Source organism: Molossus molossus, unplaced genomic scaffold, assembly GCF_014108415.1.
Source record: "Molossus molossus isolate mMolMol1 unplaced genomic scaffold, mMolMol1.p scaffold_m16_p_10, whole genome shotgun sequence".
In the NCBI taxonomy this organism is placed as follows: Eukaryota; Metazoa; Chordata; class Mammalia; order Chiroptera; family Molossidae; genus Molossus; species Molossus molossus.
Window position 1 is genome coordinate 1,785,365 of NW_023425345.1, and position 69,690 is coordinate 1,855,054.

General features: G+C 56.9%; 1 protein-coding gene across 2 annotated transcripts; it reads left to right on the top strand.

Annotated features, from left to right (window-relative positions):
* The first annotated feature begins 5,253 nt into the window (after nt 1-5,253).
* On the top strand, nt 5,254-38,068 carry NFAM1 (NFAT activating protein with ITAM motif 1). 2 transcript variants are annotated; one of them, XM_036251801.1, is made up of 6 exons: nt 5,259-5,756; nt 19,616-19,945; nt 21,052-21,164; nt 24,392-24,487; nt 35,916-36,002; nt 37,266-38,068. In XM_036251801.1, exons 1-6 carry the CDS (start codon nt 5,657-5,659, stop codon nt 37,323-37,325), a joined length of 786 nt encoding a protein of 261 aa, XP_036107694.1. In that variant the 5' UTR covers nt 5,259-5,656; the 3' UTR covers nt 37,326-38,068. The 2 variants fall into 2 exon arrangements, with proteins under 2 accessions (XP_036107693.1, XP_036107694.1); XM_036251800.1 differs by having other exon boundaries at nt 5,254-5,756; nt 35,916-38,068.
* Nucleotides 38,069-69,690: the final 31,622 nt, after the last annotated feature.

Here is a 69,690-nt window from a genome sequence, read left to right on the forward strand (position 1 = left end):
CTCTCTCTCCTTTCCACTCTATCCGAACAAAAAATGGAAAAATGTCCTCAGGTGAGGATTTAAAAAAGAAAAGTGTTCCCAACCACAGCAGCTGTTGAGAACAGAGTGGGCATGCTCTGAAGGAGGCTCCCGAGGAGGGTTGGGGTCCTACAGCCAGCACGCCCTGCTGTCCATTCCCACAGCCCCCAGCCTCTTCCAGGTCCTGCCTTCCCCTGACCCCCTCCACTGCTCTATCATGTTGCCTCTCAAACCCTGACCTGGCCTTGCTGGGCAGCCAAGACCCCTAGAGAGTGAAGAAGTGACATGCAGAGGAAGACACTGCAGGTGAGGGTAATCCCACTGGCCACCAGGTGGCGCCATTGACACAGGACAACGAGGGGAGGGAAGGGGGTGGCACCATTAATTAGTACAGGACCTCCCAGACTCTAGCCCCTGACACCAAGGACCTCCAGTGATTGACCTCCTGGTGGGTGCTTGTCTCTTGGGACACAGTTGTACCAAGGGCCTAAACTGAACACGGGATCGATGTTGCAAAGTGACGCCACCTTTGTGTTTTCAGATCGGCAGGCTTATCTGCAGTGTGGCAAGCGCTGGGGACGAGGCACTAGGTCCCTACTGCCTCTCCCCAACCCAGTTAGCGAGGAAAGTCTTATCTAACTGTGGGGATACGGCCAACAGGAAAACCCTGAACTCTGGTCCCCACCAAGACCCCCAGCAGGCCACTTTATTTTTCTCCGTCACTAAATCTGTAGGTGAGGGTTATAATACCAGGCCTGCTGGCAGAATCAGTGAACTGTAGAACATAGTGATTCAAAGCACAGTCACGGGAGCTTGGGTCCTTGCTCCATTGCTTACTCACTGTGTGGCCTTGGGCAGGTGGCTTACGCTCTCTGAACTTCCGCTTCCTCATCTCTAAAATAGAGGCAGTAACCCCTACCCCTTGAGGTTTCTCTGAGGACTGGAGTGATCAATACATGAAAAACCTTTAGAACTGTGTCAGGCGTGAAACAAAGACTTAACAAACAGGCAGCAGCAATACAGGGCAGTTTGGCTGAGAAGGGACTTTGGAGATGGTCCAGGTCAGCCCCCCAGCTCGGGCAGGAATCTTCCAGCAGCATGCAGGGTGGATGGCCTCCACATGGGTTTACATACCTCCAGTGACAGAGAGCTCACTCCCCTGTGAGAAAGGAGGCTGGTCCACTGTGGGCCAGGCCATCTCATGATTGGATGGGTCTCTTTCAACTGAGGCACTCTGTTCTCAGGGGCTGAATCATGCCCCTGGACCTAGTGGTCAGGTCCCCTCCCCAAGTGCAGTGGGGTCAGTGCCACTCAAGTGCCCATTGCTACATGGTACAAAAAGGGGGACCCCGAAGGCCAACCTGGGTGTTACTAGGAGGGGAGGGAGACTGCCCTCCACTCTGGGACTCTCCAGTGCAGGGGGGCTGCGAGAGGATGGAGGACCAATCCACCTGGAGCCTTGGACAGTGGGGACCCAAGGACGGGGAGAGTGAGACGCTGTGGATCTCAGGCACCAGGGTCATTGTGAGGGGGCCCTCCTCCTGGTGGGCTCCTGTTGGCGCTGAAGTCTCTGAGGAGGAAGGAAGTGACTTCCCACGGCCGGAGGAAGGCGCAGAGTGGCCCCCTTCCCAGCACTTCTGCTTCCTGTGTGGCCGCTGCCCACAGAGCAGGCTGGGAGGAAACGCAGGGAAGACTGCTCCTGAGCCGGGACCAACCGCAGCCTGGGGGCCTCACGCTGGCTCACTTGCTCTCGCCCGGGCAGGTGAAAATCCTGTGGGGGCGTCTGCTTTCCTTTCTAGGCAGGGGCACCTCGAGGGCAGAACTACGGCTGTGTCTGGACTTCCACTGCCGGGCACACAGTAGCCACTTAATACGTGTATGTGGGAACTAAAGCGGAGACAGGCCGGCGATGGGTCCAGTGGGGGAAGCTCCAGTCTTCAAGTGGCCAAGGCCCCTCAGGACCACAGCGATGTCTGTGCTCCCCCGTTTCCTCCTCCTTCAGGGCTGCCACCTCCTCCATGAAGCCCTCCTCTTTGCTCTGCCTACACTTCTGCCATCGAGACGGGCTGGAGCAGTGCCTGGGAGCACAGACGTGTCCCCTGGACACATGTCTTAGCCGTGACCTTGGGCGAGTTTTACTGCAATCTCTCTGTGCCTCAGTGTCCTCATCTGTGAGATGGAAGTGATTATTGTACCCACTTCAGGGGATTGCCTGGAGGGTTGATTGATTTGTTGTTTGAAAGTATCTGGTGTGCCCTGGCTGATTTTGCAGTTAGAGCATCTGACCGAGGACCAATGAGTCATGGGTTCAATTCCAGTCAAGGGGACGTAGCTCAGTTGTGGTTGGTCCACAGCCCTGGTCCGGTCATGTGGGAGGCAACCAGTCAATGTGTCCCTCTCACGTCGATGTTTCTCTCTTCCTCTCTCTCTTTCTCTCTCTCCCCCTCCCACTCTATCTGAAGATAAATGGGAAAAATGCCTGGTGTTGGGAGCTGCTCTGAGTGTCGTTGCTCAGTTGTGCAGGGTTACTGCTCCTGCCCTGGATGCGGGCTCCTTGAAGCTGGGGTCTGTCACTCCTTCCTCCTCGGCTGAGGCCAGTGCTGGGTGCAAGTAGGTGCTCAGCAAAATGTGAAGGGACAGACGGATGGAAGGGCAGGCAGACAGATGACTGGACGAAAGCAAGTGCTGAAATGCGCTGTTCCCCAGGGACCTGTCCTGCAGACCCCACTGTGGAGGCGGGGTGGGGGCGGGGCGCCCTTCCCCTACACAGCAGCCCCTCCTTCCACCTGCTCATTTGCAGCTCCCACAGAGGAGGAGGGTGTGGGGAGGAACCGCCCATGGATCCAGGTCCCGTAAATTCACTGTTCAGCACCTGCTTGGGTGAGAGGAGATGGAAAGGGTTGATGACAACAAGGTCTCCGAATGTGTTGTGGGTCCTGTCACCCTGGTTACCGAGGCCCTGATAGCACAGCCTGGGCCCCCTGGCTCCTGCCCAGGGTCCACCCCTGCCTCTCCCAGGGAGGCTGCATGGCTCCCATTGGCTCAGAAACTCAGCGGAGACCTGAGTTCCTACCCCCTCCTCTTCGTTTCCAGCCACATCTATGCTCTACAACCCAGGGTCCTGCCCTCCCACTAAAGCCAGTTGGGAGTCTGCTCTGTGTCAGGCTTGATGTTAGGCAGCCACCTTCACAGCAAGCCTGGGAGGAAGGCACTTGATCCCCCTTAGGCCCATTCACCCATCCATTCATGCACCAGTGTTTATTGAGCAAGTGCTATTGCCAGGCGGAGGTGAAGGACACAAACAGGAGGCGTCAGGCAGGCAAGGGGCCATAGGTGGGACCCAGGCCCAGAGGCGGCAAAGCCCCGAGGATCCTGGGTTGCAGACTGGAGCATGGCTGCAGTGGAAGGGGGCTGAGGACAGTGTGTAGGGGTGAGGAGGAGCGGAGCTGGCCTCCCTGTTGGTGTTCCAAGGCAGCCTGGCACTTGGCTGCCTCCTGATGCCAAGTCATAAAGAGACTCCTAGAGGCACAGACCGATGCCTTTAAAATGCTCCCGCCATGCACAGAGGCATTAACATGACGTCTATCACCATGGCATCGAGGTGCTTAGACAACCTGCTCCCCCCAGGAGCTCAGAAACAGCGTGAAGCAGATTATCTGTGTCTCACTGTGACATGTGCGATCATGTATCATCGTGATGGATCAACAGTCAATACCACTGGGTTCCCCTCTGGCCCCCAGCCGGCAGGAGCGTTCTGGCGTTCATATGTCTTCCTCACCTGGGGGGCGGTCCCAGCTCCCGCCTGCCTTCCTCCCAGCTCCCCTTCCTCCTGGCGTTGGTGGGGAACGTCTCTGGCTTTCCTCATACGTGTGCAGAGCGGCTGGGGGAGGGGAGCAGCTTGACCAAAGGACGGAAACTGGACCCCATCCTGCCTCCACGGGGGGCTGCAGCGGGAGGCGGGGGAAGGCTCCGGCGGGGCGTGAAATGCCGGCCCCACGCACCTGCCCTGATCTTGGGCAAATGGCTTTGCCTCTTGGGGGCATAATTTCTCCTTTGTACTGTTGGGATTATAACATTTATCACAGCTGATGGAGAAAGGAGGTGGAGTGCCCAGCGTGTGCTGAAACTCCACCTCCTTGGCCCTGCTTCCTCTGAGCGCCTGTGGGCTGGGTTCCTCACCACCACCCGGCCCCTTCCCTCTGCCACTCCAGACGCCCAGGGGTAGGCAGACACCTGACCCCCCCAGTCCAGCTCCGCCTGGTGCTGGGCTCCAGAATGCCAAGGGCGAAAGGCTCCGGTCTGCAAATGATTACTGTCTCTGTCCCTGTGTCTGTGCCTGCTGGACAGAGGACAGGGCCGTCGTGTGGGGCCAGATGTGGAAGCAATTCGTGTGTCTCCTGCTGGGGGAGGGGTGTGCGCAGGGTTAGGGAAGCTGCAGGGAGGAAAGACGTTTGAGGTGGACTGAAGAGGAGGCATCGCTGGGCTTCTGTGGGGACCCAGCATGGCCCTTGCTGGGTTAGTGACCCTCCGTGGCACTGTGTGGGGCTGGGAACGTGTGGCTCCTGCCCCCCACCCCACTGCCTGCCTCTCCCCCACCTCGCACCTGCCCCTTCCTGGATCCTTCCACTCACGGGCACCCCCACATAGACCCTGCTCTTCTATGAGCATATTATGAGGGGCTCCTGGACAACCCCAGGGAAGTTTGCGTGAACACAGGCATTTTTTTTTTTTTATCCTCACCCGAGGACATTTTTTGATATTTTATTCAGATAGAGTGGGAGGGAGGGAGGGCGAGAGAGAGAGAGAGAGAGAGAGAGAAACATCCACGCCAAAGGGACACATCAAGTGGCTGCCACCCACACAACCCAACCAGGGCCGGGGACAAACTGCAACCGAGGCACGTGCCCTTAGTGGGAACCAAACCCGGGTCTCTCGGGACCGCAGGCCGACGCTCTAACCGCTGAGCCAAACCGGCCAGGGCTGGGCGTTTTTTTTTTTTATCCTCACCTGAGGACATTTCTGCATGTATCTTCAGATAGAGCAGGAGGGAGAGATGGAAGAAGAGAGAGAGAAACATCGATGTGAGAGAGACACACGGAGTGGCTGCCACCCACACAACCCCAACCAGGCCCGGGACAAACTGCCACCGAGGTACGTGCCCTTAGCAGGAACCGAAACCGGGTCTCTCCAGTTCGTGGGCCGATGCTCTAACCGCTGAGCCAAACTGGCCAGGGTGAACACGGGCATTTTTAAAGTTTCAGGAGTCAATAGCTAAGCCAAGTCCTGCAGTGACTCGTGGAAATCTGTCCCCTTAGTCTCCAGTGGCTCCTGGACCAGCCTCCAGCTGGAAAGGGTCAGGGCGGGGAGCCCACCCGCATGGTAGATGGGGAGCCCGAGCCCTGGCAGCTGTGCAGCAGGGGAGAGAGCCCCAGAGCCTCACCTGGGGCCGCGGCCCGTCACACTACGTGCGCAGGAAGTCTGGGTTCATGGAGAGGAGCAGACCCAGTGGGGCCTTGAGGAAGCAGATGGGTGGCCAGGGAGGAGCCTGGTGGAGACACGAAGGGGAACTGTAGCCACCAGCAGGCTGTCCTCTCTTGGGAACTGAAGAGGAAGGAGAGACGCTGACCAGGAGGCCCCGATGGAGAGCTGGGCTCCGCTGCGGTGGGCCCCGCCGGGCCCCGTCACAGCCTCCTGGCTCCTGGGCTTGCTCCTGTCCCCTGGGACCCTGCAGCTCACAGGTATGCTGTCTGCCTGCTCCGTGCTCGCTGGCTCTGCACATCAGAGCAGCTAATTCCCGTCTCAGGGGATTTGCTGGCTGCGTTTGAACATTGCAGACTTCACAGGGGAAGCCTTCAGGGACCAGGAGATGTTTAGCTCATGCTTCGCCAAGGTGGCTTTTGAAGGGGTGGGGGCGGTGCTCCCCCATCAATGCCGTGTTAACAGCCTGCCTCCCAGCACAGCTTGACCTCCTGGCCCTCAAACAAGGTGGGGGGGGGGCACTGCTTCGACCAGGGGGCATTGGGGTTGGGTGCAGGCGTCAGTGGGGAGGGACAGCTCACCCCCAAGGAATCTCAGGTGGAAGCAGAGCATCGAACCTGCCAAGTGGGAGAGGCACCCTCGGTACTGTTGCCCGTGTTAGCCAGGGAGCGGGGGGAGGCCAAAGCTGGTCGCCAGAGCGCTGCAACCTGGAGCACAAAACTGTCACTGTCACCCGAGAGGATGGCACGACCCCTTCCTGAAACAGAACAGAGGTCACCTCATAACTTTACAGCGGGAGCTGGGCCTCTCTGGGGGCCAGCTCTGGGCACCCTTCCTGGCCCCAGGCCCCTTGGAAGCTGGGTGGCCTGGATTCAAGCCAGGACCTGGGGTGGGTGGCCTTGGGATGAGTTCATCCAGGCCAGGGAACCCCCAGCAGGGTGCCTCGCCGGGCCGCCCACACGGGGGTCCCTCCTGCTGGGCAGCGCTGACCCAGCACCCCAGAGTAGGTGCGGATCTCCCTCTATGCTCAGACTCAACGAGGCCTCGGGGCTGCCCTCCGCTTCGTCCTCTGCCTTGTGTTGATAGCATGAACAATAATAGCAGTTACTATCATGAATCAGCCTCTTTGAGCTCCTCACACACTGACACCCAGGGCCCCTCGAGACACCCTTGGAGTGCTGTTCCTACTGGTACCATGTAGGGAAGGGAGACTCAGGGAGGCCGGGTGGCTTGCCCCAGGCTTAGCAGGTGGGTTGAGGTCAGGTTCAGACCCGGGTCAGCCTGAGCCCCGAGCTGGGACCCTGGCAGTGGGCTCTGGGGTTCCTCTCGCCTTTCTTTGTAAAGAAGATTCTTCAAGGAAACATCTCTACCCACTCCCACACCCCCTGCTCGGGAAGGCAAGAGTTGAATGGGTGGTACCTACTGCAGGCCTCGAGGCCCAGGCCCCTGGTGACATCTCTCCTTGAATCTGGTCACCTGCACCGGCCAGACAGAGCAAAGATGACCTGAGGAAAGGCAGCTAGTTGGGGATGACGCGTTTGAATTCACACTTAGTCATTTCTAACCTAGTTTCCCCCACTTGCCATCGCTCCTCTCTGGGTGGTCCCTCTTCCCCAGAAGGGACCGGGGTGCAGGCTGGAAGCAGCGGAGCAGGCTTTGCGTTTTGTAACCATCTTAGCTGCCAGCAAACAACAGAGTTCCCTGTATTGCAGCACATGTTACAGTAAAGAGAAACTGCTCTTTCACAAGAGGTGAAATCACCCTGTGGTCTCCTACCTCTGGGAGCAGCAGACAGCACCCCTTTATTCCTAGTCCCGCCGCTGTAGTTCTGTCTGTTGCTCCATGTCCCCCTCCCCCTTGTCTCTGGGCTCTGGGGGTTTGATGAAGGACCTGCCACTCCCACACCCCCTAAACCTCCCCTGACTTCGGCCATCAGCCTTGTGCAACCAGCTCCATCAACCACCAGCACCAAAGCCCAGCTCGCACCCCTCGCCTGTGTCCCGGGGAGACCTCGGAGGGTGTGGTCACTGAAGCCCGGGATCAGTGCACCATTTCCCTAAACTGCCATGTGATGCAGGGTTGAGAGCAGGCCAGGGGTGATCTGCTTGAGCTTGAATCACTTCTGCAACTCACTCCGGAGCCAGGCAGGTTCTTAATGCCACTGTGCCGCAGCTGCCTCATCTGCTGAATGGGTGTGAGAGTCGTGCCTGCCCACTAGCGCGTCCTGAGACTGAGCGGTTGGGGCACGTGGTTAGGGCTCAGAGACTCGGTGCCTGCTAGCCTAGAAGAGCCCGTCGAAACTCGAGATTTAGTTGACAGGCGTGATATCTGTCAGCTTGCTCCTTGGGGTCACTCGGACCTTTCCATTCGTGTCTAGCACATCCTGGGATGGCATCTGGACCCCTCGCTCCATTTTCTCAGAGGGTTTTATGGACATCTGCTCTCCCAGAGGTGAGGCGCCTGAGCCTGGCCACCTGCTCCAGCCCTGCTTCCTCCAGGCCTCAGTCACCTCCAAGGGCTTTGGGGCCAGGCAGACCAGGTTCAAGTCCTGCCTTCTTCTGTTGACTGCTGTGTGAGCTCAGGCAAGTTACCTAACTTCCTGAGCCTCCATGGCCTCTACAAATGTCAGTTCCCTTTCTCTTCCTGGCCTTTCTAGGACCCTGGGAAGTGTTTACGTCTCAAACATCCATTGAGAAGGACCAGTTCTAGGCACAGGGGGGGACCGAGAGGTGAATAAGACACAGTCCCCACTCTCAGCCCGTTGGAAGCTGAGATTCTCCTTGAGAACATGGCCCCAGACCAGAGGCGGGAGTTACTCTGCGATGTGGCTTTGCTCTCCTCCCCCATTCGCTCCGGCCTCAGGTGTCCCCGCTCCCTTTGATGTCCCAAAGATGCCCAGGAGCCTCCTACCTTCCTTCTCCCTGCTCCGGCCTCTGTCAGGATTGGCCTCTGCTTTTTATCTCTGTCTGATCCCAGTGAAGAGCTTTGGAGGCGGGAGAGGAGAAGCACCTCTCCGTTGGAGCCCGGGCAGGGGGAGGGGGACAGCGGGCAGAGGGGGAAGGGAGGGGCAGAGCAGGTGGCTGGTGGCCGGCCCAGCTTGGATAAAGGCTGGGAGGCCAGAAGGCAGAGCCTGGAGGGAACGCGAGGTTCAGTCTGACTGGAGAGGGGCAGCTCTCAGCAGAGCAGTGGGGTACCTTCCCTCTGGGCTCTGATTCGGGTGGATCACAGATGCCTGTCAGGTAGGGGTTCAGACGCCGTTCCTATAGGTCCTGTTGTCACTGCGTTCTCTTTTAAAATTTTGAAATATAATACACATACAGAAGCGTACAATACATCTTGTAAGACAGAGTCCTGTGTGACTACCACCCAGGTCAAGACAGAACCTTGCAGTGTCTGGGAGCCGCTGCGCCCCGCCCCCCACAAACCCTCCTCTCCCGGCAAATGGTCTGGCCTGTTTCTGACCTTTGTATGTATAATCAGAACGGTACCGTTTATCTTCTGCGGCCGGCTTCTTTCATTCAGGGTGTTTGAAGATACACCCAGCTGATCGCATGGCTGAAGTTTGTTTTCAGCGCTAAAGAGCAGGTTGGAAAACCTCGGCCTGCGTTCCAGATCCAGCCACGGCCGCTTTCTGTGGCCCGCGAGTTATGAATGGTTTTTAGATTCTTTTAATGGTTGGGGGGGAAAAATCAAAAGAAGAATATTTCATGACACGTGAAAATTATACTATATTCACATTTCCGTGTCCATAAATAAAGTTTTATTGGAACAGAGCCGCGTAGTCATTCATAGATCATCTGTGACTGCTGTCGCCCTATGTTGGTGGAGCGGAGTCTCTGCGACAGGGGCCATCTGGCCCACAAAGCATAAAATATTTACTGTCTGGCCCTTTACAGAGCACGTTTGTCAGCGCTGTGGGGTGTCCCACTGAACGAATACACTGCGACTTACTCAGTTAGATCCACGTGTCAGGTGCTTCCCGTCTGGGGCTGTGATTGCTGGCAGGTGGTCTCCAGGCACCGTGTGTTCGTGTGTTCGGGGCCTCCAGGGCACATGTTCCCATTAAGGCTGCTTCGCTCCGGGCTGCCCGCCTCCCCTGTAGACTGTGAGCTTCCAGAGGGCAGGAGAGCCCAGCATGGTGCTGGTGCCAGGGATGCGCAGGAAGCATGCACAGCAACAGGACCATTTCAGCGCCTCAGCTCCAGTCAACCCCAGCCGCGGTGCTGAGCGGGGGGAGACTTGGTGCCACCGGTGCAGCTCCTGGCCCAGGGGTCGTCCTGGTGTGAGCCCCCCGGCTGCCCTGAGCCTTGGGCTGCTCTCAGCACAGGCGGAGTGGCCGACCCTCGTGTCTGGTGAGTGGGAGAGGAGACTCGGGGGAGCTGGGTGGACATGGACTGGAAACAGGACCTGCCTCCCACCGGCTCCCTCTAACCCTCTGCCTGCTCCCTGGCTCAGTGGATCTAGGTGGGGCCTCCCTGTAGTGAGAGTGTGGGTGTCAGACTTGGATCAGGGTCCAAGGCAGAGGGAGGGAGGCGGCGACAGGGATGAGCCCGGAGAGGAGGAGGGGAGGAAGTAGATGTGACCTGGCGGCCCAAGCTCCTGGCTCCCTGGTGAGGACAGTCTGCCGGGCCTGGGTTTGAGTCCTGGGAGACTGTGGCTAAGTCAGCGGCCACACTGAGCCCTTCTTCCCTGTCATGGTGCTCAGCACCCTCCTGTGCTGGCCTCCGGCCAGCGGCATCAGGAAGTCACATCTAGGACCCTCTGGGACTCCTCAGGGAGGATCGGTGGGGCCTACGTGGGGACAAGATGGTGTGGTGGGCCTGGCAGGTGCCTGCTCCCCTCCTGCCCGGGACCTGGGCTGTGGTAGAGAAAGGGTGGGGCGGGAGCTGGAGCCCGGCTGAGGCTCTGGGCCGGGGGAGGGGGATGCCCAGTGAGCACAGCCAGGCCAAGTACAGTGCGCATCGCAGGGTCCAGGGCACATTTCTGCAGGCCCTTGGCGTCACAGACTAACATTTAAAACATGCAAACCCTTTGAGTCAACACCTCCCCTTCTCAGACCTCATCCTAAAAAGCTAAGGGCCCAGGAGACAACCTGTATATACAAGGGTGATGCCCAGTGCGTCCAAGCCACACAGGCGCAGAGGGGCACCGTGCTCAGGGCCCTGGCTGCAGTGTGGTTAGATAAGACCCCGCTTCCGCCCAGGCTGCTGCCCCCACTCCCACAGCCCACTGTGGAGCCCCGCCGGATGGCTGCCTGCCCCTGGGCCTTTGCTCCTGCTGCTCACTCCGCCTGGAAGGTGTCCTTTCACTTGGCCTCTTGGTGACTCCAACCTGTCCTGTCAGTCCGCCAACGCCACACTCTGCCCCTTTCTCTGCCCACTGTCCCACCGACAAATGCAATGGCCAGTCCTCCCCTCCAGGGTGTTCACCTGTGATTCTGAGTGTGCAGGAGCTCAGAGGTGTGGGGGGCATGTCTGAGCTCATCTGGGACAGGTGAGGGTGCGGACAGAGCAAAGGAACAAATACCTGAAGAGGTGGGCTGTGTAAGAAAAGCCAGAGAAAGGGCAAAGAGAGACGGTGTGGGCTGGGGGAGCCTTGGGGGGAGGAGGGACGGTCAAAGAGGGAAGTGTCTGCAGGGTCCGGTCAAGGCCAGAAATAGCAGGACCACAGCTTAGGGACCGGGGTCTTCATTGATTTCCTGCTGCGGTAGGAGGGGAGGGACTGGGCAGGAGGCAGCCCGGCTGGCGGACTGGAGGAGCAGGAGGGGGAGGGTGGGAAGGTGGAGGGCAATGCATGACTTTGTGCCCGGAGGGGACGGGATCTTTGGGGAGGTAGAGATTTAAGAGAAGTCAGGATAAAAGCGGTCTGGTGAAGGTGGCCACAGGAAGGAGTTAGTGCATTGACAGCAGCGCGTTTAATTTTCAAAGGAGGCTGGAGGGGGGAGGGGGACTGAATCCCACAGAATGAATCATAAAGTGAGGGTTTTAGGCAGCTGAGGAAGACTGTTTGGAAGTCTCTAGTATTTCTCTTGTCACTTTGCAATTTAGAAACCCACAGAGGCTCTTCCAGGTTTCGGCCCTCCGTTCCCCCTCCCCTGACCCCCCAAACCTCTTCTTTCAACTCCACCAGGCTCTTGAGTCTTCCCACTCAGTGCCCTGTTGCAAGACTTCTAGAAGCTTACCCAAGAGCTTTCCTGCGCTTACACTCTGTCCCTGCCCCACCCCCACGCCAGCTGCCTCCGAGCTCCCTTCAAAGTTCGGCTTGAAGAGATGGGAGCAAAGAGCCCGGTCGGCTGTGATGTCAGGGAGGCAGGCGAGTTCCACGTCCTTCTTGATCCTTCTCTGTGGCGTCCAGAATTTCTCCAGTGAGCACGTTTCACTTTAATAGTGGGGGGCGGGGGCTGAAAATTATAATTATAAAACAAGCAAGGGCTCAGTCCAAGGGTCACCTCCCAGCTGGTTGGGGCCCCTCTGGGTTTCTGCAGCCCCGAGACTACCCCAGCGCTTTGCAGCTGTCAGTCAGCTGGAGCCTGGCCCCCCCTGGTGGTACTCCAGGCAGCCCCCCACCCCCGCCCGGCATCCTGTGGGGTGTAGTCTCCTCTCTCCATTTCCCCAGGCCCCCTTCAAAGACAGGAAGTACAATCCCTGCCCCATCCGTTGGCCCTAACATCACCTCCACCCCATTCTGACCCCCTTCTTTGAGGGTAGAGGGGGATGTAGAGGGAGAAACAGAATCCCCTGCGGCTGCCACAAGCCACACCCTCAAATGAGCCCCAAAGTGTGAGCAACTTGCCTTTCAAACCCAGCCAAAAGGAAGGCAGCTGCTATAAAAATACAATTAGCAACCACGAAGCTTTTACATCTCTGGGACCAAACACTGGGCGTTTTGCACTTGGTCTGTGTCCCCGTGTGGCCACTGGGCACGCCAGGTGCAGCGTCCAGAGGCATGAGAACTGCAGGCAGCCGTGGGAACGGCCCTGGGGCAAGCCACGTCCGTGTACATCTCCGTAATCCGAGGTGTTGAAAGGTGTGACAGCCGGTCAGATGGCCGCGTTCCGAGGGCACCAGCACTCAGAGCTCCGCAGTCCGCACGCCCTGTTCAAAGGCCGCCTTCCGGAGCCTGCTGCACGCTTCTCCCTGGTCAGCCACTCGGCCACGTGCCGTCATGTTCGATGCCCGCCCTAAGGACTCCCCGTGGTTCTGTGGTGTCCTGGCATTCGTGCTCCGGCCGCTGCAACTGTGCCTTCCCAGCAGCCCTTCAGATGGGCCTTCAAAACAGGGCATGGCTCCGAAAGATGCCAGAACTACATCGGGGGGCAAGACCCCACGCCTAAAACAAAGACTGTGGGAACTGCTTTCGTCTATAGCTGGGGAATCAAAGTGTTTTCCTTTAAGATCGACCTGAGTCAGAATGGACACCTTTGATCAGCACATCCGGGCTCTCGCACCCTTGGCTGACCAGGCTGATGCTCGGTGCCATAGATGTGATAGAGTTCCAGGCAGAGGGGCAGCTGGGCCAAGACCTGGTCCAGGAGTTGGGGGACAGGTGGAGGAACAGCCAGGAGGCCCAGGCAGCTGCAGGGAGTGGGGAGGGAGGGGGGAGGCGGGGATCGTGCCAGATTCTGGGGGTGAGGGAAGGTCAGCCCTGCGGTGAGGGAAGGATGCTAGCTGGCCCTCCTTGAATACTCGCCTGGCCCCGCCCCCGGACCAGTCGGCTGAGGGCTCATGGGCCACGCTCTGGAGCCACAGGCCCTGCTTGAGCTGGGCAACAGTAGCTGACCCCCTAATGCTGCAGGGTCAGTTCTGAGTGCCATTGTCCCCAGACTCCTATGAGCTGCCGGACATGTCTGCCTATTAGATGACCCAAATCTAGAAAAACATCCTTCGAATTTTTAGCTCCCTTTGAAAGAGTCCGGTTCTTTCATTAGAGAAGTTTTTCCTTTTGCTTGCTTTGAGATTTTAAAATTGTAGCAGAGCCTGACCGTTGTGGCTCGGTGGTTGAGCGTCGACCCATGCACCAAGAGGTCACCAGTTCGATTCTGGTCAGGGCACATGTCCAGGTTGTGGGCCAGATCCCCAGTGGGGGGCGTGCAGGAGGCGGCCAATCGATGTTCTCTCTCATCGATGTTTCTATCTCTCTCTCCCTCTCCCTTCCTCTCTCTCTAAAATCAATAAAGAAAAAAATTGTTTAAAAAAATAAAATAAAATTGTAGCATAGAGTAGTGGTTAAGAGTGTGGGGTTAAGGACGCAAAAGGACCAGCTTAAAATCTCATCTCTACCATTGACTAGCTGTGCTGCTTGGGTGAAGCTTTTCCCTCCTCTGAGCCTCAGTTTCCCCATCTGCAAAAGCGGAATGTGCCCAGGGACGTCAGCTCCTATCGTCATATGGCTTAGCAGGGATGCCTGAAGTTCTGTGCTGTGTGCCCAGGAGTGGCTCAGGGAGGAGGGTGACCCTGAAGCTTGGGGACAGGAAGGAGCAGGAGGACATTCTGAATGTGGGAACAGCACGGGCAAAATCTCAAGAGCCTGGCAGGCCTGGTGTCTGTGGGGGAGTGAGCTGAGGGCCCCGGCAGCTGAGCTGGGCTGTGCAGGGCCTGCAGACAGGGGCTGGATCCAGGTCAGGGATTTGCAGTTTTTTAAATGGTGGCCCAGAGTTAAAGGATGCACATTATAGTGTGACCCTGTCTGAAGCTGGGTGCATGAATATAGCTGAAGTCAGAGTAGTGCCTTGACTATGCACAAAATGTTGCATGTTGTATTTTTCTTTAACTGCTTGTCTTGACATTGTAAATTGCTTTCAGACTCCTTCCTGGGTCCCCTCCCCTGTAGATCCTCCTCAGGCAGGGGCAGCTGGATGGCTTGTGGGTCCCCAGGGGCAGTGGGCAGGCTCTGGCTGGGGAGCAGAGGGGCAGGTTCTGGAGTTGCTGTCAGTTCTCACATCTGAAGTTCAGGTGGCCACAGGTTAGAAGAACCGGAAAAGGAAGGAATCAGGCACCAGCGGATGGTAAACAAAGTCTTTCCCAACGCGGTGACAGATGGCGGGATGGGACAAGAGCAGGGGGGAGGCTGCTGAGGGGAAGGCTCTGGAGGCCACCCCTGCTGCACGTGCCCTGCTGTGGGTCTGCTACAGGGAGGCCTCAGGGTCATCTGATGTCCTTGCCTCCTCCTTGTCCCTGGGGAAAGGCAGGCTGGCCCAGGGCAGCCTGTGAGTGTTCCTGGCCCCTCCGAGTTCCGTGACAACCCTACAGGCTTGGCCTTGCTGTTATCCTGTGTTGCAGGAGAGACACTGATCCTCAAAGAAGGAAAGCCACCTTTAGGTGACAGAGCCAGGATCCAAACCTGCGCCTGGGCTTTTCTGACCCGCTTCCCAGCAGTCTCCGGAGCTGTGAGAAGCGAGGGATGGAGGGAAGTGGGGATGGGGGGCGCACAGGGGTGGGAGTCTGTGCTGCCCCACTGAACCTTCTGTGCTTGGCAGTTGTGTAGGGTGGGGAGGGGAGGACATGGCGATGCCTAATAAACAACCAAGCTCTCAGTTGGAGCTCGGCTGGGGTGGTGGCCCTGGGGATCGGGCCCTGCCAGACACTAGGCTGCAACTGTTTTCCGGTCCTTTCTCTGGCCGGCCCACCCCCATGGACCTCACCCGTCAGGGATGCCGCCCCCTCTCTGCTCCTCTCCATCCACACTCACCACGGCTCCCTTGGCTCCCATCCAGAAATCGGCTCACACCAGAGGTGCCATCTGGGGGTAGGGAAGAGCGGGCAAGGGCAGAGGAGGCCTGCCAGTTGGGTGCTGAGGACAGGTGGCCCTGCGCTTTTGCAGGGTTGGGAAGGGGCTCCCTTGTGCACGTCTGTACCTCAACTGCGGAGCATTTTCTAAAGACACTTGGATGAATGACTTCAGCGGCCCCACTGGGGCATGCCAGCTGGGCTCCGTGGCTCTCCCTGCTCCTCAGCCCGGGAAACTGACATTCCTCCAGTCTCCCACCTGGGCCACTTGCCCTTCTCGGCAGCCCATGCTGCCTCTGCCCGGCCCCTCACGCTCACTCCCTGCGCCTGAGCAGTCATCGGGGCAAGATGGACACTGCTCGCCGCACCACCCAGCGCACAGGACACAAGCTCTGCGTGGGTCTCACGGAGCCCTCCGGGTCTGCCGTGGCCCCAGGGCTGGCTGGGTGCCCTGCAGCTCTCTCCAAGCCCCCTCAGCCCTCAGCCTCTGGCTGTGAAAACGGGTTCTTCCGCAGGACTGTGACGGACCACCCTCTCTTTAGCATCTGTCTACGGTGCGGGGTGCTGCCCCGAACACCCCTAGCCCTGTGCCCGGTCACACTTGGCTGGGTTTCTGCCTCCACTGCCTGGTGCAGGTGCTGGCTTTTCTTCCTCAGCAGGCATCCTGGGTTCAAATCCCAGCTCCACTACTTAGGAGTGCTGTAGCTTCGGGCCTCTAGGATCCTCTGGGAGTTTTGGTCTGGAAACTAGGGCTGGAGTAGTTGCCGTGGGATTGTTGCGGTGTTGCGTTGACACAGGGCATGTGTCACACGCAGCCAGAACATGTTTTCCATGCACGTTCTTCTCCCTCTGTCCTTGGGCCATTTCTAGCCCATTGCACATATGTGTTCCTGCTTGCTTGCTAATGACCTCCAGACCCAGGGCCAACGTGACACCCCCGCCCCCGCAGCCCTCACCCCCTGCCCTCCCACCGCAGGCTCCCTCTGCTTCCCTGTTAGACTGGGGATGTTGCCAGGCCTCCCACGGGCCCTGTGACCTCAGCAGTACCCGTTATATATTTGTTGGAGGCGCACAAATAGTAGCTGAAAATGACTATGAACCTACCTACAGCACCGAGCCGTACCTGGGGGGTGCTCTGCTGCCACCTGGAGCAGCCTGCACCCCAGAAAGGACCTCTTGGAGGCACAAGTTCAGGAGAGGGAGTGGGGGCTGGGCTGCTGGGGTCCAGGTCCATGGCACTGATGCCTCAATGAAAAGAAGGGGCAGCTGCCCTGGCTGGTGTGGTTCAGTGGTTAGACTGTCGGTCCGCAGACCAAAGGGTCACAGGTTTGATTCCCAGTCAAGGGCACATACTTTGATTGCAGGTTAGATCCCCACGCTGGTCAGGGTCGTATAGGAGGCAACCAATTGATGTGTCTCTCTCACATCAATGTCCCCCACCCCCACCCCTCTTCCATTCTCTCTTAAGAAAAAAAATCAATGGGAAAAATATCCTCGGGTGAGGATTAACAAACAAACAACAAAACAAAACAAAAATCACCAGGCTGGAACCCAGTCACCCTCACTGGGGCCAAAGCTCCCTCCCTCCTGGCTTTGGCCTGCGGTCCCCAGATTGGCTGCTGTCCTCGATCCACAGACTGCTCATCACTTCACTATTCGGAGACAGTGTTTCATCCGAGGTCTGAGATTCTCCTCTCTGCGGCAGACCTGCGTTTTCATAATCCTAACTCTTTGACCTTAAAATAATGAATCTCGGAAGAATACAGAACAATAGTCATCTATTTTTATAGCATCCCTCTGAATTGTAAAGATCGGCTTAATTGCACTAGCAGATTCCATCGCTTTCTAGAAGGGTACCTCAACTGCCGAGCATTTTCTAAAGACACTTGGATGAATGACTTCCTGCCAGGACAAACAGGAAGGTGGCCACGTAGTGCTGAAAGTGTGTCCGGCTTCCCCAGGCCTGGAGTGGCCTCTTAGATACACGGAGAGGCCGAACAGGAGGCCCCGGGGAGGTGGCGAGGCCTGGGAGCAGGTCCTGGCGTGGCCGCCTTCTTGGTGATCTGGGTCTGGTTCCATCCTCCCGGCTCCCAGCGGAAACTCTAGCCTGGCGTCTGGGCGCTGGCTGCTCACAGGGTCACTGCAAGAACCACACAGGAGGATGCAGAAAAAAAGCCAGCAATGGTTCCCCAGCAGGGTCAGGGGACCGAGTAGGAGCTGCCAGGTGAGGGTGAGGAGGTGGAGGTCCCAGGCAGAGGGGACAGCAGCTGGGAGTGTGCTCTCTGTGCAGGGAGGACGGCAGCGTGGGGTTGCTGGACAGGGCGAGGAATGTCCATCCAACCCTCTTGCCTCTTGTCCTTCATGATCCACGTGGAACCCTGGGGATATGCCTCTGCACCCCCACCCAGCCCCTGCTGCCTCTCAGACAAGCCTCAGCCCCCGAGTCAGACTCCTGGTTTACAGCTCAGTACTGTTACAGATCAACAACAGCAGCCGCCCTGCAGTAGAGCCCAGGGGGGTAAGGGTGCGAGATCCCCGCCTGCTCTGCCCGCCAGAGGGGCGCCCGAGCCATGACCAGTGTTATATGAATGACACATGACAGAGCCGACCCACGGTGGCACCCAGACATGGCAGGTGATTCCCTGGAACTGCCAGTGACTTCAGTTCTTCGGGGGAGGGGCTGTCTCTTTAGTTGCTCAGTAAGAAACAAAGTATCAGTGTGGCTGAAGCTTTGAGGGGCTAACTGGTGTGGCAGGCGGTCTCCGACCCTGTTCCCAGTCTTCCAGAGGGCCTGCCCTCCCTCCCTCCCCTTGGGATCCTGCTCAGGGCTGAGCCGAGGAGACCTGAGCAGAAACCATTCTGGCCTGCTGCCAGCCCCACACTAGAGGCAGGAGGCCCCGCTCTCCCCAACAAAATAAATCTCCGTGCTTCCTCTGAGCGTCTCCAATGCATGATCTTCTCCCGATTAACAACCTGGCCAGCATGTTCTTGGCTGCTCGCTGCCGACCTCAATTTAGAACTGTCTGTCGTTTGGCGGCCAGAGAGGGAAGGTGCGGGACGAGGTGTACTGACGCTGGGGTGGGGAGGTGGCCTCCCGGCCCAGCCCAGAAGCTGGTCAGCACCTCGTGAGCCCTCGGGAGGGTTGGAGGCCCGGCCAGGCAGGCGGCTGTTTCGGGAACTTTCAAGCTGCTTCCCTAGGTGCCTCTGAGGAGGAGGAGGGGTGCGTGGGGGTGGGAGGAGGCAGCTCCCACAACACTGCCTTTGTAACCGTCACTGAACATCATGGTCATAGCCAAACAGCCACATGGGGAACTCCTCTGCCTTGTTGGACACTGCTCTGGGGCAGAGCTTGTCGTCTTCGTTAAAAACGTGACAGTTCCTGCCCTGGCCGGTTTGGCTCAGCGGTTGGTGCGTCGGCCTGCGGTCCAGAGAGACCCGGGTTCAGTTCCCGCTAAGGGCACGTACCTCAGTTGCAGTTTGTCCCCGGCCCTGATTGGTCGTGTGGGTGGCAGCCACTCGATGTGTCCCTTCACATCGATGTTTCTCTCTCTCTCTCTCTTCTTTTCTCTCCCTCCCACTCTATCTGAACAAAAAAATGGAAAAATGTCCTCGGGTGAGGATAAGAAAAAAAAAATAAATAAAAACTTGACAGTTCCTTCTCGGAGCTCAGATTCAGGGAAAGCTCTGTCTCTCTGAAGCCCGGCGTGCCTCCCTCTCCGGGCCGATGCCCGACGTGCCTCCCTCTCCGGGCCGATGCCCAACGTGCCTCCCTCTCTGGGCCAATACCCGGCATACCTCCCTCTCCGGGCCAATACCCAGTGTGCCTCCCTCTCCGGGCCAATACCTGGCATGCCACCCTCTCCAGACCGATGCGCGGCATGCCACCCTCTCCGGGCCAATGCCCAGTGTGCCTCCCTCTCCAGACCAGGAGAGCCGTGGGCAGACCTGCCTCCCTCCGTGTGTCTACTGCCGGGCAGTGCCGCTTTCTGCCAGAAAGTGTTTCTTAATTTTGTTCCCTGCTTCCTTCCTCTTTACTTTGCGTGTTCACCAGCATTGGGTCTTCTCAGACCTGTGCTGTTATCCAAAGAGGCTCCTGGGCCTTTGGGAAGGGGAGTGGTGGGAGCTGGGGTCCAGTCTTCTATCCCTGGGGCCGGGTTGCAGCTCCACCTCTGAGAGATTGAAAGCTAGCAGCTTGACCTCCCTGACCATCAGACTCTTCTTCTTTGAAATGGAGCTCCTCCCCACGTTGCTTGGGTGTGTTGGGAGGTGCACTGGGCACACACCCAGCCTCGGCGAGGGCAGGAAAAGTGGGAGAGAGCCACCCTCGTCCGTGAAGCAGGCAGGACTGAGCAGCCTGGCGGGTAAGCCACTGTCTCCTTTTCCTTCCTCTGCAGGAGGGCAGTCTGTGACCCACACTGGCCCCCCCATTCTGGTCTCTCTGGCCAACAATGTCGCTTCCTTCAGCTGTAGCATCACCTACCTGTACACCCCGGAATTCAAAACTTTCACAGTCAGCTACTCTTATGTGAACCTCCAGGGCCAGAAGAGCGTTGAGGAGCAGACTGGCTGCCAGCCCACGGCGGGCCCAGAGAACCAGACCCACACCACGGTGTGCAGAGTCATCCCCAGGCTGCCCAACGCAGCGGCCACTGGCACCTACTACTGCACCGCCCACTGGCCGCGCTTGCTCATGAGCGGCGCTGGCCCCTTCATCCTGGTCAGAGGTGAGGCCTCCCTGGCTCTCCCAGGGCACGGGGTGCAGAGGCTTTTGCGCAGCAGAGTTTGGGGCACGAGATCAAAGGCAGAGAGCCCCCTGGGGGAGCCTCTGGCCATGCAAGGGTGCGAGACATCCAGCTTTGTGGGGAAAGGGCAGGGACTTGGGGTGTGGGTCTGCCTCTGGCCACCTCTGGCAGGTGACCTGAGAGATGTCCCTTGGTCCCTTGGTCTCAGCCTCCCATCAGCACAGGCGGAGGTGGGGCGTGTACATCTTTCTGGGGACAGATTCCTAGTTTTCATCGCATTCTCAAAGGAGCGATGACACCAAAAAATTAAGAACAGCCCGTCACCGAAGCCACGGCTCCCTGACCTGCCTCTCCGACTCCCACTGGCAGGGGCTGTGGGGCTTCGGAACCCCAAGTCCGGGGTGTGGACCCCAGGCCTGTTGCTTGCCAGGATGCGACCTTGGGCCTGGTCTTCATGGCAATGCCCTGCCTGTCGGAGGTGTGCGTGGGATGAACGAGGTCCTGCATGCAAGGGCTGGAACCCGGCAACAGCATGTGCTTGATAAATAGGACACTCGAAGCCTGGCTCCTGGTCAGCACGCTGCAGGTTTTTGCAGCCAGATGGATGGATAGATGGAGGGAGGGAGGGAGGCTGCCCGGGAGGGAAGGAGAGAAGGATGACTGGCTCAGGGAAGAGGCTGGGCTGTGCCCTTCACCCCTCAGTACCCCTCCCTCCACCCCGTGCAGGCCAGGCACCTGCCAGGCCCAGCAAACCATCCCTTCAGCTTCACCACAACTGCCCGTGTGGTCACTATTCACACGTGGAGAAGAGGCGGCCCGGGAGACGAGACGACCTGCCCAGGACCCCACACGCAGCTCCCGGTGGAGCCAGCTCGCTGAGGCAGGGGCACGGCAGGGGCACGGAAGAAGCGAAAGAGGGGTGCTTACCTTAGCCAGAATCAGGCCGCCAACAGGAAGGGCTTAGCCAGAGCCAGTGTGAGAACGAGGACCTCGGGAGAGGTGGTCCTCTGGGTGGTGGGCTGTCACTAACCCCTTTGCTTGTGTGGTGCGGTGTCACTAATTCCTCTGCTTCCCTGCCCCCCTCCCAGACACAGGCTACCGGGAGCCCCCGAGGCACCCCCGGAGGGTCCTGTTCTTCTGCTTCATCGGCCTGCTGAGTGTCCTGAGCGTCCTGGGCACGGCTCTGCTGCTCTGGAAGAAGGTGGGGACACGTGCTGGCCCTCCGCTCCTCAGTGTCCCGGGGGACGCTCCCTGCAGGGCATCCCGGTGGCCCTGGTGAGGGGCCTGTAATAGGTGTTCCCTGTGGCCCTGCACCAGGCCCCTCCCTCGCCCTTCCTGTGGCTGGGCCTGAGCTACTAGTGTGTCACTGCAAGTTGCCGACACCACCATTCTGCAGCCTTTTCTGTTCAGGGCCCAGCCCCTTCTTCCCTGCCCCTGGCTCCGCCCCCCCGCCCAGGTCTTTATCACCGTGTACTTGGAGTAGCGTCTCCCTGCTTCCACGTCCGCTCCCCACGCCCAGCGTAGGTGTCCACTGCTGTGCCCCCACGGAGGGCGAGCCCTAGAGGGCGGATCCTTGGTGTCCCCACATAGAAAGCCTGGCACATAGAAAGTGCTGTGGAAAGAACAGCTGGGCAAGCGAGCGCTGGGACATGAAAGACGAGCGGAGGGAGCCGGTCCACGGTGAGCAAGACGACAGCGTCAGCCCCACTTTACAAGGGGAGACCTAGGCTCTACGGGTCTCCTGAGCTGCCGGTGGCCACACCGAGTGGTGTGTTTATTTGAAAATCACCCTGGAAGGGAATGTCGATGGCCAGGAACAAGGTCCCCGGGGGAGCAAGGCCACCTCCAAGGGGCGGAGCGTCCCCGCGCCTGGAACAGAATGCACCCAGATTCTTCAAGGGAGGCTCCCTCTGCGCTCCCGGGACCCTGGCCACAGCCCAGCCTCCTCGGCTGCCCTGGAAGGCCAGCCATTCCAGGGGCTCTCTTGCCTCCTCTCCTCCCCTCACCGTCCCTCCCAGCTCCCAGTGCCCCACCACGAGGGAACCTTAGAGAATGCAAATCTGACCTCTCCCTGCCCCCTGAGTAACGACACTGGCATCTTGCCTTTTCTGGCCCTGTCCCCGCCAGCCTCCAGCTCTTACTTCCATCCAGCCATTTCTACCGGAGGGTTCACCCTTCTGCGTGTCCCTGGCTTGTCCTGGTGTTCCTGCCCCCGCGCTGTTCCTGTGGCCTGGGACACTTCCTCAGACTCCTCTCCTATTTTCAGGGGACGGTGCAAGCCCCGAGAAGTCTGCCCAGTCCCCTGGCAGACTTGGGGCTCCTTCCCACGACCCCACAGTGGCACTGACCTCCTGGCGGCCCCACCAGTCTCAGTAGGAGTACTGAGGCCAGTCCTGGGTATTGCTCACTACAGGGTCCAGGGGGGCCCCTGCCAGCCTTGGCGATGTGCAGGGGAGAGGCACCAGCCCCTCCGCTGTCCTGCGGTGAGCCAAGGCCTGACTGCGACAGACCCCTTAAAGCAGGTGGCCAGGGGAGGGGCACTTGACTTGAGAACAGGGCATCTGGGTTCAACCAAGGGCAGTCTAGGTGGACAAGCCTCAGTTTCCCCCTTTTTAAGTGGGAATTCCATGCCCACCTTGTCAGGCTGTTATGAGAATTGAATGAAAATAAGAACAAGCACCCAGTTCCTTGTAAGCTGTAAGTGTGACATGGATGCCAGAGCCTACCTCACTGTCTGTGAGACCCACACATTCAAATAAAAGAAAGGAGCGAAAGCTCCAGGCACTGTCAGAAATCAGGCAGACCTGGGTTCAAATCCCACCTCTGCTACTTCCTGGCTCTGTGGCCTCAGGCAAGTCGCCCGCCCTCTCTGAGACTTCCCACCCCACGTGGGGAGCAGAGACAATATGAAGACTCATCTTGCAGGTTACTGAGGGGTGCACGAGACAAGGCAGGTGATGTGTCTAGAGCCCCACCTGGCACCCCATGAGGCCCCACCTCTCCGAGCTGTCGCTGTGCTGTGACTGGGGTGGCGCTGGCTTCTGCCTGAGAGTGAAGTAGCTCTCGAGAGCTAATCCCGAGTAAATGGGCTGGGGATTGGCAGGCAGCCAGGGTTTTTAATTAGCTTCTGCCCAGAGATGAGGCTGTTCCGCGGTTGGCAGTGTGGTGCCTGCACTGAGGGGTGTGAAGGGACCGCCTCCCTGGCCGCCTTCTCCGAAGGAGTTGGCGTGTCGCCTCTTACGTCTCTCTGAGCCCTTCGCCTTCCCACCACCCTGGCCCCTGCCTGCATGACCACCACCGGTGCGACAGCGGGAGCTTTCTGAAAGCACGCCGACCCTGGCCCCTCCCGCTCTGCTGTTTCCCCGTCCACGCTCCTCACGGCCCTGCGCGCTGCCCTGACCCGCTGGGGCAGGTGCACCTCTCTGGCCACGCTGACCATCTCAAAGTTCCTCAGGACCTCTGCCTTCCCACCCCCCTCTCTTTTATAGGGTGGGAGGGAGGGAGAGAGAGGGAGAGGCAGAGAGAGAGAAATGTCGAGGTGAGAGACACACATTGACTGGACCCTGCCCAGGGCCAGGGATGAACCACAACTGAGGCACATGCCCTTGACTGGAATGGAACCCGCAACCCTTTGGTCCATGGGTCGACGCTGTAACCACTGAGCCAAACCAGCCAGGGCTCCTCCCTCTCTTGCCAAACAAACTTCTCAGCCTTCAGGTCGTAAGCATCCCTTCCCGCCAAGGGAGGTGTTTGTCCCCTCCCCGAGCGCCAGCGGCTCTCAGTCGGGGTCAGCGCCTGCGCCACGCTCGGTAAAACGCTAGTCCGGTCCCTGCTGGCTCTGCGAGGGCGGGGACGGTCCCTCTCTTCCAGCCGCCTGGCTGACGAGAGGTGCCTGACCAGTGTGTGCTGGGTGCTGAAGGCCACCTAAGCGTCACCTGAGTGCCAAGCACTTACCTCTCATTACTGCCCTGAATCCTTGCAACAATTTTGCAAAGGAGGGTTGCTGATGAAGAAATTGAGGCCCAGAGAGGGGAGGTGGCCTGCAGGAGGCCACAGAGCCAGGGAGGGCAGAGTGGGACCGGACACCTGGTCCAGCTGGTGTTTGCTCAGCACCACCCACGACAGTCAGCTCTGTAGCGGGGACAAGTAGCTGGGGATGCTGCCACACTGGCACTGTGCCCTGCGGCTCCTGACTCCCTGAGCAGGGCCCTCTGTCCGTGGGCAGTGCCTCGGGGGGTCTATCGGTTCGGTCTTTCCGGGCAGATGAGTGGGCAGACGCAGGCCCTGGAGCAGGATTCCCTGGAGTGGGGGTGCTGAGTGATCAGTCTGTGCGGCCTCACGACCCTTTCCCTTGGTGTGTCTGTGCAGGGGAGGTGACCGGAGAGTCACTAGTCCCCACCCTGACAGCCCTGACTTGCTTCCTCACAGAAACAGGTGCAGGCTTCGTGGAAGAACCTGGCCCGGAAGGGCCCGGCCCCGAGCACGGCCGTCCCGGAGCAGCCTCCCGCCGAGTCCCTGTACACGGTGAGTCCGGGCTTGGCTCCCCGCTTCCCCCCGCCTGTCCTGGGGCCTGCTTCCCTGCTTCGATCATGACCCGCTGTGACCTCTCTGAGCCTTAAGTTCCTCATCTGTAGACTGGGGACAGGATGTGGCACCTGGTGGGCTTTCTGTGAGTGGCTCTGACCCCTGGCAGGTTGATGTGAGGTGCCCCGGGTCACCTCCCCCTCTGGAACAACGGTAGAGGGGCAGTACAGTTGGGGAGGAAAGAAGAAAGTTCCTTCATCCAACCAGATGACTGGCTCACCAAGGCCTTCCTGTTTTTATTGCACAAGCAACATTGCAGCAACAAGAATCACAAACAGAGGAAAAGGTCAGGCACTGTCCTAAGCCCTTCACAGGTCAACAGCCTGTGGTTCTTCACAGGCCTCTCCTCACCACACACCGACACTGTTTTATGTCCTATGATCAAGAGGAGACACGGGTGGGGATGCATTTCCGTGCGCCCGAGCAGCTTCCATCCTGAAAGCTCTTCACAGTGACCCGAGGCGCCGCTCAGCCTCGTGCGCAGGTGCGCCCACCCAGTCCAGCCGCCCCCCAGTCAGCACGCGGCCACTCTGCCCAGCAGCTGGGAAGGCGACAAACATTCTCGTTCAGTTATGTCTATTTTAGTTCCACAAGTACCGTATGCTCATGGTAGACAAAGTGAAGAAGGGAAGCTACCCAGTGGCAGCCGGGGGCTCCAGTCCCTGAGATCTCGAGCCGCCCGGGGCGCAGAGCCCTGCGGGGTCCTGCTGGTCCCCCACGGGTGTGTCTGGGGCTGCCTCCAGCACTAGGATTCTGCCTGTACAGGCTGTCAGTGCTCCTGTCCCCACCACCCCGACTCACACGTGGAACTTGGGTTTTTCCTCGAGCTCCACAAAACTCCACTCAGAGGGCATTTAGAATATGGCCCTGTTCACTGAGGATGGGAGCAGATGGGGACGAGGCAAAGGGATTGTCCCTGTGGGGCATCGCTGACAGCTCCAAATAGAACAGAACCAGGCCAGCTCACCCGGGGTCTTCGGCCCTCCACCCAGGGAATTTCCACCAGCCTTGGCGTCCCGTGTGGCCCCAAACTTCCCCATATTTTTTCTTCCCTCCCAGCAACTAATGATGGTGTTCTCCCATGAGGACTTCTGGTGTCAGCTGTTAACTAAAACATTTCTCTCTCTCTACACACACACACACACACACACACACACTAGCGCTCTTTCATATATATCTCAAAGGAAGAAAAGAACCATTATCCTAATTCTTTCTTCTTCCAGGATAAAGACTAGTAACATTGACTTCTATACCTTCTAGTCCTTTTTACAAAATACAAATACAGCCCGGCCGGTGTGGCTCAGTGGTTGAGCGTCGACCCATGCACCAAGAGGTCGCTAGTTCGATTTCCAGTCAGGGCACATGCCCAGGTTGTGGGCCCGATCCCCAGTGGGGGGCATGCAGGAGACACCTAATCGATGTTCTCTCTCATCGATGTTTCTATCTCTCTTCTTCTCCCTTCCTCTCTCTCTAAAATCAATAAAGAAAAAAATTTTTTATAATATAAATACAGTTCTGGCCGGTTTTGCTCAGTGGTTAGAGCATCAGCCCACGGACCAATTAGTCACGGGTTCGATTCTGGTCAAGGGCACGTACCTCATTTGTGGCTTGTCCCCAGCCCTGGTCGGGATCATGTGGGAGGCAGCCAGTCGATGTGTCTCTCTCACATCGATGTTTCTTTCTCTCTCCCTCTCTTCTTCCCTCCCACTCTATCTGAAGAAAAATGGAAAAATATCCATACCTCAGTTGTGGTTCGTCCCTGGCCCTGGTTGGGGTCATGTGGGAGGCAACTAGTCGATGTGTCCTTCTCATATAGATGTTTCTTTTTGTCTCTCTCTCCCCTCTCCCTCCCCTCCACTCTAAAAATCAATGGAAAGAATATCCTTGGGTGAGGATTAACCAAAAAAGATACATACAAAGAGACCCATACATACATTCACAAATACTTTTATTTTATTGGAGTAATACAGCAATGTTTTCATATTACACTATCTCCTATCTTATTTCCATGTGAATACATGTTCTTCTATAAGATTATTTTTTACTAAAGAGACTTGCCTTTGCACGGAGCACCTTTCTCGCCTGTGTTGAAATCCCTCGGAGGCGTGGGCAGGCTTCTCTGGGATCTGGGGAGGGGCCCGCTGCCCTGCAGGGTTGCAGGGTGGCTTGGAGAGATTTGACGGCCGGAAAGGGAGGCCGCAGATTTTGCTAGCCCATGAGACCAGTCCCTACCAGCTGGGGTTGGACCTGGGCAGATAAGAATGACATTAACCACAGGGATGATAATGTCGGAAGCCCTTTGTTGAGTACCTACTGTGTGCCAGGCACCGTGGTAGGACTTCCACCCATTTTCTCATTAATCCTCACTGTGAGGTTTTAGGATACAGGTGTTGTCCACATTTTTAGTTCATTGTCTAACTGTCTGTTGCTGGTATGTAGAAATATGATTGATTTTTGTATATGGTTTTATATAGTGACTTTCCTGAATTCACTCATTCTAATGGTTTGTCTGTTAATTCCTTTGGATTATTTTCCTTTGGATTATCTATGAATCCAGCCATGTCATCTATGAAAATGGAAGTTTCATTTCTCCCTTTCTAACCTCATCCTTTTACTTATTTTTTTCTTGCTTTATTGCGCTGCCTAAGACCTCTGGTATGATAGTGAATAGGAGTGCTGATAACAGGTATCCTTCTACTCTCTGTGGGTGGGTACTTGCATTATTGATTTTCAGTCTTTCTTCTTTTCTAATTTATGCACGTAAGGCTATGAACTTTGCTTTATATGTGGCTTTAGCCCACACGTTTTCTTTTTGTTCTTTTTTATCCTCACCTGAGGACATTTTTTCATTTTTTGCTCAGATGAGTGGGAGGGAGAGAGAGGAAGAGAAAGAGAGAGAGAAACATCGACGTGAAAGGGACACATCGAGTGGCTGCCACCCGCACGACCCAACCAGGGCGGGGGAAAAACTGCAACCGAGGTACATGCCCTTAGCGGGAACCGAACCCAGGTCTCTCTGGACCGCGGGCCGACACTCTAACCACTGAGCAAACCGGCCAGGGAAGCCCACACGTTTTTTTAATTTAAAATTTTATTTATTGATTTTTAGAGAGAGAAACATTAATTTGTTGTTCCACTTATTTGTGCATTCACTGGTTGTTTCTTGTATGTGCCCTGACGGGGGAATCAAACCTGCAACCTTGGCAAATTGAGATAATGCTCTAACCAACTGAGCTACCTGACCAGGGCCTGTATCCCACAAGTTTCAATATGTTGTATTTTTATTATCTTTCAGTTTAAATTTTTTATGGAAACTTCCTCCTTGCCCCAGGGGTTATTTAAATGTGGTTTGCTTAATTTTCTTTTTTATTTATTTTATTACTATTTTTTAATCCTCACCTGAGGATATTTTTCTACTTATCATCAGATAGAGTGGGAAGGAGGGAAAGGGAGAGAGAGAAACATTGATGTGAGAGAGACACACCGACTGGCTGCTTCCCACATGACCCGACCAGGGCCGGGGACACTGCAACCCAGGTACGTGCTCTTGACCGGAATCAAACCCACAACTCATTGGTGTGCAGGCCGACACTCTAACCACTAATCCAAACCAACTAGGGCTACTTACTTTTCCAATGTTTATTTTCTAGTTATTATTATGTTCTTTTTTCTCTCTCACTAATTCCACTGTGATCAGAGAATATATTCTGTATGATTTCAATCCTCTGAATTCTTTTGAGACTTGCCTTATGGTTCAGCTTATGTTCCGCGTGTACTTGAAAAGAACTTGCATTGTACGTGGCTGTGTGAACATTTTGTATATGTCAGTTATGTCAAGTTGATGTTAAAATATTTCACATCCTTAGTTTTATTATTTTTCTAACAGGTATTAAGAGAAGTGAATTAAAATCTGCCCATATGATTGTAGATTTGTACATTTCTCCTTTTAATTAGGTCAATTTTGGCTATTTATTCATATTGGAAAGTGCTCATGCTATATTAAGACGTGAAAAAAAGAGCTATGGTACCAATTTGTTTTCTTAAAAACTTACCTTTCAAGCAGCATAGGTTGGGAGTGGATCCGACAGACTGGGGTTCAAAGCCTAGTTGTTTTGCTCATGTTCTGTGACTTAAACTTGCTGAATCTTGGTTCCACAATCTGTAAAACAGGGCTAATGAGCCCTGGCTGGTTTGGCTCAGTGGTTAGAGCGTCAACTCGTGGACCAATGAGACCTGGGTTCGATTCCGGCCAAGGGCGCATACCTCAGTTGCAGTTCGTCCGGGGCCCTGGTTGGGGTTGTGCAGGGGGGGCAACCAGTCGATGTGTCTCTCTGTCTCTCTCTCTCTCCCTCCCTCCTAATCTGTCTAAAGATAAATGGAAAAATGTCCTCGGGTCAGCATAAACAAAAAAACAGGGCTAATGATACAATATAAAATGTACAGCTTACAGACATGCTATGATTTCTTCCATCTTAAATTCCTTATCTTTTCATTTTTTTCTTTATTGATTTTTAGAGAGAGGAAGGGAGAGATAGAAAGATCGATGAGAGAGAACATTGATTGGCCGCCTCCTGCACGCCCTCCACTGGGGATCGGGCCCACAAACTGGGCACGTGCCCTGACTGGGAATCGAACTGGCGACCTCTTGGTGCCTATGTTGACTCTCAACCACTGAGCCACACTGGCCAGCCAGGCTTAAATTCCTTATCTTGACCCCTCAGCCCTGCTTTCCAAGACTCCTTAGGACTGTCAGACTCTGTGTCCAGTCTCTCTCTCCTTCCCCACCGTCAGGCTCCCTGTCCACCTCTTCACCAAAACCTTTCTTCCCAAGGTCACTGCTGACCCACATATCATAAAACCCAGTGGTCAGTTCCCGGTCCCCGCCTTCCCTGATGAGTCAGAGGCATCTACCACCACTGAGTTCTCCCTCCTCCTTGACACGCTTTCTTCACTTGCTTCTGGAACATTCCGTTCTCTCCTGATGCCCCCCCCCCCCATGGCTCACTGCCACGCTCCTCAGCCTCCTCTGGATCCTCCCTAGGGACCAGTGGAACCCTGACCTCTGAACACTGGGGTCCAGACCTGGGACCCTTTCTCTTTGATCTTCACTCCCCTCCCTGGGTGATCTCGTTCAACCTCAGGGTTTTGAGACCATCCACACTCTGGCAGCCCCCAAATTTATGTGTCCAGCCCAGACCTCTGAGCACCAGAGTCAACGCTATTGGACATTTCATCGGTTTCTCTCTCAGACCAAACCAATCCTTTGCCCGTGGACGTGCCTCGCTCCACCGCCCCACGTGGTCACGGATGACCGCCCCGTCCTTCCTGCTGCTCAGAAGCATCTGCCACCACTGAGTTCTCCCTCCTCCTTGACACATTTTCTTCACTTGCTTCTGGAGTGTTCCGCTCCAGAACTGCAGCGTTTTCCAAGCCGTGCTTCCTATCACTGCTCACGTCTGACCCATCAGCCCATCTGGTCTCCGGGCACAGCTGGACCCTGACCCTTCTCACCCCTGCAGCGCGAATGCTGGTGGAGCCGCCACCAGTTTGCCCCGGAGTCTTGCAATTGATTTCAAGTCAGCAGGCCTGTCCTTATCCCTGCCCCCGTGTGTCCTCCGCCCGCGGCAGCGCAGTGATCCTGTCCAGCCCTAGACAGATCTCGTCTGCTCTGCCCCAAGCCCCGGGGTCTGCGTCCTCAGAGACGCAGCCGCCCAGCCGGTGTCAGACATGCAATAGTTCCATTAGGGGAACCACCGTGAGAGGAAACTGGGGAGACCAGGAGAGCCATCAGCCTGATGCAGGCCTGGTCCTGAGTGGAGGAAAGGGGGCAGGAGGCAGAGAGGAAGCACCGACCACGCAGGCTCGGGAAGGTTCAGCGAGGCTTTGGGGGCTCCGGGTCCAGGAGCCCTGTGTCTCCGGGCAGGAGGCTGTGCCCACAGCCCTGCTGTGCTCCCCACTGGCCGGGAGCACCCCGTGGGGCGTGGGGCCGCCGTGCACACGTAATGATAGGTTTCAGAGCCCAGCCGCTGGGGCCTCTGGTCAGTGCTGATCCCTGGAGTCGGAGGTGTGTGGAACATTCTCACGACTGCCACAGTCCTTCAGAGTTCCTGTTCCCCTCAGAGTCAACGTCACAGCCTGACAGTGGCCCCAAGAGCTCTGTTCACATGTCCTCACTTTCTTCCGTCACTCACTCCAGTCACACCGGCCTCCTTGCTGCTCCCCAAACACACCAGGGCCTTGGTTTTGGCTGTGCCCTCTGCTCCGGACTGTCCTTTCTGTGACTGTCCACGGGGCCACTCCCTCACACCCCAGCTCTCTGCTCAGATGGCACCTTTGCAAGAGGCCTTTCCTGACCTCCCTTTTAAAATCGCAACCTCTCCATCTTCCTGGCCCTTATGGCCACCTTTTACCTTCCTGACTGCTGTCTGTCTCACACCACCACCCCTGGCACCAGCCCAGCGCCGGGCACACAACAGGCACTCAGCAGTCTGCCATGTGGGTAAGTGGAGGGCTGTTTTTGTTTTTGTTTTTATCCTCACCCAAGGACATTTTTGCATTTATCTTCAGATAGAGCAGGAGGGAGAGAGGGAGGAAGAGAGAGAGAGAGAAACATCGAGTGGCTGCCACCCACACAACCCCAACCGGAGCCAGATACAAACTGCAACCAAAGTACGTGCCCTTAGCGGGAACCAAACCCGGGTCTCTCTGGACCGCAGGCCGACGCTCCAACTGCTGAACCAAACCAGCCAGGGTGTGGATATTCTTACATTAATCTTCAGACAGAGCTAGAGGGAGAGAAGGAGGAAGACAGAGAGAGAGAGAAACATCGATGTGAAAGACACATCACTCGGTTGCCACCCACACGACCCCAACCGCGGCCAGGGACGAACTGCAACTGAAGCACATGCCCCTGGCTGGAATCGAACCCGGGACCCGTTGGTCCTCAGGCGATGATCTTACCACTGAGCCATACCAGCCAGGGCTAGAGGGCTGTTTTTACCGTCTAGGTGCCTAGGACTCCGTGGGGCTCAGTGCTAGGCACAGAGTGAGCATGCCGGGGGCATCAGCATTGTGGTGTCCCTCCCCCCAGCAGCCCTTGGGCACCTCTGCAGCAGCAGGGACCTGCCGAATACACCAATGCCATTGCTTCCCACTCAGAACCTCCAGCGGCTCCCCTCTGCCAGCTCCTCAGCTGGCACGAGAGGCCTGCACCGGAGGCCCGTGCCAGCCCTGCCTCCCAGACTCCTGTCGCTACGGTGGGCTGCTCACTTCGGACTTGCCAGGACTCTGAGCTGGAGCAGAGGTGCTCCTTCTCCAGAGCACGGCTCCTCTCTGCACAGCCCTCGGACCTCACCCCTCTGCCCAGCAGGTGCCCCTGAGGGCGCAGCTCTTATGTCTCCTTGGCCACGGGGGAGGGTATTGCAGGAGGACTGATGTCCAGGACCCTCAGCATAGGTCCTGGCCCAAGCTGACTTCAGCTCTGGCCTCAGCCTGCCTGGAGGAAGGCCTTGGCATTGACCTTACACCTCTGCCAGGGCTGATGCCCATTTGGGTCAGTACCATGGCCCACTGGGCAGCACGAGATAAAGGACATGGAGGGCTGAGTCCAGACACATAGCCCCAGCCCAGCCCAGTATAGCCCAGCACAGCACAGCACAGCACAGCCCTGCCCAGCACAGCCCAGCCCAGCACAGCCCAGCACAGCCCAGCACAGCACAGCCCAGCACAGCCCAGCACAGCCCAGCACAGCCCAGCACAGCCCAGCATAGCACAACACAGCACAGCACAGCACAGCACAGCACAGCACAGCACAACCCAGCCCAGCACAGCCCAGTACAGCCCAGCACAGCACAGCACAACACAGCCCAGCCCAGCCCAGCCCAGCCCAGCACAGCCCAGCACAGCCCAGCACAGCCCAGCACAGCCCAGCACAGCCCAGCCCAGCCCTGCCCAGCCCAGCCCAGCACAGCCCAGCACAGCACAGCCCAGCACAGCACAGCACAGCACAGCACAGCCCTGCCCAGCCCTGCCCAGCACAGCACAGCCCAGCACAGCACAGCACAGCACAGCACAGCACAGTACAGCACAGCACAGCACAGCACAGCACAGCACAGCCCTGCCCAGCCCTGCCCAGCACAGCACAGCCCAGCACAGCACAGCACAGCACAGCACAGCACAGCACAGTACAGTACAGCCCAGCCCAGCCCAGCCCAGCACAGCACAGCACAGCACAGTACAGTACAGCCCTGCCCAGCCCTGCCCAGCACAGCACAGCCCAGCCCAGCCCAGCACAGCCCAGCACAGCACAGCACAGTACAGTACAGCCCTGCCCAGCCCTGCCCAGCACAACACAGCCCAGCCCAGCACAGCACAGCCCAGCCCAGCACAGCACAGTACAGTACAGCCCTGCCCAGCCCAGCACAGCACAGCACAGCACAGTACAGTACAGCCCTGCCCAGCACAGCCCAGCCCAGCACAGCACAGCACAGCACAGCCCTGCACAGCCCAGCACAGCCCAGACAGAACACAACACAGCCCAGCACAGCACAGCACAGCCCAGCCCAGACAGAGCACAACACAGCCCAGCACAGCACAGCACAGCCCAGCCCAGCACAGCACAGCACAGCACAGCCCTGCACAGCCCAGCACAGCCCAGACAGAACACAACACAGCCCAGCACAGCACAGCACAGCCCAGACAGAACACAACACAGCCCAGCACAGCCCAGCACAGCACAGCACAGCACAGCACAGCCCAGACAGAACACAACACAGCCCAGCACAGCACAGCACAGCCCAGACAGAACACAACACAGCCCAGCACAGCACAGCACAGCCCAGACAGAACACAACACAGCCCAGCACAGCCCGGCCCAGCACAGCCCAGACAGAACACAACACAGCCCAGCACAGCCCAGACAGAACACAACACAGCCCAGCACAGCACAGCACAGCCCAGACAGAACACAACACAGCCCAGCCCAGCCCAGCACGGCCCAGCCCAGCCCAGCACATCCCAGCTCCGCCTAGTCCAGCCCCAACACAGCACAGCCCCAGGCCTGACTCAGTCCTGGGCCGGCCCGGCCCACTGCAGCCCGTTCAGAGGCCTGGCTGTGTTCTGCCTACAGCACACCAGGAGGGAGGCCGGCCTCATCACCACCTAGGAAGGCCGGGGGGTCTGATGAGAGCCTCAGAGGTCAGCCAGGGACGAGGCTGCCTGCATTCACAGCCCGGTGCTGCGGGTCGCACCCTGCACGCGCATGCAGCCAGCAGGTCAGGACTGTCAGAGGCTTCACCGTGCCGCTGCTGATCGCCAGGCAGCCCTCCTGGCCCTCGGCTCCCGCACCTGCTCCTGCCCACAGCATGGCCACCTGCCAGTGTGGGGCATAGGCCTGCAGGGCCCCGGGCAGGGTGCTCTTCTCTGGCCCGGAAAACCCCTGGCCACATGGGAGCATGGGAAGCAGGGGGCAAGAGGCCCGAGTTCCAATCTTGGCTCCACCACTGAGGGGCTGTGTGACCTGAAACCTCTCTGGGCTAATGTGCGGCGGGCAGCCCACGTGAACCAGACATGAGGGAGAAGGGAGCCACCCATGGGACCCAGGGCTGCTCCCTGCCCAGATGCCAACCAGGAGGCCCTTCCCTCCCTTCCCTCTGTGCCCAGAAGGGTCCAGCTCGGAGGGGCTGTCAGATCTGTGGAGACCAGGCCTGGGAGGACGGAGGGTAGGGCCACAGGGCTGCCGAGGAGCAGACCACCGTCTCACGTACCAGGCTCGTGGGAGGGGGCTGGTCCTTCGGGCAGGCGTGACGACCTGACCGGTGGCAGCAGGTCTTGGAAGTGGCCTTCCACACGGGAAGTGGGGCTCCTCCCTGGGCTGCCCCGACCGTGGGAGCCGTCATAACTACCCGGGGCCAGTGGTGTCTGTACTGGCCAAGCAGGCGGAGGGTGTGAGGCGCCCAGCTGCCCCCCGGCTGATGGCTCAGGTTGGGAGCTGTGGTCTGAACTGGTGCTGGCCTGGGCTGGCCGGGTCAGGACCCCCTGGTCACGTTGGCGGCCCCTACCCGGAGGCAGGTTGGAAGCCCCTCTCCCAAGACTCACCCTCTTTCTGACTCAGAGGTGCCTTGAACTGGTCCCCAGGGCCACCTTGCTATGACTGTGAGTGATGCCCTTGAAGTGAGGGTCTCCCAAGAGCCAAGTGGTTTATTACATGGGTTTTCATGCCCTGCTACCTCTCGGTGCCTCCTCCCCCCTCTGCATCTCCCCCTTCTCTTGCCTTGGAGCACCACCTGTCTCTCCAGCCTGCCTCAGCAACCCCTGCTTGCCTGTTGCCAGGGAAACCACCTCCTTGGCAACCAGCCAGAATCCCTATGACATGTACATGTGGGAAGGAAAGGTTCCTGCCTCTTGCTTAGGCTGGTGGCTTGGCTCTGACAGTCCCAAAACAGGGTCCAGGCAGTGACCACAGAAAGGGGAGGGAGGTGTCAAGCCTCCTTTGATGATCGTTCAACTGATGATGATTCGACAGTTATTAAGCACTTACTGTTTTCCAGACCCTGTTCTGGGCCCGTCATGCACACAATCTCATTGAATCATGCATTGAGCCTGCAAGATAGATGTGATTATTCCCATTTTGCAGAGGAGGAAACTGAGGCACAGAGAGGTTCAGGGGTTGACCATGGCTGGTAGGTATCGGAGCTAAGAGTTGAACCTAGTCTTATCCGATTTCAAAGCTCAGGTTCTTTCTCTCAACCTGAGGCTTCTGGTCAGGCTGCCCATAGCTGGGCCAACAGTGGATGTGACCCCAGAACACACACCCAGGTGAGCAAGGAGCCCCCTCATCACATCATTCGGTGCTGTTCTCCAAGTGTGCCAAGCGCAGCCATAGGTTCAGAGACTCAGAGGCAAAGCAGGTAGAGCTTGATGGGAGAGCGGTGTGACCCCAGTGGGTACCCGGGTCGTCTGTGAGTGCCAGCTGGGTTGGGGGGTCAAGGGAGATCTAGAGGGTGTGGGTGGGTGGGTGGGGCTGCACAGGGCAGGGGTTTGGGGCCAGGGTGGACGTCAGGAGGGCATCACTGCAGCTACGGCCACAGGTGTCATGGCTGGATCTGCTGGCTGGAGCCTTGAGGGAGGTGGCAGGGACACAGAGAGGAGTCAGCCTGTACACACGGGGAAGGGTGAGGCGGCTCCCAGAGAGGGACTGGCAGGTACGCAGGTGGGGCAGTGTGACCAGGCCTAATGTGGCTGGGCCAGGAGGGCGTCCTCTTGCAGGCGACAGCCCACAGGGTCTGCGGGTCCTCTGAGCTCCCGCGGGCTGCTGGGCCAGGCCCGGCCCCTCTGCTCACGTCTCTGACCCTCCCGCCGTCTTCTGCAGGCCCTGCAGCGCCGGGAGACTGAGGTCTACGCCTCCATGCAGAACGAGGCCAGCAGCCTACCCTCCAGTGGGACCTTTCTCTCCCAGGTATGCGGGGCGCTGGGCGGCCAGCCTGGCTCCCCCTCGGTTCCGTCTACCCCGCTCCTTGTATGTGACATGGGGCTAAGTAGGACTATAGGAGTGAGCCCTGCTGTTGAGTCGGAGCCCTCTCCCGAGGTAGCTGGAACCCCGACTCCACCCCTTACCAGCAGTGAACTGAGGAGCCAGACAGCACTCACCCCAAATGTTGCCGTGGGACCCAGTCGGCGCCCATGCAACGTGAGCCATCGTCACTACCACTGGGCACAGTGTGGTGTCTGCACTGGCCGGTCAGAGGGTGTGAGGCTTCCCGCTGCTCCCAGCTGGTGGCGGCTGAAGTCGGAGCTGGTGGCGGCCTGGGCTGGCCTCGTCAGGGCTCCTTTGTCATCACGCTGGGGGCCACGGCATTTCACGTAATCACGATTCTCTTTTAAACCTCAGTTTGCTCATCTGTAAAGTGGATGAGTGGCACTCAGCTGCAAAACCGAGTGCCCCTGAACTCAGATGAATGCCAAGTTAAGTAACATCTACGACAGGGATTGGGACTCCAAAAAGCACAAGGGTCTGTTAAGCGGAAACAGGAACGATGGGCGGTGGGTAGGCCCATGGGCACCTTGGAAGAGCTGTCGGGAAGGGAGAGGGGCTGGTGCTCGGTCTCCCAGGCCCAGGGGCCCAGGCTGGCACTGTCTGGTGATCTCCGTTCTCAGAGCCCTTTCCAAACTCATCCCTGAACTAGGCCTTGACTGGAAGCACGGCTTCCCCATCCTGGGACCCCCAAAGATGCCGGGGCCATCCCAGGCAGCGCCTGCCCTCTGCCAAGCCTCGGGGTGCTGGCCAGGGTGGTAGGACATGTCCCTGCCCTCCAGCGCTGCGGGAAGAGGGCACTGACCTGACAAACACCCAGAGGCATTTGTGGCCCGTCTGAGAAGTGGGTTCTGGAGCGGGACAGACCGGGGCCAGGGAGGGGGTTCTCGGGGATGCTAACAAGCCCTGCCGGGTGAGTAGGAGGTTTCTGGGAACAGGTGGGGTTGAAGGAACAGCCCAGGCAGAGGGAAGACAGCGGGGAGGCCCCAAGGCAGGGAAGGGGAAGCCCATGGGGCAGGAGCCGACTAAGGCGGTGAGAGGTGGCTGGCACCGTGGGCCGGGGACAAGGACAGGCTTCCCTGTCACAGCTGTGCAGGAAGCCATCAGTTTCTTTACCTCTGACTAAAACTGGATCAGTACAAGTTTGTTCCTTTTTCTGCCTATTATTTTTCATGTTTTTCCCCCCAGGAGAAGCAGCGTGGAGTTCAGAATGACAGTGAATTTAACCTGGTCTATGAAAACCTCTAGGATGAGCCCCGCCTGCCCGTAGGTCTGGCCGCGGATCAGAGCCCTGGGGCAGCCCCTCCCTCCAGAGGACTTGATCTGGACCAAGAGTGAGGCCCCAGGGGCGCTCAGCATTCACCCCCACATTCCTGGCCCTTCCTGCCTCGGACTACACCCACCCCATTCTATGCCAGGTGCACCCACTGTGTTTGTCGTCTCCAGGCCTTTGTCCATGTTGCTCCCTCTGCCAGGCGGGCCCGGCCTGTCTCCAAGGGCTCTTGTGGATCCCACCCATTCCCAGAGCCCTCCTCACCCGCTGGGTTCTCTTGGCACCAGACTGTACCGCAGCCTACAAGGCCGACTGGGAGCTCCACAGGAGGGACCTGGCAGGGACCCTTGTCAGTGCTGTGTTCGCAGAAAGAGGATGAATAAAGGAACGGCTATATGCCCTGGCCGGTTTTGCTCAGCAGTTAGAGTGTCAGCCCGCGGACATGGACCAGAGAGACCCGGGTTCAGTTCCTGCTAAGGGCACGTACTTCGGTTGCAGTTTGTTCTCAGCCTTGGTTGGGGTCATGTGGGTGGCAGCCACTCAATGTGTCTCTCTCACATCGATGTTTGGAGCTGAACAACCTGATGCTCTCTGCCCCCCAACAAGGACCCCAAGGTTGTCTCCCTCCACCTGGTCCTTTGTTTTTTTATTTTCAACATTTTTTTCTCTATTGATTTTAGAGAGAAAGGAAGGGAGAGGGAAGAGAGAGTTAGAAACATGGGCCCTGGCCGGTTTGGCTCAGCGGTTACAGCGTCGGCCTGTAGACTGAGAGTCCCGGGTTCGGTTCCCACTAAGGGCACGTACCTCGGTTGTGGTTTGTTCCCGGCCCTGGTTGGGATCATGTGGGTGGCAACCACTCGATGTATCTCTCTCACGTTGATGTTTTTCTCTCTCTCTTCCTCCTTCTCTCTCTGCTGCTGATAATAAATGCAAAAAAAAACATTGGGTGAGGATTAAAAAAAGAGAGAGAGAAACATCAATGAGAGAGAACATTGATTGGCCGCCTTCTGCATACCCCCCACTGGGGATCGGGCCCACAGCCTGGGCATGTGCCCTGACTGGGAATGGAACCGGCGACCTCTTGGTGCAGGGTCCACGCTCAACCACTGAGCCACACTGGCCGGGCTCCACCTGGTCCTTTGTACGTACTGTGCCAACTGTTTCGTGACCCCCTGCCTCTCAAGCCTTCTCCACTCTTGGGCCTCAGCTGCTCCTCCTTCCACCCTAAGGCCCAGACCCCCAAAGGCCCTTTGTTTGGCCCATCCTGACCGCACCCACCTCCTCTATCTCTCTGCATCAGCCCAGCCCAGGCCCCTTGGGGATGAAGGACAGCCCCTTCCCTCCTGGCCCAGGGCCAGTCCCAGCTGCCTCCAGGCCCCCTCTCTCCATGTGGTTTAGCTACATGGTTTGGTGCCTGGGCCACCTTGGCTGGATAGAGGGGGCCCTTCATGTTGCAGAAGCTCAGACCCGTGTGGACGACAGTCCCTCCGTGCTGACCCTGTGCCCTTTCCACTGCTCAAAGTGCTCCCATTGTCCCCGTTTCACCCCCACAGCAGCCCCTCCCGGTGAGTGGAGACCCGCTTCACAGGAGTCAGGAAGTAAGGGTCCAGCTCACCCGCCGGTCAGCTCTCCCCCCTCCCCCGCCCCCCATGGTTGTGGAATGGACCAGCCAATCCTCCGTCCCGCCCCCACCCTCCGCTAAGCCAGAGGTCCCTGAGGTGCCCTCACACACAAACCCCAAATGTATGGGAAGGGTGGGGGGCCGGGGCCTGGCAGCACAGCTCGGGCAGCACAGGCCCCTCACCTCAGGGACAGAAAATGGGGGGCGGAGGTGGGTGTAGACTGACTTCTGGAAGAAGCCCCGCCCCCGAGAAGGTGGGAGGAGCCTCTGGGCCCAGGGGGCAGTCCCCGCCTCCCAGCTCGGTTCTGGGCCGGCCTGCGCGCACACAGCCAGCAGGGCTGGGGGGCCGCCGAGGCCGAGGCGGGTGGAGAGGCCTCCGCTCCGGGGGCTGGAGTGGACTCCGGGCCTGTCTGCGGGCGGAAGCTGCCCTGAGCAGGGCTGTCCAGGTTCCTGACTCCAGCAGCCTGAGGCAGGGCAGGGTGGGGTGGGGTGAGGGGAGACGGCTGTCAGGGTGCAATGAGCCCCCCCCCGCCCCGAGGAGACCCAGAGCCAGCACGACTGGGCGGAGGCCACTTCGCTGGGCCTGGGTCTCGTCCTCAGCCCTCGGACCCAAGACCCTCAGGCTGGAAATCAACCTTTTCCAGTTGGCCCCTGGGGCAGAGAGGGGAGCCTGGCAGATAGCACCACATGCCCCGGTCCAGGCCCCAGCATGCTGCCCTGTCCCCACACTGTCTTCTCCACGTGGGTTCTGTCCCTCCCTGTGCTCAAAACCTTCCGCAGTTCCCACCGCACTTGGCTTATGGGGCCCTGGGGACCACCGGTCACTTGCGGATGCAGACATGCCAGCATGGGAGCCGAGCCTGGTTCAGGGCAGGCTGTGGAGCCAGGAGGTTCTCCTGGGAGCAAGAGCAGAGGCAGGGAGGACGGGAAGGGTGGACGGGCAGGGCGGACGGGCTTTGACCAGGGGAGGGTTGGGGGAGAGTGTTCTGGGACTGCAGGTGTGGAGCACCTGTTCCCCACCCCCAGGACTAAGAGCCTATGGAGATGGGCTGGTGCAGGGGCAGGGGTGGCAGATGACCCCCGGGGTGCAGCTGGCTGTGAGGGAGGAGGAGGGGACAGAGAGCTCCTTACAGGCAGATTTAGGTGTGACTTTGAATGGGTGCAAGGGAGGAGAGGAACCCCCAAGAAGGTCAGTTTTGGGCTGGGTGGCTGCTGGCCTCCCCAGTTCCACCTCTCAGCAGCGGTGTCTACTTGGACCTGGGTTTCAGTGACAATCAAGACCGCTCAGCAGGCTCAGAGGACAGATGGGGAACTCCCTGCTCCGCACAGGCTCAGCGGGGTACCCGGTATACCACGAATGCTTCAGGAAAAGCAGGCTGCCAGGAGGCAGTGTGGAGGGGTCTGCTAAATGAGGGGCAGGCCTCCTGGGGGCGGGGACCCAGGCTCTGTGGCTGCCCCCCTGCAGGGAGCACCTGGGGAGGGGAGGCAGGGCAAGCAGAGAGGGGTGTGTGTGTGTGTGTGTGGCCTCAGGAGGCTGGACAAGGACAACAGTGGAGAGAGTGCCCCAGGGAAGGAAGCCTGATGGGGAACAAGTGAGACCCAGGAGAAGGGGAGCCTTAGATCCTAAGGGCGGATGGCAGCCTTCCCGAGGGTGGACCCTGGGCTAGAACTGCTGGGAGAAGCCCCAGGCAGCCCGAGGGCCGGGCCTCAGGCGCTGCTTTCCTGCCTGAACCTGGCCCCAAGGCCCCACCGAACGGGGTCCCAGAGGGTGCTTCTCTGCCTGGCCTGACCTTGCTGTACCCTCTTTCCCACCATCTCTCCTAGGTCATGCCCTGCCACCCTCTTCGGAGTCTCAGGGCATCTGAAACATGTCAGGACTTCTGACACCTTCCGCCTTCACTGGCCCATTCTGTCCTTCTGGGGGGTTCAGCCGCCCGCCTTGCCTCTGCTCCTGCTCCCCTCGGCACTTGCCGAGAAAGCCATCCCTGGAAACCAAACTGCAAAGTGGGTGTGGGAAGCGGTGGCCCCTCCTCAGTAACAATTTCCAGAGGATTCTGCAAAGCAGAGTTTCCATGGGAACATGTGCGGGTTGCACAGGGAACCCCACCTTCACAGCCAACATCACAGGACCTTGGCAGAGGGCGGGGGGTGCCCTGCCAGGCACAGCTACTGCTTTTTGGCCACCGGCCTTCACTAACCTGAAATCAAGTTACAGGCAAATTTGCCTTTTTTTTTTTACATTCTAATTTAAAGGCCACGCTGCATTCTAAGGATGCCTCTGGGGTTTCCAGGATGGATTTTTATGTAGTTCAATAGTTTTCTTGGCAGACTGCTCAGCTAGGAGAGGTGGGCTGTGGCCTTGGCCCAGCTAGGCTGGCTGACGGAGTGGCCTCTCTCTGTCCCTCCTGGATGCGAGGGGATGTCACTTGTCCACCTGAGGGGCTTCCGCATTCCTGAACCCAGACTCCAAGAACTGGGGACATGGGCATGAAGCACCGAGACACCTTCCTTCCTCCCGGCCTCTGATCTGCAGTTGTAACGACAGCCGACAGCCTCCAGGGCACGGGTCAGGCCCTGCCCTCTGTGCTCGGTGTCAGCACGGATTTTTAAATGTGTGAATCTCCACAGGCGAGGTGAGTGCATATCGCAGTAAAACAAACTACAGCAAAGTGGAATTCCCTCTGATGCTCTTGACACGGCAAATTCTTCATCCCAACCCCTTCCTCAGAGTGACCACTGAGTCCTTTGGGTGTGTTTTCTTCCGGGCTGTTTTTACTGCATCTACATACATATATGCATGTGTACAAAACTCATCTGAGATATACAGTCCTTGCGTGGACTCCGGAAAGCTTAGGTGGCATCCTTCTGCGGATGTGAGTGGCGCTGGCTTTGTTCATGCCACGTGGTGGGGGTCTGTAGTGACAGCACGTCAGATCTGCCCGCCTCTGCTCCCAGCCAGGATTCTGCGGGACCCGGACCCTAGTTTAATCAGGATCCTAGAATGGCCTTTTCCGATGTTCACAGTTTTCTGACGCCCCGGAGGGGGCTGCAGGGACCATCCTTGGACGCACCTGCAAACCTGTCAGGGTGTGGACAGGTACTGCTTTTCCAGGCACTCCCAAATCGGCACGCACGGAGGTTGTACTGGTGTCTATTCCTCGGGCTACTTATCTGCAATATCTCATTTAATCCTGAAAGCGCCCTGAGAAGTAAGGGGCTTGTCTCCCCATTTTACCAAAGCAGAGGATCCAAAGAGACTGACTGGCTAAAGGTCCTATGGCTCAGAAGGGACAGCGCTGGGCTGGCTCCAACTGGGTGCATACCCACTGCCTTTGTAGGTTGGGGGAGGGGGTGCCGGGGCAGGGAGGGGGACAGAAAGAACCTTAGAGGGACTCAGGTGCACCCAGGGCTGGGGAAGCCCATGACGGAACAAATTTCCTTCAGAGAAGGCCTGTCAGCCTTACACTTCTCAGAACTGTGGGAACTAGGGGTATCCTCCTGCTCCCCACCCCCAACCCCCCACGGTGGTCTATCTCCTTGGGAAAATGGAAACAAGTCAGTAGAGGTGTGGAGCCAGGCCCCACCTGGCATCCCACACCCGCTGCAGTTTCAGGCAGCCTAGTCATTTGGATCCCAAGCCTCCCCTGGAAATTTCAGGCACAGCACGCCTGGAGGAGCGAGCCGCCTCTTGGAAGCTTTATAATCTGGGATAATGCTGCTGTGATTGGCATTGTTCCCCACTTACAATCCTCTCGCTTCCTGAAAACCTACTTGCAATGGCTAAGTCTGGAGAGGTTTGATTTGATCACTCTGTGGACCTGGAGGGGCAGAGGAGCACAGGCTCTCTCTGTCACCGCTTTGCCCACCCCATCCCGATTCCCCAGTGAGTGCCACCGGCCAGGGGCCACATTCTGGCTGACTGACTGCCTGGGCTCAGGGCACAGCCCCGTACCTGGCTCCCTACCGAGGGTCCCGAGTTGGGTTTTCTCCCAATTCCCCTTTCCTTCCTTCTTCAAACCAATCCATTTAGTCGTCCTCCAGCCCCTCCCCCTTCTGGCCCTTCCCAGTCTCTGAAATTGATCTTTCAGTAGCACAGATCTGACCATTCACTCCCTTCTTAAAACCCTGTAAGGTATTCACATTACTTTTTTTTTTAATCCTCACCCGAGGACACGTCTCCATTTTTTTGTTCAGATAGAGTAGGAGGGAGAGAGAGAAACGTCGATGCGAAAGGGACACATCGAGTGGCTGCCTCCCGCACAACCCAACCAGGGCTGGGGACAAACTGCAACCGAGATACATGCCCTTAGCAGGAACCCAACCCGGGTCTCTCGGGACAGCAGGCCAACGCTCTAACCGCTGAGCAAAACTGGCCAGGGCAAGTGGTGTTTTTTTTCCTCTGTCCCCCCCCCCCCCCCCCGCTTATTGAATTTAAAGAGAGAGGAAGGGAGAGGGAGAGATAGTAACATCGATGAGAGAGAACATCCCGCATGCCCCTCACTGGGAATCGGGCTCATAACCTGGGCATGTGCCCTGACTGGAATCAAATGAGCCACCTTTTGGTATAGGGGTCGACGCTCAGCCACTGAGCCACACTGGCCGGGCAGGTATTGACCTTACATTTATGGTCAAATCATTTCAACAAAGGAGCCAAGACAATATGATGGTAATTCAGCAAACAGTGCTGGGAAAAATGGACATCCACATGCAAAGGAGGCGGTTGGATCCCTACCTCACACCCTTCCACTGTCCAAAGGATGGAGGCCTGGCCCCTCAGCCCTGCATGCAAGGCTGTTACCACCCCCAGCTCCAACGACGTGCCAGGACTTGTGCTGGAGCTGGGCTGAAAGACCGGGTTCCACCATGGAGTCCGTCGGCCTCATGTCTGCCCAGCTCCTGCTGGCTCGAAGTCACCCCAAGACCCATCTGTGCTCCCATCTACTACTGCTATTCCCGAAGGTGCCGAACTCCCCACCTCTGAACCTGAGCAGGAATTCCTGCTCAGATGCCACCTCTTCCATGAAGCCTTCCCTAAAACACCCTCCCCCACCAAGCAGTTTATTCATTACTCTGACCTCCTTTCATTGAATCAGTTCACACACACACACCTCCCCAGGAGGCTCTGGGTTCCAAAGCAGGGGCTGGGGGGGGGGGGGGGTACCTTGCTTGTCTCTTTGTGCCAGACTCATCATAGGGGCTCAAGAGACATGTTTAAAAAAAATAAGTGAACCTTTTCCTTGGCTGGTGATTTAGTGCCAATTCTTGACAAAAGAGGGAGAATGATTTCCCCCCGACTTCCAGGAAGTATTCTCTAATTAGTACATGACCCATTTTCCACGTGTGAAAATCGAGCCGGCCGTGTTGCTGCACCACCCAGCTGGGAGGCTGGGGAATGACGGGGCAGGTTCTGGAAGACCAGCAGGCTGGATGCGGGGCTGACTGAGGCGAGGCCCAGGCATGTGAGAGAGGCCGGCAGCCTTGGGCTTCACCTCCTGGCTGCCAGGCTGTCAGAGGCTCCGATCGATGACACGTGCCTGTGGAGCGAGCGTCAGGGGCCTTGAGCCCTGTTAGGGTGGTTCTGCTAATTGATCCCAGAAGCCCCTGTCCCTGCCAGGGGATGCCTCAGCCGGCTCGGCAATGTCCTGACGGCTGTCCCTCGCCTTACCAGATGGCCTTCCCTCCTACTTCAGCTGTCTAGGCTAGGCCAGACTGCCCTGGCCCCCGGGGCCTGGGACCCTCCAAGCAACCATCAGAGCTAAGCCCAGTGAGGGGTGCAGGGAGCACCGGAGAAGTCCCCTGTGGGTCCCTCATGTCTCAGTCAGCCCAAGAGTCACTGGGTCAGTAGGGGAGGCTCAGGGCTGCTCGGGCCTTTAAAAAGTTCCCGGGGAGGAGGGTGTCAATGGGGGAAAAGGGAGAAACATCTGTAACAAAAACAAATTAATAAAAAAATAATTAAAAATAAAATAAAACGTTCTATACTTGGGCCTCTCTGGGACCTAGTGGGGACGCAGCCTCAAATGCCCCCCACCTTCCTTCAGTAGCCCCACAGGTACTGCTTCCTGTTGAGGGGAGCCCTGAGGTGCTCTGTGGGGGAGGGCGAGGCCAGGAGAGCTGCTGGCCGCCCATCTGTTAGGACGTCTGTGCAGGTGGGATCCAGGTGGGCGGGAGATCTGGAGGGAGGAAGTGGCCAGGTCTAGACATGAAAACGGCACTGTGGTGTATACAGTGGGCCTTCCGCCCCCTCTCCCCACCGCACCCTCCCCTGCGCCCTGCGCTGTCCCCGCGTCCTCAGAAAAAGCGAGGTCTGGGAGGGGAACTGGCCCAGGTTGGCCTGGCCCCCAGCAGTGCCCCTGCCCACATCGCAGTGCTGGGGACACAGCTGTCTTCTTTCTGGGCTCAAGCCTGGAGAGGGACACTGTGGAGAGCCCCGGACACCCCGCAGAGCTGCCCTGCCTTCGGGAGGCCCCGTGCCTGCGGGCGGGTCTGGGCTTTCTTTAGGAGGTGATGAAAATGTGCTGGAATTAGATAGTACTGGTGACTATGCTAAAAACCACTGAACTGTACACTTTAAAGGGGTGAATTTTATGATATGTGAATTATATCTCAATAACAGGAAACACAAACAAAAACTTCCCTGTTTAAACACATTCTGTGACCCTGTCCATTATTTCCAGGTCAGAGCAGACACACATGCACACACTTCCCTGGAACCTGGCCAGCTCTGCCCTCCACCCCTTCACTCCAGCCTGCCCTGCCTTACTCCCTTCCCTGCCCTTCCTCCCTCCCTCCTGCAGAGGGTCTTTCTGGAGCCTCTCTTAACCTCCAGGCTCTGGTACATGCAGCTCCCTCTGCCTTATAGTTAAATGTTTACTAAGTTCTTATCTGGAGCTAGACACTGTTCTCATTTCATAGATGAGAAAACAGGATCAGAGAAATGTAGCAACCTGCCCAAGGCCACACAGCTGGCAGATGGTGCAGCTGAGATCCAAGCCCCACAATTGACTTCAGAGATTATGATCAGTTGCCTTCTATGGTAGGCTGAATAATGCCCCCCACCCCCACCCAAGTTGTCCACAGCCTAATTCCTGGAACCCGTGAAAGACTTTGCAGATGTGATGAAGGATCTTGAGATGGGGAGGTTAGCCTAGATTATTACTACTGCACGTGTCCTTATAAGAAGAATTCAGAGAGAGATACCAGAAGGCAGAAGACACTGTGACATGGAGTCAGAGAGAGATTTGCAGGCTGCTGGTTTTGAAAGGGGGGAGGGGACCACGAGCCAAGGACTGTGGATCTAGAAGCTGGCAAGGGCAACGAAGCAGAGCCTCTGGACGGAGTGTGGCCCCGCTGACACCTTGGTTTCGCCCAGTAAAACTGATTGTGGATTTCTGGCTTCCAGAACTGTAAGAGAATAAATGTGTGCTTTTCAAGCCACTGAGTTTGTGGTAATTGGTTCCAGAAACCCTAGAAAACAAATACGCTTTCCCTGAAGAGTCTATTCAGCCTTCTACGCTGGCTCCCCCTTGAGCATCCTCCTGCCCCTGCCACGGCTCACCTGTCCTGTGCTCCTTGGGGATGCCTCCTCCAGCTCTCAGCCTGCAGGCTGCTGCTGCCGGGCCTCTGTGCTTACCCTCCCCTGGGCTCTCCTCTCACTCTCAGCACCGACCGGGCCAGGCTGGCATTATCCTCCAGCTGGTGCAGGCACTGTGGGGCATGGCAGAGGAGGGAGCTGAGGCTTAGAGAGGGGTAGCGAGGGCCCAAGTTCACTCAGCTAGCAAGGCACAAAGCCAGATTTGAACTTGAGCCTGTCTGAATCCGGAGCTGATGTTCTCAACAACTCTTCTTCCAGAGGAGTCGATAGATGTCCCGGGATGAGTGACGAGGCAGGCAGACACAGGAATCCAGGGGAACACATTGTGGTAAGACCCTTGGAAGCCCCTAGAGGGCAGTAACTCCACCTGAGCAAACCCAGGAAGGCTTCCTGGAAGTAGGGAACTCAAAGGAGGAGGGTAGTCCAGGTAGAGAATATTGTGAACAAAGGCCTGAAGACAGATCGAGTGAGATGGCGGGAGGGGTGGGGCACCTGGGGAGATGACCAGGCCCAGGTTGTGAAGGGCTTTGTATACCAGGCTGAGGCCTGAGGAGCACACAGAGGTTGGGGAGCAGGAGAGCAAAATCCCTTACACTGCTCTTTAGAGGCAACTCCAGTGAGTGGCTCTGGGGAGGGTGGAAGCTGCCGAGATAGGCAAAAGCTTAAGGGGCTGGGACTGATGCCGAGGAGGCAGAGGTTGGGGCAGGGGACCAGACTTTAGAGCCACTTCAGAGGGGAGGCCAATGAGACCTGCTGACTTGCTGGCCTCAAGGCATAAGGATGAAGAGGTGTCCATGCCCCCCTCCAATGGACAGGCTGGTTTCAGCAAATACAACTGGAAGCACAGAAGTGCAACAGCAAAATAAGGAGAAATCCAGGTGACAACCAGGGGGAGGTGTCCCAAAGACAAGAGAATGTGTCAGGACTCAGGAGACAAGTGACGGGTGCACACAGATGGTAAGGAAAATTTGGGAGGGTCATGGCGTCCACAGCTGCAGGATGAATGAGGTAGTCAGGGAAGGTATACCAAGAGGTGACCAGAACCCCCAACCCCAGCACCTATCTGGACCCATATGGAATTGAGCCTTTCCTGGTGGGCTCCACTTTAGGGAACCCTCATAGCAAATTCAAACCAATAAGAGCAAATAAATGAGTAGTGATTACTGACAATAGGAGAGGGTACACCACAGGGTGCCTCCAAATAGCATCTCCTCCAGTATGTTTTAAGTGCTTTATAGGTCATTAACTACTTGACAGAGAGAGCCTGACACTTAAAGCAAAGAATTCTGTGCCTCTGCCAGGGAAAATCAATCAGAAATGAAGACAGAGCATTACTGGCGTTAGGATGTACTGGGTGGGCAAACAAGATTCAATTTACACATAATTTTAAGGCCCTCACCATTGTGTAAAGTGAGAGGCACACTTTGAGGTATTTGAGGCCATTTATAAACCCCAGACTGGAGTTTAGAAATACTTAACCTTCCTCCTGCCATTTTTTTTGTTAATTAAATATTTCAAAGACATGGGAAAGTACAGAGACAAGTTTGAACATCTAAGCCCACCACCTGGTTCTGACAGCTAGAACTCTATAGTTATGGTTGAAGCACTCGCTTTTTAAAAAATGTTATGTTTCCCCTGCCTTTTCAAATCCTTTCTGTCTTCTGGCCTCACCTCTTCAGGGAGGCCTAGGTTGACCACCCACCCCTGCCTGAGACATTGCTCCTTCCTCTGAAATCTGAGTGTAATTACTGCCTCTTTAATTAACTTGGCGGTTAATCACCACCTGCTTGTGAAACAGCTTTTATTGTCCTTGTCCATCTTGCATGCGGGATTCGGGTGGGGGTGGGGAACAGGCAGGCAGGGGGAAGAGGGACAGGCGGGCTGGGCTCTCTCAGGGCCTCAGACTGGGCAGGGTTGGCTGGAAGGTGAGGCCTGAGAAGGCCTGATACACAGAGGGTTGGCTCCCTCCTGGCTGTTTAGGCAGCTGCCAGGTATCAGGAACAAAGGTGAGCTGGAGTGAAGTGACAAGAGAGCAGTGGGCAGCTAGGAGGGTAATCTACCCTGGGCAGCCTCACGGCCGCTGCTTCTGTTATTCCCCTCGGACCAGAACGTTCTTTCCCGATTGGCCTTTGTTGTGGGTTGTACTGTGCTACCCAAAGAGATATGTTGAAATCCTAACCACCGGTACCTGTGAATGTACCCCAAGTTAGAAATGAGGCTCTTGTAAATGTAATCAACATGAGGTCATACAGGATTAAGGTGGGCCCCAAATCCAATGGCTAGCATCTTTATAAAAGGTGATCTGCAGCCAGAGATACAAGAGGAAATCACTGTGCCACCAAGCTGTCTCCTCTGCATGCCTGAGTCTGGCTGCCCAGGATCTCAGATAGCATTTTTGTGATTAATTAACCTTCTCCCACCCGACTTCAGGAACAGCTTCCATACTCCCCTTTGTCAGAGGGAGCCCTCTCCCCAGTCTCTTATCAGAGGCCTCACAATTCAAAGGATCCACCTGAGGGGTACCCAGGGGCTACCCTCCCCCCAGAATATCATGCCTACTCAAGTCAGTTTGCTTAATGATAGCTTCCATGGCTCCTCCCACATGCCCCCACACACTCAGAGGTGGGCAAGGTAGCCTGGTTTGAGCACAGTGCTTCTAACTTCCCCCATGATTTAGAGAGGACAGGGTCCCAGGGAAGGAGAGGGCCCTGCAGGCTATCGGGATTTTAACACGGAGGCTGGGGCTGTCTCATTCCTAACATACTGTACCCCAGCGCAGTGCTAAGTATAGTCTGTTCATTGAAATAACTAATCTTCTAATACATCTTCTGCTCTGATCCAACATTCTTTTGATAGATGGAAAACTGAGGCCCTGACACTCCACAGGGCATCGCTGTGTAGAGGAAATCTGAGGTCCAGTGATGCAAGCATGTCCCATTTTCAGTTCCGGCATTCACTGCCAGGTGACAGCATTTCTTTGCACCTCAGTCTCCCCATTCTTGAAGGAGACTAGTAAGATCTAGAAGTGTTACCAGCCATCAAGATAGCTCTAAAAATGTGCATGTACATTTTTTATGAATTCATACAGCAAACACGTTTTGAGCACCGACTGTGTGCCAGGCCTCGGGGATACAGTGGTGAGCAGCACAAACCCCGTGTGCCGAACTCCAGATACTCTCTATTTGGTAGAAAAGGACAATAAAACGGTTACATTTGGGATGGTTAAGTGTTGTGATGGAGTGCACAGGAGCAGAGAGGAAAAGTCTGCAGATGTCAGGAGGGCCCAACAGAGCAACGGCGGGGACAGGAAAGAAAAGGCAAAGCATGAAACCCGTTATCCCCCCACCCCCACTGCCTGAGCCCCTTCTTCTTCTCAGCCAATCAGACGTCAGCATCGCCGGTCGGCCGACCAATCAGGAGCCGGAACCGGAGCGCTGGTCGCGGGCCGAGGCTTCCCAGGGGAGGGTGGCCGGAGCGCGAGCATCCCTCCCGACCCCGCCCTCGGCCCCGCCCCAGACCACGCCCCGCTTCGGCCAACCGCGCCCGCCTGGAGCCCCTAGGACAGGGGCCGGCTGCTGGGGTCCAGTGTTGTACTAAAGGCCGAAAAAAGAGGAAAAGGGGGGAGGTTGGGGAACAGCCACGTGGCCGAGAGAGGATTTATAACATTTTCTTTCACCATCGACAATATTGCAAAATGTATGAAAGAGGCCGCCCCGCCGGGACAGGAGCGTGAGGTCGCGGGCAAGGTAAGCAGCTCCGGCCGGCGTCGCCGGGTGTAGGGGCGCCGGGGAAGGACTGGGCCACCCCCCGCACGGAGCGGCTGTACGGGGTCTGCGTTCGGTCCGCGCTCCCTAGGACTGGTGAGCCTTGAGCGACGTGGACGCGGTGCGGTTGAGGCATCGCTGGGGTGGGGTGGACGCCACCTGAGTGGGGGCGTCTTCTGTGACCTGGGGGCCGCCCAGGCGGCGTAGACGAGCGCAGGCGCTCCCAGGACCCCGAGGCAGCCCAGACCGATCCCGAAGGCTGAGGCTGGAGTCCGCGGAACTCGCGGCGGGGGAGGAGGTGGAGGCGCAGACTGCGCCCGAGGCATCCTCCGCGACCCGGGAGCAGGTGAGGGAGTGCGAACACGCGCTGGTGTCGAGGCGCCGCAGAACCCCGAGCAGGTGTGGACGCGGGCGGGTGGCAGACGGAAAGTTTGCTGGAGCGCGCGCAGCGGGCGGCGCGGAGCAGGGTCTGGGCGCAGCTGCAGGCGCCGCGCTGGGGGCTGCGACCTGCCGCACCCTCACGTGGTGTCTCAGTCGCCTCCCCGGGTGGATGGCTGGGGGAGCCCAGACCCCCAGCCTCGGCTGCTGCAGAACTGAGTCCCGTAGGAAAACCAGAGGAGATTGACTTTGAGCCTTTTAGACAAGTTCACCAAGCACCTGCTCTGCAGCTTCGTGTCTAGACACACCGCACTCTGATAATCAGCTGAGGGGATGCAAACCTGGTCTGGTCCAAGCCTGGAGTCCAGCTGCTTCTCTCCTTCCACTTCTGCCTCCGGGAGGAGAAAGGGTGCCAGATGTGGTATTGCGCTGGGGGGGTGTGCACATGGGACCTGGGGGTGGAGTGTAGGAAGGCCCCGGGTTGGGAGCCTGGATCTGCCCCCCTCTGCCTCTTTGTGACTCCAGGTGGCCCCACAGCACCAGGCAAGGGAATGAATGCAGGAGAGAAGGCAGTGGTGGAGAGGGAGAGTATTAGGCAGGTGGTGCTATGGCCATGTACCTCATCCCCAGGGGTGCTGTGCTAGGGGCAGATCAAGTAGGGCAGGGTATCTATGTAACACTCTCTTAAAGGGGAAGGAGGCACTTACCCCAGTCGAACACAAGGGAAGGACAGAAAGGAGCCTCAAGGAGGGAGGAGATACTTACATGTCCAGGGGATTCTTGGGATGGTTCAGTCTCATCTCCCACTATCTATGTCTTTTGCTCCATTCTTACTCCCACACCCTCCTAGTCTCCATGGTTCCTCCTACCACAGGTCCTTTGAACATGTTGTTTATTTATTTATTTTTAAAATATGTTTTTATTTTTATTTTTTAGAGAGAGAGGAAGGGAGAGAGAGATGGAAACATCGATGTGAGAGAGAAATATAGATAGGCTGCCTCCTGCACAACCCCTGCTGGAGATCGAACCCACAACCTGGGCATGTACCCTGACCGGGAATTGAACCAGGACCTCTTAGTCCATGGGATGACGCTCAATCCACTGAGCCACATCAGCCAGGCTGTTGTTTATTTATTTTTTTTATCAACAAGGAGTCATGAAACATCTACTATGTCCCAGGCATGGCAACTCAGTGGTGAACAAGACAGACCCAGTCTCTGCCTCATGGGATTTCCAGAACAGGGCAGGGGCATAGATGATGAAGAACAGCCAGGAGGGGAATGGGGCATGGGGACAGGAGGCAGCCTTGGGTGGCATCAAGGAAGGCTTCTCTATAGAGGTGACAGTGAGTCAAAGGGATTAATGCCTCCTCATCCTTTGGGCCCCAGGAAGACTTCTCTGACCCCCTCTGACCTGACACTTCCCTATGACAGGCTCTCATGGTCTGGGGACCACTCCTTCCTTGGACATTTTTATGTCATTATTGGATCAATGTTAATCTCCCCTCCTATCCTCCATCAATTGTAAGTGCCATGAGGGCAGGACCTCAATCTCTTCTGGGTAGATGGTAGGCAAAGCAAATAAAGAATGAGTAGAATATTCCCAGAAAGATGGTAACTGCTCAGGCAGGTTAGGCATCCAGATGGCAGAAACTTTTCTTTCCCTTTCACTGGCCTGAGTCTTGGGCCCCACAACCCATTTGCTGTTCACAGAAACAAAGTAAAATAATAAAAAAACAAAAACAGCCTGGCGGGGAAGAGAGCAAGGAGAGGCCTGGCGCAGAAGGCCCACTGACGTGCCAAGGCTGGCCCGCTGGAAGTGGACCTGCCCGGGGGAGGGAGTCAGAGGCCTGGGGACAGGGGCCTGTCCTGTTCTTTGAACTCAGACCAGCCTATTCCTCATTCTTCTGCCCCAACCCTCCAAATGCTACTCTGGAGAAGGTGGTGGCCAGCAGCCTCCCCAGGATGGTCAGGGTACAGGGCCACACAGTAACTGCCTGGCCTCCACCCCCCATCTCCCGTCCAGGGCAGACAGGACCCTTGGCAGCACCTCTCAGACCCAGAGTCGAGCCTCTGGGCCACAAATAGCTGCTCAGGTGACCTGCAGTTCATTTAAACCCCTGGCTGGAAAGTAAGAATCAGGCCTACAGGGACCGACTTATTTTTAATTTTTGTTGTTTCTATACTCAGTGAATTTCTCCTCCCTTGACTCTGTAAGACCTGTGCGCCTGGCGCCTTTCCTATGGCGGATTATGCTCTCAGAGAAGCCCGACGAAGCTTTTAGTGCCCCCCACTTCTGCCCTCCCCTCTTCAGGGGATTGAGCGCCCTCCATGCAGGGCTAGAGAGAGCGTCTACATGCTTTATTCAGCCTCTGGCAGGGACAGAATAAAAGCAGCCTCCCCACCTACCCAGTGAGACAGCCCTCCTGACTGGAATTGCTTAAGAAAAATTAATTTGCAGTGATTTACTTCCTTCTGTTCAGTGGGGATCACCAGCTTTTAAAATATGTATTTAAATCAGATCCACAGCTCCCGAAGCAACTTTAACTGCCTCCCCCCACCCAGCAGAAAGAGCACTGGATTCGGAGTCAGAGACACAGGATCAGACCAAGTTCTGCAAATGCTAGCTGTGTGACCTTGGGCAATTACTTAACCTCCACTGGCTCCTCTGGAAACAGGTTACTGATAATCCTTCCTTCACAGGGTGTCATGAGGATTAAATTAGATAACGTTCAGGGAAGAGTTGTGCCATGCCAAGCCTGTGTTTTCTGTTCCCCAGGACGGGCTGTCCCGCTAATTAGCCTGGTGACCTTGGGTGGGCCACTCAGGCACTCCTGGCCCTCAGTTTTCTAATCTGAAAAGCACAGGGGCTGTTCTAAGAGATGAGGTCATAGCGCCCCCCACCTCCAGCTCTGAGCCCCTACTCACCTCCTCCTTCCCTCTGCCCCGCCCCCCCCCATCATCAGAGTACTAGGTTCTATCTAGATCTGGCCCCTCCCCAGCTGCCTCTCCTCCTGGCTCCCTGTGAAGTCATAGGGTTTGGGCCCCAGGGGCCTGCAGTTCTTGGCTCATTTTCAGGAGCAATTAGCTGTGATGTCACAGGCCTCGGAGGTGGCCTCAGTGGGCGTGGGGCCAGGCCTCCTGGAAGCCAGGACTCTGCTGGGCTGTGGCCTGCGGGGCTCCCCCAGGCCCGGGAGTCCCCACTGCCTGTGGTGGGGAGGCGGCTTCCCAGGCAAAGCCAGTTCCATTTCTGTACTTTATGACTCCTTGACGCCTGGAGTCTGAGTGTAAATTAGTTCTACCCTGCTCTTTTGTTGGCGACTGTCTGCTCCTCGTAAGTGAGGGGCTTTGTCAGGAAGAACAAAGCTGTTGGGTGGTTTTCTGATTTGGGAAAGCTTGCTCCCGGGGGAGGGCTCATTGCTCTCAGTGTCTCGAGTCCTTGGCTCCGAGACTGGCTGGTTTTGTTTTGGGGTTCTAAGTCCTATGGCTGCAGAGTCACATATGTTTGAGAGTGTGCAGGCTGACGGGTTTCTCTCCTGCTTGCTGGCTTCCATAGCGTATTCTGTGCAAGCTAATTCCAGGGACTGAACTTTGCAAATGACTGCTTCAACAGCTTTTAAAAATCTGGACCTCGTTACTCCTGTCATCCATGTGTAAAGATTTAGAAAAAATTCCAAATCCGAGGGTGGGCAACCTGGAGGATGTACGGCTCCTGGCAGCGTACTCGCTGCCGACCCGAGGTCAGGGCTGAAATGTCGAGCGCCTCTCGGGACAGGAGGGGGAGCGTGGTCTGCTCCGTGCCAGACATCTGGATATTTAGAAAACATCTGGGTGGCTGGATTTTTCAGGTTTCTGCCTGACATTTAATATCACAAACACTGAGCCTCCCTCTAGTCCCCTGCCTCCCAAACACACCCAACCCCTCCCGACCCCGTTCCTGCCGGGTAAGAAACATCCATTCCTACCAATTCCCCAGCGTTTCCCCCTACCGGAAATCTGATGGGCTTATGACATCATGGCTGGCTGCTGAGCGATGAAGTGGATGCCACAAAGAAATCCGACATATCAGATGGATTCTGAAATCAGTTTCCCTCTGGCTGTAGTAACAGGCGTGAAGTCAGGAGAATGTGAGCTTTGTTTAAAAAACAAAAAATAAACCTAAGCCTTGCCCTGTGTGAAAGACGGTTTTTTTTAAAAAAGCAAACAGACCTTTTGGATATCATCCTATTTTAACAGAAATACGGTTTGTATGAAACGAAAGCGGCTAATGAATCAGACCCGAAGCTGCGTGTGAACAGTTCCTTTCTGTTGAGTTTGTGTCCTTGTTCACCAAGAAAGGAGTGGTTTATCTCCCGCATTACCTTTTATTCAAATAGGATAGATTTTTTTTTTTTTTTTGAGGCCAGTAAACTTCCCGGGTAGATTGCTGGTTTCTGTTTTCCCAGGGATCCATTTCTGTGGAGTGAGCGTGGGCCTGACCCGGTCTGCGAACGCTCTGGTTCCCTGCGCCCTTTCTCTGGCCGTGGAGCTGGAGAGAGGCTGCAGCTAAGCCTGCTTTCCAGTCTGTCCTGCACAGGCAGGGCCAGGCCGGTGGCCCTGGGCATTTCTTGGGATAAAAAAGCTCTTTGAAAGGACAGAGTTGGGAGAGAAACAACAGCACAGGGCAGCATGGGAGGGGAAGGGAGGGTCCACTGCCCCCCCCCCCAAGGGGACGAGGACCTCAGAAATAGCCTCAGGCTGATACCTCACCCCTGATGCAGGCCCAGGTGACAGGGAGCTCAGGGTTCCGCGGGTCATGCCGAGCAGGCCCCCAGCACAGGCATTTGGAGTCTAACAGTTTTGCATTGGAGCCTCGGATCCGGTGACAAGCTGTGGGGCCCTGAGCAAGTCACATCACCTCTTAGTCTCTGCCCCGTGAGCAGGCACAGTGCCCCTGCCCTGGCAGCTGGGAGAATTGATTGTGCTGGACGCTCCACCATGCCCGGCTCTTCGAAGGGCTCTGGGCTCTTCTAGAGCAGAAGAGGCGAGTGTTGATTCTGGAGTCAAGTCCACCGCCTGGGTTTGCCTCCCAACTGCCAGCCACTGTCTGCATGATGACATTGATCTGTGTGATGCTCTCTGTGCCTTGGTTTCCTCTTTTGTCGAACTATAATCATAACAGGACCAGCCTCACACCACCCTCAGGTCTGCTGTGAGCACTGACTTCGTGGGCAATCAGCAAGTGTTAGCTGTGACTACGAGATGTGCCTGAACCCACAGGCAGGGTGCCGGCCAGGACTGTGGGCCTGGGGTGGGAGGCTGTGTCAAACTGAGCACAAGTGGAGGATAACTGAGGACTGAATGAAAGAGCCCTCATATCTCTGCACAGAACTTTCCGTGGCTCCCCATTGCCCACAGGGGATAAAGTACCCCTCCTTATCTGGGCCCCAGGCACCTCGCACTTGCGCCTTGTGCACTGTTCTTCTCTGCCCTCCCAGGAGGCTGGGGCACACCGCCTTCTTTGGATGCAGTATTGCTGGGTGGGTCATGTGATTCAGCACCTGCCATCACTTTATTCCGGGCACTTTACATGGCTTAGCTCACTTGACCCTCACATCAACCTGTGCAGGGGGTACAGTTTTAATTCCTATTTTAGAGGCAAAAATGGATACCTCAGGGGTTAAATATCTTGTCCAGGTGCTAGAGCCTGGACTGGAGCCAGGGTCAGGCTCTTGCATCCACGAACCCCCAGCTCCGCTGGCTCCCTCGGACCTTCTTCCCGTTTTCTACCTCAGCCTGAAGCTGGAGCCCCTGCCTTCCCAGAATGCCCACTGCATCTCTGTGCCAAGACTCTACCACCTGAGCCAAAGGCCTTCCCAGGTTACCCTCTGCCCCGTTACCAGAGGAATGCTGCCGCAGCGTTCCTGCCTCCTCCGGGTGTGGCTCCCCGTGGTGGCCCTGGGGCCTCTGGTCCACCCAGGAGCTGGGCCTCTGGCCCGTTCTGTGCCACCCACAAGACCCTGCAGGCCAGGTCAGCAGGCATTTACTGAGGACCTGCTATGTGTAAGACACAGTGACTCACAGAGCAGGTACCCACATTCAGCCTGGGCTTCTCCCACAGACCAGTCCGGTCAACACCCCTGCCAAACCTCCATTTGGATGCCTAGTAGGCAGCTCCACCTTAGCAGGTCACAGTCTACGGTCCTGAAATTCACCCCAAACCTGCCCCACCCTGTAACCTTCCCATCTCAGGTAACAGTACCTCCATTTTTCCACCCTCTTGCTCAGGCCAAAAACCTTGGGATCATCCTTGATCTCTCTCTCTTTCTCTGTTCACACGCTCATTCAATCCATCAACACATTCTACTGGTTCAGCTTTCAAAATATATCAGCAGTCTGACCCCTTCCCTCCACATCCACTGCCACCCCTCACATCGCCCCCCTCCATGAACCTTCTCACGGGTTTTCTGCTTGCCCCGCAGTCCCTGGAATCCCCTCTCCACACAGGTGATCCTGTTAGAACTTGGGTCAAATCTTGCATGCCTCTGCCCAGAACCCTGCAGTGGCTCCCAGCCCAATCAGGGTCAAAGCAGTTCTGCCGGTGGACTCTCTTGTTCCCTGTCTGACCTCAGCTTCTGCCTCACCCGTTGACCTCCTTGCTATTCCTCCAACACAGCATATGCATTCCTGCCTCAGGACCTTTGCACCTGCTTTCCTCTCCCCAGTACACCCTTTCCTCTTATATGTACATCCCTTCCCCTTTTACTTCCTTCAGAGAGCTGATCAACTGTCACATGCTCAGAGAGACTTTCCCTTACCACCTTCCCCATCCTTTCTTTGGCCACCCTGTCGCTCTCTCCCTGCTCGGCTGCTCCTCACAGCACTTGTCCCCCTCGACTGTATTGTGCACGTGCACGTGTTTGTTACCAGAGCAAAACCTGCACCAGAGCCAGTCTTCTCACTGCTGTGTTCCTGGTGAGTGACAGGACAGATGGATGGATGCCATGGAGGGACGGGGACAGCAAGCATTGAGCACCTTGTCTGTGCCAGGTCTGTGAGGGGGGCTGAGGTGACATGTGAAAAAACACTGCCCTGTCCCACTCCCAAAGGCCCAGACACTGCGCGGTGGAGTGGAGTGGTGCCGGGAAGGAGCTCACAGGAGGAATGGCCCAGCCGCCGGGGCAGCTTCTGAGGAAGGGCATACAGTGACCTGAAAGCGAAGGGGAATTGGGCGGAGGAGGGCGTGCAGGTGGGTGTGCGCGGGGGCTGAGGATGGGGCTGGTGGGCAGGCAGGAGTAGGTGGGGCCTTAAAGGTCAATAAGAACCACGTGGGTGGAGAAAAGGGCAGGTTTTCCAGGGTGAGGTTTCCATGTGGGAACAGGCCCCATGGGGGGAATGTACAGGGCACGTGTGTGGGCCGCTTGGCTGGTGGGGACACACTGAGGAAGGTCTTCAGTGCCGCTTTGAGGGGCCGGGAGGAACAGGGGAGCCTGGCTTGGATCCCAGTGACCCCCGAGCTTCAGTTCTCTCCATGGTTCAGTTTTCCCATCGGTGGACCCCTGACTTCTCCCGCGGCCACACAGGGAGGGTGAGATAAGCCTAGAGGGACTGAGGGTAGAGAGAAGTCTGCCGGGAAGAGCATGGTCAGCAGCGGGGACAGAATGGGCAAAGACATGAGGCCGTTCTCCCAGGCTGCATTTCTCCAGTTTATCCCTCGATGAGCAGAGAGGCAGGCACGACAATGATGGGGGTGGCCTAGATGTCCCGTGGGGGACAGGCCTGGGGCATGCTCAGTTCTGCACTCGAGGAGCTGCCAAAGTTTGGCTTCACACTGCTGAGCACCACCGCCCTGAGAGACAGGTCCCTCCTTGAAGCGGGAGAAGCCAAGACTCAGCAGAGAGGTAACCAGTAGCTACATCAGCACTTGGCTGATAAATGGCAGATGGAGGACTTGAACCCGGACCTGCTGGCCCCACTCCCTTTAGCAAGACTGACCACTTCCTCTGGGTGGGCTGGGTAAGATGGCGTCAGTTCTGGGGGAGCCAGGCTCTGACCTTGAGTCCCAGCCCCCCACCACAGGGGTGCTCCCATCGAGGCCACTTCCTCCTTTGGGAAGGTGAGTCAGGCCTCTGGAAAGTTCTCTGAGCCTCTCTCCTTGGCTAGAGCTTCTCTGAAGACTCTGGATGCGCCTGGAATTTTCTAGGGTTAGTGACTCCCTAAAGCCTCACAACTATCCCTCACGCAGGGCTGTCGTTGTCCCCATTTGACAGCCCAGGAAGCCGAGCTCAGAGCGGAGCAGTTACCCAGGGAGGGCCACCGGTTGACTGGGCCGTCCTACTCTGCTCTGTCCGGAGGCTGCCGTGGGCAGGGCCTTGCCCGCGTGCTCTCAGCTGTGCCGAAGGAGGGAGTCTCAGGGCCAGCCCCAGCTCCCACTGACAGCTGCTCTCAGGCTGCCCAGGGGGAGGCTTGCAGGAGCCCCGCTGCAGTCAACAACCTCTGCGTGTGGAGGAGGGGAGGTTAAGGTCAAAGGGGCTCAAGTCCACGTTTCTTTGACCTCCCTGAGCCTCAGCTTCCTCATCTGTGAAATGGCGATATTACTACCTGTGTCAGTTAAGGCAGTTAAGGAGAGCTGTTAAGTTCCCAGCCCTTTTCTGGCCCACCGTAGGTGCCCAGTAAGTGCCACTGTCCCCTCCTGGAGCTCCCAAGCTTCCCCTATAACAGCCAGGCTCTGTGGACAGAGTGGGAACGGGGCCACCACCTGCAATAGCTCTGTGAGCAGCCCCGCAAACCCCCGCTGCCTCCCTGTCTGCGGAACTGGGGTCCAGGCTGGGAGCTGGCCAGCCCTTGACATCTGCCTCTCGGTCTCATCTGTCAGCTGGGCTGGGTCATGGCCAGCACCTTGAGTAACTGGGAGGCCCTACGATGACATTTGGAACGCATGGAGGGCAGACATGGGGCCTCCAGGAGGCAGAGCTCCCATTTCAACTTAGAACAACCTCACTGCTCTAATCACAGCCCCACCCAAGCTACACCCTGAGCCTCCCTGCCTTGCGGAGCTGCCTGGCTCCCAGCTAGGGGATGGCTCAACGCCAGGACCAGTGGGCTGTCAGGGTTCTCCAAGCAACTGATGTTTGTTGAGCCACTACCGACTCTGTTAGGGACTTTCCTCACCTTCACTCAAATAATTCTTGAGCCCTGGCAGGTGTGATTCGGTTGGCTTGAGTTGGGTTCCTGGTCGGGGCACATATCCGGGTTGCAGGTTCAATCCACCAGTGTGGGAGGCAACCGACTGCGTTTCCCTTTGACATCGATGTTTCTCTTCCTTTCTCTTTCTCTCTCCCTCTCCTTTCCTCTCTAAAGTCAACAATAACATACCCTCGGGTAAGTATTAAAAATATTTATTTAAAATAAATAAATAAAAATAATTCTGGAGATGGGACCTGCAATCTCATATTATAGGAGAGAAGGCCAAGGCACAGGGAGATGCAATCTGGCTGAGCATTGTGAGAGCCTGAGTACCATCCCACGGCCTGAGCATTCTCTGCCAATATCCTGCCAGGCCCTGGGCAGGGCAGAGGAACAGGTATTGGCTTCGGGGCCCTGGAATGTGATGGGCTGGGGGGGGGGCTGTGACTGTGCAGGGGGGCAGATCCAGGCACAGTCCTGGCTCTGCCCTCATGTCTTTCTTTGCACATTCTGTTCCCCATTCACCATGTTCTTTCTGCAGATTCCTGTCCATCTTGGGTCACTAGGCTTAAGTCTCATCCTCTCTGTGAGACCGGGCAGTGCAGCAGGAAAGGCACATGGTTGGGAACCCACAAGTCTGTTTCCAAACCCTGCCCTGCCAGCACTGAACCTGGAAGGGAGAAGAATAAGGGGAACAGCATATAGACAGGGATCAGCATAGGCAAAGGCCAGAGGATGTTAGTGGGCCTTTGAGAACAGCATCAGCTAGGAGGTTGGAACCAGGAGCCGGGCCTGGGTTGCCTGCCCTGTCCCCACTCTGGGCCTTTGCCCAAGCTGTCCTGCCTGCCTAGCCGCCCTTCCCCTTCTCCTGCTGCCCAAGCCTTCTTGTCTTTTTTTTTTTTATCCTCACCAGAGGACACTTTTTTTTTTTTGCATTTATCTTCAGATAGAGTGGGAGGGAAAGACGGAGGAAGAGAGAGAGAGAAACATCGATGTGAGAGAGACACACTGAGTGGTTTCCACCCACACGACCTCAACCGGGGCCGGGGACAAACTGCAACCGAGGGACGTGCCCTTAGTGGGAACCGAACCCAGGACTCTCCGGTCCACGGCCCAAAGCTCTAACCTCTGAGCCAAATCTGCCAGGGCCAAGCCTTCTTGTCTTTAAGTCCCTGATTGTTGGTGTTCCTTGCCAGTCCCTTCCTGAGCCACCTCTCTCAAAACCCTCTTCCCACAGCTCCAAGTGCTGCCTTGATCTGTGCAACGACCCTGGTTGTGCAGGTTTCTGTTCCGAGTGTGGTGGTAAGTCCCTCCTTTCAAATCCTGGCTTTGCGCCTCTCCTGCTGGGTGCCGATGGACCAGTTACTTCACCTCTCTGTTTTTTCATCTGTGGGATGACAAGTAGCAGCCCCGACTCACAGGGTTCTCTAAGGGACTGAATGAGATTGTGCTTATAAAGCAACAAACCTACTGCCTCTGCAAGTCAGCCAGCTGGGACACACCGGAGCACATTATCATTATCATTTGTGAGTCCCTTGAGGGCAAGGCTTTGTGTCTGGTGCCCTGTTCATGGCAGGGCAGAAATGGGGCTCAGTGATTGCTTCCGGAATGAATGGGTGGCTCGTTCTCCTGTGCAGATGTTAGCTCTAATAAAACTACCAGCAGCCTAAATTGTTATCATGTATTGAATACCTACATCATCTTGTTTGATCTTCACCACATTAAACCCATTTGGCAGATAATATATAATTGAGGCGCAGACAGACGAGGCCGCCGGCCTGAAACCCAGTAAATGAGCAGCTGAGTCATTTTTTTAGAAGTCCTCACCTGAGGATATTCTTCAATTGATTTTTTAGATAGAGTGGGAGGGCAGGAGGGAGAGAGAGACACACATCAGTTGGCCGCCTCCTGCACGACTCTGACCAGGGCCGGGGATTGAACCTGCAACGGAGGCATGTGCCCTTGACCAGCAATCGAACCCGCAACTCTTTGGTCCGTGGGCCGATCTTCTAACCGCTGAGCCAAACTGGCCGGGGCTGAGTTGGTTTTTGTATTTGGGTCTGGTGGACTTGGCTGTGCTATGCGTTGGTTAGGACTGTGTCCTGCTATGCCCCTGGTTGAATGGTCCGGACACTCCTTTCTCTCCGTCCTGGGTGCCCTCTCCCATCTCTAGGCCACCCCCTGATGTCACTGAGGTGAGATGACTTGGGTTTGGAGGCCCACAGTGATCTGTCTGTTCCTGAGTCCTGTGCCCTATGTAATACACTCACACACGCACACAAGTACACACATGCACATACATGCGCACACACGTGACCTCCACGGCCAGCAGGTTCCCCAGGCCTCCAGAGCCAGGACTCTGCACCGCGCACCCCGCGAAGCCCCTGTGAAATGCTGAGGGGAGCCGCGGCTGCTCGGCACACCTGGGCCTCGGTTCCCGCCCGTTGGCGCTGCAGCTCAGGCCGGCTCGTCACTCCTGGGGTCGGGTGAGACTCCCCACCCTTGGCTCAGTGTGCCCAGTGCCATCTGGTCTCACCGGGCCCCCGCACCAGGAAAGCCTGGGTCTTTGCTGGGGGCCTTGGGCACCTCTGAGCTCCGGTTTCTTCATTTGTTCCGTGACCCTGCAACCCCAGTCATTTCACTCTGTCTAACCGGCGAGGCTGGACTGAGGCTTGAGTAGGGAAGTGAATGTGGAGGACTAATGGCGGGGGCAGGGGGCAGGGGGCAGGGGCAGGGGAATGTCCACTGGTGGCTGGGGATGGTGTCTGGAGGAGTCCCGGCTGCTGAGGCCCCCTGCTCGCTGGGAAAGGTGCCGTGTAAATGGTTCTGAACCGGTCCTGGTTGTCTTCCCTTGAACTTGACTTGGAGCCTCTGTGGCTGTGCCCATGCGGCAGCCCCTGAGACTGAGCGGCGGAGGGCGAGGGGAGGCAGTTCCTGAGGGGCTTCTGGACTGGGGTGAAGACAGTGACGGGGCAAGAGGGACCTGTGTGGGCGTTGAGCTTAGGGCAGGGAGCCCAGGAGGAGCAAACCTGGGCCCCGCAAAGGTGCAATCATTCATTCAGTCATTCATTCATTCATTCATTCTGCACATGTGCCCTGCAGACCCTGTGCTCAGTGCTTGGGACACAGCAGTGGACAGACTTCATGGAGATCCCATTCTACTGGAGAAACACAGACAAAAATACATAATAAGAAAGTAAAATATATTATTGGTCAGGGCAATAAGTGCTCAGAAGAAAAATAAAACGGGAGGGAAACAAGGGGTTAATTTTTTTCTTTTTCCAATGAATAAGGTGTCCAAAAAAGTTCTCACTGAGAAAGTGACACTTGAGCACAGGCTGCAGGGAGGCGAGAGGGCAGTCAGGTGGCTGCCTGGGGAAGAGCATTCCAGCCAGGGGACAGCCCGGCAAGGCCTGGCACTGGAGCGTGGCTCGCACGCTGGAGGAAGAGGAGGCCCGTGTGGCTGCAGGGGAGTGAGGGGGAGGAGGTGGGAGCAGATGAGCTCAGAGAGGAAATGGGGGCCAGATGGTGAGGCCTCCTGGACTCGCCATTTAAAAGGATCCCTCTGGCTGCTGATTTGAGAATAGACTGGGGGAGGGTCAAGGGCAGCACTAGGGAGACGGATGGGAGGCTGTTGAAAATAATCTAACAGGATTTGCTGATGGAGTGTGTGTGTGTGAGGGAGGGGCGGTGTCGAGGACGACTCCAGAGAGTTCCGGTCCATTTGCTGGCCTAGAGGCTCGGGGGAGGCCCTCAGGGGGGCTGGAGTGGTTCTCTCGGCATCCATGGGGCTACATGGCTCCCAGGCCGGCCCCGGGAAGGGTGATCCTCTCTGTGCTCTGGACATAAAGGGGCCCATGGGCCGCTATGAACCCTCCCCTCTCGCCCTCCTACCCATCCATTCACCCACACAGCTACCCAACTCTTCCCTGTCCCTACCTTCCTGTCCATCCACCGTCCTTCCCACCTACCTGGGCACTGTCCCAGGCACCAGGGCTACGTCCATGAACTCGACAGACAGGTCCCTGCTCATGGACTTGACATCCAGTGTGTCTGAGCCTGTAGCAACTTCTCCATGGGGCAGAATAAGACCAAAGGATATTCAATTCTTTTCAACTTCAGGTCACTCAACAAGTTTGTGACTACATGTGATTTGATTGTTGAATATTTCTGAGTCAGTTCAAATAAAGTCGCTATCAGTAAAAACCCTGGTCGGGTCATGCCTCCTGGTTTGAGTGCCAGAAAAGCCTGGCAGAGCTGATGGCTCCGTGCTGGCAAGGCTAAGGGAGGGAGGGGCCCGAGGAGGTGGACTTCATACCTGTAGAGACGGGGCAAGGGCATCTGGTGAAGCATAGTACACCCAAAGACAGGAGGTAGGGGAGGATGTGTGGAACAGGGTGTGGCGGGGAGGGAGGCTGCAAAGCCAGGTGAACCCCTCTGGAGCTCTAGCCTTTGTTCTGAGGGCAACGGGGAGCCATCGAAGGTTTCTGAGCTAGTAATGACTCACCCTGTGCTGGTGGAACCACAGAGGACAAATGAGAAAAGGCAAGTGGTTCAAGGTGGGGAGGCCAGGGAGGAGGCTGTGGCCTTGGTCAGAACAGGGTGCCTGTACCTGATCCAGAAAAATGGGGAGTCAAGGAAGGTGGACGTGGGAAGCACCACAGGGGCGACTAGATTCATCTGGTACGTGGGGGTGGTAGTGCCTGTTCAGGTCCCACAGTCGGCCCCTCAGAGCACCTTACACCAGGGGTGCTCCTCCTGTGATGCTCTGCTCCGGAAATGTCCCCATTCCTCCCCAGCCCCCTGCACCACGGGAGCTGGCACCGTCCTGGACTCCCTCTCCCCTCCACTGGTGCCGTCTCCGAGGTGCTTTGATTTGGCTCCCAGATTCCTCCCCAGTGTGCCCCCCCTCGTACCTGTGCGGCCTGCCCCAGGCCGGGCCCCTCATCTGCAAACGTGGACTAAGGGCATCGCCTTCTCCTGGCTTCATGTCCAGCCTTGGAGCGCTGGCTCATCCCCTGTAGAAGAGTGAAAGGGATCATTCTGGAACCTGAGTGTGTCATGTCACCTTCCTCATCTTTGTGGCTACCCACCGCCCTAACGAACGCCTCCGTGGCACAGGCCCTCCTCAGCCCTCCCGACCCCTAGCCTCAGACAGAGTTCTTGTTCTTGCCGCACTCATTGGGTAAGGGGTACTGTGCACCTACTCCGCGCTGGCACCACGATTGCATCGCAGGTTGGGCACTGTGAGGGGAAGAGAATCAGTCCCGGGATCAGGAGAGGCCTCTCCGAGGACCAGGTGTCTGAGCTGAGATCCAGAGCATGAGCAGCAGGTGGGGAGAGTGTTTCAGGAAGAAGGCGTGGCCAGAGCCAAAGGCTGAGGCAGGCCTGAGCTGGACCTGGTGGAGGAAGCAGGATCCTGGGCGACATCAGGGCATCTGCTACCTCGTACCCCACCAGTGTCCCGGCTTGGGAGGGGCAGGGCCAGCCCCTGGGGGCCTGTGGTGTAGACTGAGATGGGACCCTATCATTTGTTTTAAATAGCTTTCTTGAGATACAACTCACATACCATAAAATTCACCATTTTGAAGTATACAACTCAGTGGTTTTAGTATATTTATAGAGCTGTGCAACCATCACCACTATCTAATTCCAGAACATTATTATCACACCCCAAAGAAACTCTATACCCATTAGCATCACTCTCTATTCCTGCTCCCAGCCCGTGGCCACTCATGTACTTCCTGTCTCTATGGCTTTGCCGATTCTGGACCTTCGGAATCAGACACTATGTGGCCTTTTGTGCTCTGGCTTCTTTCACTGAGCGTTATGTTTTTGTTGTTGCTGTTGTTATTTTTATGATTGAATCTTTCATGTTGTAGCATGAATCAGTACTTCGTTCCTTTTTTTTTTATCCTCACTCGAGGATATTTTTCTATTTATCTTCAGATAGAGTGGGAGAGAGAGAAAGAGAAACATTGATGTGAAAAGGACAAACCGACTGGTTGCCACCCTCACGACCCAACCAGGGCCGGGGACAAACCGCAACCGAGGTACGCGCCCCTAGTGGGAACCGAACCCGGGTCTCTCTGGACCGCCGACGCTCTAACCGCTGAGCAAAACCGGCCGGGCAGTATTTCATTCCTTTTTATGGCCAAATAGTATTCCAGTGTATGGATATACCACATCTCCACATTTTGTTTATCTAGACATCCATCTGTTGGTGAGCGTCCACGTTGCGGATAATGCTGCTGTACACCTTCTGTCCGAGTTGTGTGGACATGTTTCTTCATTTCTCGTGAGTGGATACTGAGCGGCGGAATTGCGCGGTTACCGAGTAATTTTGTTTAGCCGTCTGAGGGATGGTTTTCCACAGTGGCTTCCCCATCTCATAGCCCCTCAGCAGCACAGGAGGGTTCCGACTTCCCCACACCCTGGCCAACACTCGTTACCGCCTGCCTTTTGGTGACAGCCATCCTGGTGGGAGAGGAATGGCATCGCACTGTGGCTTTGACTAGTGACTGCTGGTGTTGTCATCCTTCCTTTCTTTTTTTTTATCCTCACCCAAGGACATTTTTTTTTTTTTCATTTATCTTCAGATAGAGCAGGAGGGAGAGAGGGAGAGAAACATCAGTGTCAGAGAGACACATCGACTGGCCACCCACACGACCCCAACCGGGGCCTGGGACAAACTGCAAACTGCAACGTGACCTTAGGAGGAATCGAACCCGGGTCTCTCCCATCCACAGGCCAATGCTGTAATTGCTGAGCCAAACCGGCCAGGGCGGTGCTGGCATCTTTTCATGTGCTTACTTGCCATTGTATATCTTCTCTGGAGAAATGTCTGTTCATATTTCTTGCCCGTTTTAAAATGGGTTATTTGTCCTCTTATTGTTGACTGGTAAGTTTGTTTGTTTTTTATCCTCACCCGAGGACATTTTTCCATTTTTTGTTCAGACAGAGTGGGAGGGAGGGAGGGAGAGAGAGAGAGAGAGAGAGAGAGAGAGAGAAACATCGACGTGAAAGGGACACATCGAGTGGCTGCCACCTGCACGACCAACCAGGGCAGGGGACAAACTGCAACCAAGATACGTGCCCTCAGCGGGAACTGAACCCTGGTCTCTCTGGACCGCAGGCCGACGCTCTAATTGCTGCGCCAAACCGGCCGGGGCAAGAGTTCTTTATATTTCTGGATACAGGTTCCTTATCAGGAGAAAGGATCTGGGACACCAGGCCGAGGGGTTGGGCCCGGGGCTCCCTGAGCTCTGTGCTCCTCGTCCTGGGGTCTGCCCCGAGGCCCCAGAAGTTCCCTTCCACCTCCCGCTCCCTCCAACCCACTGCCTGGACCCACCTCAGACACCACATGGCAACACTTCACAAGACTATGGTGCCTCCACCCACCAGGGCTCAGGCCCAGCAGCTGGCTTTCATATCAAGGAAAGGGGAAAATGCCGATCCTTTGAGGGGTGACCGCAGAGAAGCCACCACCTGTTCCACGCCTGCTGTGACACCGCCACAACCACGGCTGTGACAGATCAGGCGCCTCTGGCTGGGCTCAGAGGTCGAGCCCCAGGCTCCCCAGACGCCGCAGGGAGACGGGCCTGTGCAGCGGGAGGACGCCTGCCAGGGCAGCCGCAGCCCCTCGGGCCAGGCCCTCCCTCGCCCTGCTTATTTAAACTTTCCTGAACTTTCCACAGCTTGTAAGTTGAGATCCTATAACTTTGAGAATCAAGGGAAGTAGTAAAAAAACAAAACCCAACCACGGCTGCTGGCTGATCTGGCTCAGACATTTAGGGGGGGGGGGTCTTTCTCTGGGGCTGCCCCGGGCTGAGTGCTGGGCTGAAAACAGTGCTGGCGGGGCCGTCCCGCGGGGTCTCGCCTTGGGCTGGGTGTTTGCCCACTAGCGGCCTCCAGCCTCATGCCGTTGCTTGTGACTGCAGGAGAGGGGGGCCCCAGCCAGCTGGGGAGCCTGGGGTGCAGCCTCCAGAAGCTGGGGAGGGATCTATAGGTGGCGGAGTTCTGAACTCCTTCAGAGAGGGTTAGGGTTTCAAAAGGCAGTCAAGGCATCGGGCACAGGAAGCATGGGCGCAGGCCTGGCACACTGGGGGGCTGGTGGAGGCGGTTACCTGGGGGGTGGAGAGAAGCAGGTGAGAAGCCAGCTGGGGCTGACCGTCCCTGGCCCCACTGGCCGGGAGCCCACCTGCCTGGTGGTGCTCCTACACGCTGGGGAGCCCTCCGGGCCCTTCCCTAACCTTTGCTCCACTGCTCGGGCAGGTTCTGATCTGCTCCCCTCAAGTCCCGCCAGCAGTGCTCTCCCGGGAGACCTCAGGGGCCGGGCCTCAGGGCTTGCTCCTCCTCCCTGTTCCTGCAGTGCCCCAGCTGGGTCTGCCACCCTGGGCCTGCCACCCGCCACCTGCCACCCGCCCACGTGGACCCCCTCTGTCCCTGCTGGCTGGCTTTGGCAGGCTCTGAGCCCTGAGGCCCTCTGCTCACTGATTAGGAAGCAAGCAGCCGGTGGGCTCCGGAGCCAGAGCGAGAGATTTATTGTGGTTTTTAGGGGGCGTTTAGGAGCAATGTGATAATGTCTGTGAACGCACTCTGTAAGCTGTAACGGGGGAGTGCCATGCACACGTGAGGGCCTGTGGCTGGGGAGCGGGCTCATCCGGGAAGCCCCTCCAGGCCCTGGGGGTGGAGAAGCCCTGCCAGGCTCCAGGATGGGAGTCCCAGCTGTATCTGCTGGAACAGGGCCTTCCCGGGCCTGCAGGCCTGTCTGTGTCACCAGGCAGCTCTGGAATGAGCTGTGAGCCAGAAAATTGCCTGGGTCCCTCCCTCGTTCAAGAGGCCCAGTTGCACTGCAGTGACGGTGACATGCTTCCTGGCTGCAGAACAGGGAGGACTGTGGCCTCCTGACCCCACTCTGGGGGCACCAAGATAACATGGGGACAGCAGCTGGACTGGGCTATCTTCCGGGAGGGGGAGCTGCCTATCGGCAGTGGGCTATGCCATCCCGCCCTTCTAGCTAATTGTTACCATCTGAGAGTTTTTTCCCAGCAGCAAATGTTTGTTGAGTACCTACTATGTGCTCAGCTCTGCGCTAGATGCTGGGGGTACAGCAAGGATCCAGACAGATAAAAAAATCTCCATCCTCACAGAGTTTATGTGGAGAGAGGGTGAAAACAGACAAACATGGCCAACTAAAGACACTCTTAAATACTGATCCTTGCTACAGGCAGGGAAATGGGAAAGTTGGGAACTACTAAAGCTGCGGGGGGGGGGGAGCAGGAAAGGCCCCTCTGAGTGTCTCCTCACCCCTCTCTCCAGGTGGGCCCTACTTGTGGCCTCCAGGATAATCCTGGACTCTGATGGTCCAGCTGCCCCCTCCCCCTTCACTTGCCCATTACTGCCACCAACTAAGGCTTGTAGGCTAGCAGCCTCGGGCTCCCAGGCTTGCGGTCAAGGCTGCTTCGAGCTTGGGCCTGTTGCTTTAGAGAGTAAGAAGTGAGCGAATGCTGTTTACTGGTGCTGGGCGTTGTTATCAACGCCAGACCTGACTAATTTAACCCCCAACACAACCAGATGATGTGGGAAATGTCATTAATATTCCCATTTTTAAAGAAACTGAGGCCCGGTGAGGTTGTGTAACTCGCCCACGGCCACACAGTTGGCACAGTGGAGCTAGGATGTCAACTCTCCGGGGCCCCTGCTTTTCACTGTTCCCTCTGTCTCCCTCATCAAGGTCACAAGTCTTGAACTTTACGATTGCCAGGCTGTGCTGAATGGTTCCACATGCCTTGTCCCACGTCAGCCTCATTTCAGTCTCTT

Coding starts and splice junctions, on each gene's coding strand:
- NFAM1 (XM_036251800.1), top strand. CDS start 5,657: ATGGAGAGCTGGGCTCCGCTGCGGTGGGCCCCGCCGGGCCCCGTCACA. Junction 5,757..19,615: donor TGGGACCCTGCAGCTCACAG/GTATGCTGTCTG, acceptor CTTCCTCTGCAG/GAGGGCAGTCTGTGACCCAC. Junction 21,165..24,391: donor CTCTGCTGCTCTGGAAGAAG/GTGGGGACACGT, acceptor GCTTCCTCACAG/AAACAGGTGCAGGCTTCGTG.